Genomic DNA, 71,629 nt, shown 5'->3' on the forward strand with positions numbered 1-71,629 from the left:
CTGGAATAATCTGTTTGTTTATAACAGCAACCAAGAAAAGGGCAGAGCAACAAAAGACAGGTGGTGGTCCTACACCCCCTCGTCAACAAGTTGGTTAAGTAAATAATACCCTCACGGGAAAATCGATATCTCTCTATGAGCACACTGTCGCGCTGAGCTAAAGGATCCTGTCTGTCCCGCAATATACGCTGAATTCTGAGGACTCTCCTTATCAATCTTGCACCTTCCACAATGGGTGGCTCGCGTATACGGACAGGACATGGCTGCGACAGACTTCCCAAATCCACCTTCGCTTTTATAGCCGTGGTCTCCCATCTTGATTACACGAAGTAATTTACAATTGCTACTCTGAAATATGAATTAAATCTGTAATAATCACATACATGTAATAGAATGTTAATAGTACATTTCCCTTTTTTAGGAAATGACCTGTGTGAAATCAATAAATGGATCAGGTGCTGCATTGTCTTTAGTTACATTGATGTTATTTATTTATGGTGAAACAGTGGTGGAATATCGCTGTTGCTTTCGTATGAATGACGCGGGCATACCTGCGTGGCCGCGATCTAATCCTGTTTACATAAAGTAAACCTGCTCCCCAGCAGGTTTACGCTTACGGCTCTGTTGCTATGACAGCAAGTCCCGGATGGGCTTCGGGGAACCGAACGATCCAGGATCACGCGAAATCGTCAACAATCTCATCCAGCTAACTCACTTAGCGCGGTACGAAGAACAGGCCCCTGATCTGAACCCCATTGAGAACCTGTGGTCCATCATCAAATGTGAGATTTACAAGGAGGGAAAACAGTACACCTCTCTGAACAGTGTCTGGGAGGCTGTGGTTGCTGCTGCATGCAATGTTGATGGTGAACAGATCAAAACACTGACAGAATCCATGGATGGCAGGCTTTTGAGTGTCCTTGCAAAGAAAGGTGGCTATATTGGTCGCTGATTTGTTTTTGTTTTGTTTTTGAATGTCAGAAATGTATATTTGTGAATGTGGAGATGTTATATTGGTGTCACTGGTAGAAATAAATAATTGAAATGGGTATATATTTGTTTTTTGTTAAGTTGCCTAATAATTATGCACAGTAATAGTCACCTGCACACACAGATATCCCCCTAAAATAAACAAAAAAAAACTACTTCCAAAAACATTCAGCTTTGATATTAATGAGTTTTTTGGGTTCATTGAGAACATGGTTGTTGTTCAATAATAAAATTATTCCTCAAAAATACAACTTGCCTAATAATTCTGCACTCCCTGTAATTCTCTTAATGATTTTTGAGTCTTTATAATGATTTTTTCTTAAGTGTTTCTGCTTGTTATAGGATAACATTCAAATTGTTTCCAAACTACACACCTACAAATAAACCAGTGGTGCCAAAATGCTAAAGCAACAAGAGCACCACTATGACTGGAAACTACCTGGCAGCAGACATTATTCTCAAGCGGTTTTCATTCCCAGGAGATTGTTATCTCTCTTTTTTTGCTTTGATGATTATACAACTGACAGCTGACAGCTTGTAGTGTTGCTGTCTTGTCAGACCAGTCTTATGTGGGTGTTTCATAACACCACTGAGAAAATCGACTTCCTCTTCATCTGATCACCTAAATGTTAGTAAACCCTTGTGGGTATGCCCTGTTGTTTAACCAGAAACGGTCGGGTGATTCTCTTTTTGCGGCAACATTTTACCTTCATAACTTTTAAAAAATAAAGATTTATGTTTTTTATAACAATTGTCAATGCTGACATGTTTAACTATACAGGGAGTGCAGAATTATTAGGCAAGTTGTATTTTTGAGGAATAATTTTATTATTGAACAACAACCATGTTCTCAATGAACCCAAAAAACTCATTAATATCAAAGCTGAATGTTTTTGGAAGTAGTTTTTAGTTTGTTTTTAGTTTTAGCTATTTTAGGGGGATATCTGTGTGTGCAGGTGACTATTACTGTGCATAATTATTAGGCAACTTAACAAAAAACAAATATATACCCATTTCAATTATTTATTTTTACCAGTGAAACCAATATAACATCTCCACATTCACAAATATACATTTCTGACATTCAAAAACAAAACAAAAACAAATCAGCGACCAATATAGCCACCTTTCTTTGCAAGGACACTCAAAAGCCTGCCATCCATGGATTCTGCCAGTGTTTTGATCTGTTCACCATCAACATTGCGTGCAGCAGCAACCACAGCCTCCCAGACACTGTTCAGAGAGGTGTACTGTTTTCCCTCCTTGTAAATCTCACATTTGATGATGGACCACAGGTTCTCAATGGGGTTCAGATCAGGTGAACAAGGTGGCCATGTCATTAGTTTTTCTTCTTTTAGACCCTTTCTTGCCAGCCACGCTGTGGAGTACTTGGATGCGTGTGATGGAGCATTGTCCTGCATGAAAATCATGTTTTTCTTGAAGGATGCAGACTTCTTCCTGTACCACTGCTTGAAGAAGGTGTCTTCCAGAAACTGGCAGTAGGACTGGGAGTTGAGCTTGACTCCATCCTCAACCCGAAAAGGCCCCACAAGCTCATCTTTGATGATACCAGCCCAAACCAGTACTCCACCTCCACTTTGCTGGCGTCTGAGTCGGACTGGAGCTCTCTGCCCTTTACCAATCCAGCCACGGGCCCATCCATCTGGCCCATCAAGACTCACTCTCATTTCATCAGTCCATAAAACCTTAGAAAAACCAGTCTTGAGATATTTTTGGCCCAGTCTTGACGTTTCAGCTTGTGTGTCTTGTTCAGTGGTGGTCGTCTTTCAGCCTTTCTTACCTTGGCCATGTCTCTGAGTATTGCACACCTTGTGCTTTTGGGCACTCCAGTGATGTTGCAGCTCTGAAATATGGCCAAACTGGTGGCAAGTGGCATCTTGGCAGCTGCACGCTTGACTTTTCTCAGTTCATGGGCAGTTATTTTGCGCCTTGGTTTTTCCACACGCTTCTTGCGACCCTGTTGACGATTTTGAATGAAACGCTTGATTGTTCGATGATCACGCTTCAGAAGCTTTGCAATTTTGAGACTGCTGCATCCCTCTGCAAGATATCTCACTATTTTTGACTTTTCTGTGCCTGTCAAGTCCTTCTTTTGACCCATTTTGCCAAAGGAAAAGATGTTGCCTAATAATTATGCACACCTGATATAGGGTGTTGATGTCATTAGACCACACCCCTTCTCATTACAGAGATGCACATCACCTAATATGCTTAATTGGTAGTAGGCTTTCGAGCCTATACAGCTTGGAGTAAGACAACATGTATGAAGAGGATGATGTGGACAAAATACTCATTTGCCTAATAATTCTGCACTCCCTGTATGAAATCCATTATGATCAAGCTCAGGGATAGATATAATAGTAGTTACAGGTAGTTCTCTTAAACATTGCCTCTGAATGTGTTCCATCCTGTTAGGGGCATTTACATATAGACCAGAAATAGTTAAACATGTAAATATTGATCAATTGTGACTTTTTCTTGGCAGAGTATGTCCCTTTTGTTAATATAATGTTTTATACTTGAAACCGAAACAGGTACAGTAATTTAATTACAAATACTATAGGTCTGTGTTATGCAAAAAACAATTTGTTTTTAACACTTTTTTTTTCTGAGGACATTGAAAATACTTGCAGTCTTAAAAACATATACATATTTGTGCATTTTAATGTTCCTGAGTTCTCAACATGGCACAACAAGTTTCAGAAGATTTCTGATTCTGCTCAATTATTTAAAAAAAAAAAAAGTTTTTCCAAACAGGGTGGAATTGAACATAACAGGATGGAACAGAGTATAACAGAGGTGGCAAATCAGTGTTTGTAATTATGAAATCTGAACAAACATCTACAGTTCATTTTTGCTTGTTATATATTTTTTAATTAAAAAGTAGATCTGAATATAAACATTATGACACACAACATAGTACCACTTATAAATTCCCTGCTTGCATCTGTGGGCGGTCAATCCTTCAAGCTCGGGTCCTCTACCAGAGGCCTGGGAGCTTGAGGGTCCTGCGCAGTATCTTAGCTGTTCCCAGGACTGCGCTCTTCTGGACAGAGATCTCAGATGTTGGTCCCGGGATCTGGGGAGCCACTCGCCTAGCCTGGGACCACTGTTACCTTCACTCTCCACATTTTCTTGAGCTCTTCTCTGAGCCCTTGGTATTTCTTAAGCTTATTGTGTTCCTTCTTCCTGATGTTACTGTCATTCAGAACCGCTACATCGATCACTACAGCCGTCTTCTTCTGTTTGTCTACCACCACTATGTCTGGTTAGTTACCCACCACCATTTTGTCCGTCTGTATCTGGAAGTCCCACAGGATCTTAGCTCAGTCATTCTCCACCATCCTTGGGGGCGTCTCCCATTTTGACCCTGGGACTTCAGGTTATACTTGGCACAAATTTTCCTGTATACTATGCTGGCATCTTGCACCCTGCTGTTATGTGCTGGATTGTCTCTGGGGCATCTTTACACAGCCTGCACCTGCGGTCTTGCCTGGTGTGATAAACCCCAGCCTCTATGGATCTTGTACTCAGAGCTTGTTCTGGTGCTGCCATGTTTAGTGCCTCTGTGCTGTCTTTCAGTCCAGCTTTGTCCAGCCACTGGTAGGATTTCTGGATATCAGCCACCTCCTCTATCTGCCGGTGGTACATACCGTGCAGGGGCCTGTCCTTCCATGATGGTTCCTCGTCTCCCTCCTCTTTCTTGGGTTTCTGCTGCCTGAGGTATTCACTGAGCATGCTGTCATTTGGGGCCATCTTCGTGATGTATTCGTGGATGTTCGTTGTCTCATCCTGGACTGTGGTGCTGACACTCACCAGTCCCCGGCCTTCTTTCTTCCGCATAGCGTACAGCCTCAGGGTGCTGGACTTGGGGTGAAACCCTGCATGCATGGTAAGGAGCTTCCGTGTCTTGATGTCAGTGGCTTCTATCTCCTCCTTTGGCCAGCTTATTATCCCGGCAGGGTACCTGATCACTTTTAGGGCGTAGGTGTTGATGGCCCGGATCTTGTTGTTACCGTTCAGCTGAATCCTCAGGACTTGCCTGACCCTCTGCAGGTACTTGCAGGGCTCTAGACTAACTTTTTGCCATGGGCGCACTGGTGCGCCTAACTCGCACAAAAGTTAGGCGCACTCAAATTTTTCAACCACATCGCTTAATACCGCAGTTTTACACGTGCACTTTTTTTGGGGGGGGAATTGCAGTCCATACAGACAATATTCATTTCTAAATTATTAACCCTTTAGAGCCGATCGGAGCGGGCACGCTCTGTTTTGCGTAACTATTTTTAAATCCCGGTAGAACTGCAACCACGTAAGCTAGCGCAAAAAATTTTTTTGCATATGAAACCGAAGGAGTTGTACTTACATCTTATGCCATCAGCTTGTCCTAGGTCACGGTTTCCTTCCACATATAGCTTTGCAAAAACTGCATAAAAAGCGCTTGCAGGAACAAAAACATAATATTCCAGAAACACGCTTTGCCGATCCAATCAGCTGTTCATAACACTTCCTATGTTGGAATAGACGTCAGCGCGAACTTTTGCATTTCCGCCATTACCTGCCCGAAACCGGAAGTGACGTCATTTTCGCGGAAATGTAGTCTTTTTTACCATCAGGGCCTCAGGGCCTATACTGGTCTTTTTAAAAGTTATCTTTGACTTTATGACTTTCTGTGTCGTTTCTGGGATGCTTAGGACTCATATTGCACTGCTGGAAATAGTTTATTTTGATGCATATGCTGCTTTTTTGCAAATTTGCAGTATAATATTTATTTTTGTTTTTCCTGCAGTGTATAAAAATTGGTGTATTTCAAAAATAAAACTATGAAGAAACTCAAAATAAATTTCCTGTGGTGGGAAACTATTTTGTGCAACTTTTTTGTATTTACAGTTTTGAGGGATAAGCCTCTTAAATTTCTCTAACTAGAAATATATGTTAAAAAAGCAAAAACGATTTTCAATTTTTTTGTAGTTTATTGCACTTTTTTGCAATTTATGTAATTACTATGCACTTAATGAATACATATTATTAAAATCTGGGCTATAATGGTTGTATTGATGTATAGCAACTTGAAATGCTCCCAAAAATGGCTCCACAGCATGTAAAAATATAATATAAGCTCTGGCGGACTTGGTTCTATGGTAGGTCTTTGTCAATATTGTAGAAAATGTTAAACTTAATCATCATCTCGGTCTCCTCTGACGACCTGTTTGCTGTTGCATGCTGCTGAAAGGCCGTGGGGAGAGGGGACACTTGGGCAGTGCATTTATTGCAGCATATAATGTGTTTTCTGGATACACTGTGCTTTTTCAACGTTCAAAGATTGATGGCACCGTGTGAGAGCTGGCTATGAATTTCAGAAGGATCAGGCCTTAACTTAACAAAAAGTTATCAACAGTTCTTTTCATCTTTTCTTATTACCCACAGCTACATCCACTTCTGTTGGGCCTAGGCTGCTCACTAGGGCTGCGTATCATCACTGATTTCTATAATCCATTTGATTTCGATTCGATTCAATTTAGCCTCAGACAGTCAGAAATATTATAATTCTGATCATTTATCAGTACTGACTTCATCAGAATTGTGAACATCACAGCAGATGCTTTTGTGTCAAAGTAACTGAGAATAAAACAAAGAAAAACATGAAGGAGATTTTTCTGGCCTGGCTTTTTATAGCAGATAACCTTAAAAATATTCTGCAATTTTGCATAATTTTAAAAAGTTTAAATTTCTTCAGTATTTAACAGCAGAAAAAAATAGGCTTTCTTGTCCGAGGTCATTTAAGTGAAAAAAAGAAAAAGAAAAGAAAAAGACAGCAGCCGACAGCGCTGTAATCAACGGTAGACTGGTGGGTAATAAGCGAATGAATAATGCAGAAAACAGAGATTGGAGACGGGAAACTGTTCTTGAAGTACAGAGAGAGAGAGAGAGAGCTAGCTGTGCATGAAGTGTGATTTTTATCGTGGTGGAAGCAAAACAGCAAAACTCAAAGGGAATTCATGACGACATTGACCAAATGTGAAGCGCAGTTTGCTGCTTCTTTTGCTGCTGGCTCGGTGAATTTTGGTTGGCGAGACAAAACCTGCAGCTCAGAATGTAACGCAAAAAGACGTAAACACAGCGCGGACCCAACGCATCAGAATCGGTGAGCTCCGACGGCATGTCCGTCTACAGGCCATCGGGTGAGAAAGCCGAGAAAGACAAAGTTGATTCTGATGCGTCGGTCCGTTCTGTGTTTACGTCTTTGTGTGGAATCCGTGTACCTGCTCTCATTTGCTGTTTGGTTGTTGTTGAAATAGTTTTGTGAGCTTTAATCTGAGAATCTGGCGTTTCTGGCAAAACACAGTTATATTTAAAAGTCAATTCAGGATTTAATGAATTGATATCACTTTATTCAAGCTACTCACCTCCCACTTCCACCTGCACTTTCAACTGGACCACGGCCAATCAGAGAGGTCCTGCCCCTTACTATCTCTGATTGGTTTAGTCCACGATAGGGGCATAATGTGTGTCTGTTGTTGACCACACGGAGAGTTGTAGAGATTTTTATTTATTTTTTTGTTACCCGAGCAGTTGGTTGCACTGCTGCGACCAAATATTTTTTTTAGTCGCACCACTGAAAAATTTGGTCGCATTTGCGACCAAATGGTCGCACTCTAGAGCCCTGACTTGGTGTTTGCAGCTTTCCTAGCAGCCTCTTGATGGCTCCCATTTGCATTTGGGATCCCCAGGTACTTGTAGCTGTCCTCTATGTCTGCAATGTTGCCTTCTGGTAGTTCGATCCCTTCAGTTCTGACTACCTTCCCTCTCTTTGTTATCATTCGACTACATTTCTTCAGTCCAAACAACATTCCGATGTCATTGCTGTATATCCTGGTTGTGTGGATCAGTGAATCGATGTCTCGATCACTCTTGGCATACAGCTTGATGTCATCCATGTACAGGAGGTGGCTGACATCTTCGTCGTTCTGTAGTTGGTATCCGTAGCCAGTAGGGCTGGGCCATATCATACCGTTCACAGTAATACCAATATAATGTCGGGCAACAATAAGAAAATGAAATATCACGATAGAATATGGATAAAACGCGCATGTGCAATGCCTTTGTTTTCATACGCACATGGCGGGAAAAAAGTGCCGCCGACAGAGAATGAGGAGGGTGAAAGTGGATCGTTGAATGAAACGGATGAACCAAAATTGGTTTGTAAAAATGCTGCAACTTCAGTGGTGTGGGAATAGTTTAGCTTTCGTCCGTCAGATATACAACAAAGCACTATTTTTGGTAGAGCATGCACACTTAAAATCAATCCTTTGATTTTTCTGAAAATTATGTATGAATTCTGGCAGTGCAGGCTCATCAACCTAGTCTTGCAGTCTAGGCAGACTGCTTGGTCTACCAGATATCCTTACATCTTACGGTTTGGCTAATTTGCATTGCAGCAGGATTTTTAAATTGAAGTTGAAAAATGGGAGCCACATATAACGATATTCGTTTAAAATTTTGATAGAACAGTAGCAATATGATGTCCTAGTAAGTGGATATCAGGACCTTGTTGAGCAAAATTGAGTATTTTGGTCTAAATAACCCAAAATGTCATGTGTGGACGCCAGGTCCTAGGAGGTTAAAGCAAAATGATGTTAACTGACCGAACTTGTTGCTTCTGGGCTTAATAAAGTTTCTGAAATCGATAAACACAAACATAGACACTTCTCTGCAGAAAGTTAAGCATATTTGGTGTTTGTAGTTCCTCTTTTCTGATGTTTTTTCACCTGGTAAAATAAAAATAAAATTTTTGCTAAAAAGAAATGGATGCAAAAACTGTTTTTCTTAACTCTGTGAGGTCTAAGTCATCAGTGATCCTAAGTCAGATGTTAAGTCTATGTTTTAGAAAACAAGAAAACTTTTGATTTAATTTGTAGGAAAAATAATTTGAAGTCAGAAATGTGACTGAGATTGTTTTTTTGTTTGTTTTTTCATTCCAGCCACTGGCTGCTATGACTTCGAAGAACAGCTTTCTAAAGCCAAACAAATAAACACGACTGTATAAGAAACTGATTCACCCAAAACCAGTTTACAAACCTTACACTCATGTAAAAAATATGATTAAAAAAATCCTCCACGACCACTTGCATACAGAACACAGCCCACCAGACAAGGATATTGGAAGAAAGAACAAAGAAGGATTAATCAATAGTAAACATAAATTTCAACCTTGAAAGATCCCTTTAAAAATTTAATATTATAAAGAATGTTATATGACAGACCTGTTTAGTGCAAAAATATCTGTTATAAGTAATATTTTTTATTATCTTTCCACATAAAAGTCTTGAACTAGTAAATACACAGTGAAGAAAGAGCATGCAGACGCAGGACTTCAGGTTCATGTTGTAGAATTAGAGGACACAGTTACACCAATCTGTGGCACACTGCTTATGAGGCGCAGACTGATGTCATCAGGCAGTCCGTATGACTGCAGTTTCTGTTTAATCTGAGGAGGAAGAAGGAACAGTGAGAAAACATCACCACACTCTCAGGTGTGGTTTTTCTTTGGAAAGTGGATTGAGAAACAATTCATCTACAAAACAGTTTTACTATTTTACACTGAGAAAATGTATATTTTGTAATGTATATCTTGAGTGAACAATTCAGGTTTTCTTAATTCTTGAGCATAAACAGGTGAAAGTCTAAAAGATGTAAAGCTAGATTCTCCCTCTGATTCTTTCACATTTAGATGCTACTTTATAGTTCTGCTAACTGTTTTATCTAAGAACAGTTATCAGTCCTAGATACATACGCATATATAAAGCTGAAGAACAAAGCAAAGACATTTAATTTTTGGGATTAAGATCCTACATTTCAATTAATTACTTGCATTCATGAGGAGACCAATTAGTTTTCATTGTTGATTTTCATGCTTGATTAATTTCAGATTTCTCAGAGAAGTTGGAATTGAAAAATGTCAATCCCGATTGTTATTTGCTTAATGAATAGCAATATTAATTTTAAACACATTTTGTTTTCTTGGTTTTATGACTGGTGGTCTAATACAATTGTTAGTCACTGTATACATGAATACACCACATTTCCTAAACATTTGTGCTGCAGGAAGTCAGTTAGGACATGGCTCAGTTTAGCCATGCAATAATTCCACAGGTAATTCTGATGGTAATTATGTAATTATTACAGTTCACAGTCCTGCTCCTCTCTACAGAAATTTTAACAAATTTAAAAATACTGAATTTGATATTTCAACTCAAAGTGTTTGTGCTGCCTGAATGCCAAAAAACAGCAAGTGAAGGCAAACAAAACAAAACAAACGTAGACAAAAGTTCAGACACACACTGTGATCTGAACTTTTTTTTCTGTAATCACTCACAGAAGCTGTTTCTATCGTAATGTCTACAACTGCAGGGGTGTAGTTCACTGGTACGCTTATTTGGTTTCTGACTGGATATAAGTCTGACCTGATTTAGGAAGACATTGGTATTGATTTTAGATAAATCCATCGACGAGGAAAACTTCATTTTCAGCGCTGCAACATCTAGAAACACAAAGAATGTTAGAATGTCTCTAAACCAACAAGAATGTTTTTCTGACTTGATTTGTTTGAGTTATCTAATCATAACATTTCCTTTACAACTTTATGTTCATGTCATTAGAGATGGGTCATTTTTGTATTTTCAAACATAGTTTTGTAAAACTAATACAATTAGTTTTCTACAATATTTGTTTTTATTTATTTTCTGTCACTTTGTTTATCATTTCACAGTGTTTTTCCCATTAAGAGTACTGAGAAATTAAGATAAATTTTGTAAGAGTTTTCTCAAGGTCACTTTTGCTCATTTGGCAGCCCTGGAGTAAGTCATCTTACTCCAGGGCTCAACACTGAAATGCAGAACACTTTGCAGTCACAATCAAGTCTACTTTGTAGTTGTAATAAACAAAGTTCTTGACTACAATGTGCACTTGAGGCCATTGACTTTCATGTTCAGAAGCCAAACTTCAGAATTAAATTTAACATTTTTAAACCTGGTACAAATAAACACTTTGGTCTACAGCCTCAATAATTAAAGGATATAGAGTTCTGCATGTTCTAGCCTATCCAAGAACTTTATGTTTGGCTTGAGGTGAAATTCTAATATTTTATTGGTCTCTTACATATCAATACATACATACATATCAATAATTACCAGGTGTGTGCATGTAGCCTTTTAGCTAAGCTTGCTAGCGCTAGTGGTTTAAATGCCACTCTGCCCTCTAGTGGATGAAGCTGAAAATTAAATTTCTGCAGTTAGTGGGTGGTTTGAAAGTGAGCAAATGTTTACCAAAGTTGAACTATGCAAAGAGCAATTATGCAGCGATTCCACTGGAATGAGGGAAACTATCAACAAGTTCTGGGTTTTTGGTTTGACTCATCCTTAACACAAGTACGAGATTTTATTCTTCTGCTATTTTCTATTTATTCACTAAATCTATCAAATAAGACTAACTTTGAGTGTTAAACATCACTCCACGCTTTTATACTCACACTCTGGTGTATTGGGTGATGGAGTTGGCAATGCTGTAAAAAGTCAAAACGGCGGTTACTCATGAACTGCATCAGTTGTGCAGTTGTTAGTAGTGGATGTTAATGCACTGCTCACCTTTTCTAACGGTCACAATGACACATCGAAGCTCAGAGTGGTACTTGGCTGCACTGTGAAAATAAATCAGTACAATAGAGCCATTATTAAATTGTGTTTTAAATTAAAAAAAAATATTTTCAATGTTTTAGTGTTGTAACCTGTTTAAATGATCTTTTTTAATGTTTAGAGAGTTTAACTTGTAGATATTTAGTTTGCTACAATTTGATTTATTTTGATTTTAAGTCAAACAACAAGAAAAATTAGTACCTTATGATTACCTTTTATAATTAGCATCAGTAACTTTACAAGTATAAGAAACACAAAAATATAATCCTTTGATGCAGTCACAACATCAAGTCTACAAACCATTGAACTTTAGTATCTTTGTTGGAAATGCTCTTCCGGTGAAGCAGGATTTCAGCAGATAAAATGTGTCCTCAGTACCCTTCAACCCTTAGCAGTCATGATCATGAGACACTAACAAAATAGTGTGCACCAAATAATGAATCAGCTATGAAAGGAAAGATAACGTGTATATGCCCTATTAAGGGGATATGTGTATGATGCTGTGGACTTGTTGTCCTACTGGTTTGCACAGACTGAATAATGACATTTTTAGCATTAAATGAGTTATAATTTGTCAAATTAACTGATATTCTATTTAGTACTTAAAGGTTTAAATGTGGAAACTGACTTGGCCAGTCTTAGATCTTCCTGTTCTTGTCACTAATAAAAGCTTTGTTTTGCAGCTGGACTATATATGATATCTGGACTCATTATGTTGCTCTTCTTTCTCTTCTCTTTTTCCTTAATCTTTAACTTGCTGAGGCAGCTCTTGGTAAAAAAAAAAAAAAAAAAACAACAACAAAACATTGCATTTTGCAGTATTTATCTGTTTCTGCTCTACTTTCAAAACCAATCTTTTCACACCTACGCAGGTGTCTGCTGTTATGGAGTTATTCCTCAAAGGTATTTAAAAAACATATGTGTTCTGTCTTCAGTGAATTTCAGTTTCTCGCTATGTCTGCTTTGTGACTGTTTTGATGCTACAATTATAATGTCAGAGTGTGAAAAGGTTTACAGGAATGCAGTTTGGACACATATCATGAGTGAACAAAAAAGGGCAACATATTCAGCAAATTACAGTTGTTCCATTTCACTTTTTTTAATGAAAATGTCAATAGTTTTTGTATAGGATCATATTTATGAAACAGGATACTGACCCTAAAACTGCCTGGACAACAAAACAAATGGGGTGGCTTTGTTCAGCTACTGAATCAGATGGTGTCCACGTCAGTGTGAACTGTCCTGGGCCTGTTTGATTTTGAGTTACTGTGTGCGGCGCGCTGAACAGCAGCTCAGAGATCCTTTAAGAAAAAAAACAAAAACAAGAAAAAAGTTAGTTTCTCAAAAGTTCCCCATCTTCAAACAGAAAAAGGTATTTACCTGTGACATGGTTCAGTTTTGGCTTAAAAGATGTTTATTTTTATTCTTGTTTCTCTTTAATTGACTTAGCTTAACCTAGTGCTAGTACATCCTAACATCAGTATAAAACCGGTTGGGTTGCTGGCTTATCAAACCTGTCTGTAGAAGCGCAGCGTAGAAGTGCTAAAGTTACACAACTCAGAAGATAAGATTCATGATCTGATTAAATGAAAAACAGGTTTGATTTGCGCATTAAAGCTACATTTTAATTTTAGAAACTGTCAGTGCTGCAGGATGTGTTAATCATTGGTAATTTAACAAATAAAGCCTTTAATTCTATATTTAGAGATCTACTTACGTGGAGTTAAGTGTCTGTGCCTTGATGCTGATAGCCAGAGTCTGATTGACGTAGGTGTAGAGCTGGGTTCTGTGGGCTGGGGTTGGAGGCAGGAACATGGGTAGAAAGAGTCCCTCTGTGCACGATGGCACTGCAGGATCCACTGAAACAACACACAAAGCAGTGATGACAATAATAAAGACTTTTTTTTAAGAACAGAAACTCTAACTGGTCCACCAGGATTGTTTTTCTCATCTACAGGTAGCCAAGCGAAAGCTTTTTCCAAGTTCATAAGCAGCCAAGTTGTAAAGTAAAGATAAGTTGTTTAAATCTTGACAAATTCTGGGTTTCTTGCAGTAAGGATAAAGTAAACGTTAGCTTCATGGTGGCCAAAATCAAAAGGCCAAAATAACAGGGCCATTAAGCAGGAGCCAGGAGAAATTATTTGTACCTCTCACGACAAACTGAACTGGCATTTTGCTGATAGCGTCGTTGGTTGTTATTATTGTTTGTGTCCCGTTGGTTTGAGTCAACGTTATGTTCTGTCTGGGAAAGTCCTCTATCATCAGCTGTACCGCATACGGACCTTCATCACTGCTGTTTGTGGGGCTGAATGACAGAGTACAAGAGGACTGCAAGAAGATAAAAATAGGGCCATGAAGACAAAATAGCACAAATATTTCCTACTTACTAAAAAGCAACATTTCACATAATTTACACTTATCTAAATGAACAAAAAGCAGGCTTTTTTTGTTTGTCTTTGCCAGATATATTGATCTGACATGATGAACAAGCATTGTTGTCTATGCCAACATGTCTCATCTTGATGCATGCTCAATCGTCCAGGTAAGTAAATCTCCAAAAGTTGATTCTGTTCATCTGGACGTAGCGTTTCGTCACTCATCCAAGTGACTTCTTCAGTCTCAGGTTTCTCCGAGCTTATAAACAGTACATTTGCATAATGACCATCTTCAGAAGTTTTCTGATGACTCTGCGGTGGTTGGATGCATCAGCAGGGATGATGAGACAGAGTACCGGGCTGTGGTCGACTCCTTTGTCACGTGGTGTGAGCAGAATCATCTGCAGCTCAACGTGGCAAAGACCAAGGAACTGATCGTGGACTTCAGGAAGACCAGGAAACACTTGACCCCTGTTTCAATCCAGGGGGTCAGTGTTGACATTGTGGAGGACTATAAATACCTTGGAGTACACATTGACAATAAACTGGACTGGGCTAAAAACACCACAGCACTTTACAGGAAGGGCCAGAGTCGTCTCTATTTTTTGAGGCGACTGAGGTCCTTCAACATCTGCCAGAAAATGCTGAGGATTTTCTATGAGTCTGTGGTGGCCAGTGCAATCCTCTATGCTGTTGCATGCTGGGGGAGCAGGCTGAGGGTCGCAGATGCCAACAGACTTAATAAACTGATCCGTAAGGCCAGCAATGTTGTGGGGATGGAGCTGGACTCCCTCAAGGTGGTGTCGGAGAGGCGGATGCTGTCCAAGATAAAGACAATGTTGGATAACACCTCCCACCCACTCCATGACATGTTGGTCAGTCACAGGAGCTCGTTCAGTGAGAGACTGAGATTACCGAAAAGCACCACTGAACGACACAGGAAATCATTCCTGCCTGTGGCCATCTCCCTGTACAACGCATCCACTTAACACACTGTTGCTGCTACAACTACACATGTTTCTTTTCCAAATATTTATTTATAAGTGACTTATGTATGTATATATGTATATATATGTATATATTGTACTATTCTTAGTTAGCGTATTGTCTGTCTTGTCTTAATGTTGGTTTAAAATGGAGCACTGTAACAAAAAATAATTTCCCCCAGGGATCAATAAAGTATTCTGATTCTGATTCTGATTCTGATTCTGAACCAGCCCAGTGAGGAACAATGGGCTGGGAGGTCAGTTCGTTAATCTGACACTGGAGCCAACATGTCTCCAGTGACAAAAAAAAATAGCTGTTACTTACTGGTGAAAGGCTGAGGACAGACGGTGGTGTGCAGGGACTACACTCTGAGAGTGATGCATCTCCATTTCTGCATTTCACTATGTCTCCATCAGGATCAAACATCAACAGGCTCAAATTTCTTGGACAGTTTGACGGAACTCTGAAAGAAAGTTAAAAAACCAAACAAACTCATTTTCCATTATTTGCATTCATTTCCATGAAATATCTGACACAATTTTTTATTCATTTTGATAGCTGCTCAGTACACCCACAGCCTGGATGCTGTTCTGGGTTTATGGTTAAAGTTTCACAACTGCAAAAATTAACTTGGACCAAAGATTAATTTTCACTTGTAGCATTCTCTATCTTTCTCCTTCTCTATGGTGAAACTTTCCATCTTAAAGCAAATTAGTCTGTGAAAAGCAATGAAAGTGCCAGACGTGACACATAAAATTGTATGAATGCATGTATCTGTGTATAAATACTAAAAAAGGAATGGAGGCACAAACAGGGCTGACCTGATAGCTGGTATGATAGTGGTCTGTGGTGATGTGTTGGCTTTGCCGATGTCAGAGCGGATCCTCAGTTCCACCAGAGCCTGAATTTTAAATGATACGATGCCATTTTTGATGCCAAAGATCCAGTCTATGCCAGAGACCCTGTGATAGAAATGAATGACTTTTCAGAGGAGGTTTTTTAACGTTCATTCCCCCTCAGACAACAAAAAACATATTTATGCATGTGTAATTATGTACAGCGTATGTGTGCACTCACGGAATTGAAAATATAGAGTTGCTGGAAAAAAGCCGAGAGATGACTCCTTCAGTTTGGCACCATTCTCCTATACTCTCCTCGTCGACCTTGTCTAAAACAAGTGTCTGACCACCGATGGAGTAGGGTAAACTATACAAGCAGGAGCTGTAGCCCAACTTGTAATAAAGGATGCCCTGCAGATTTACAGTGAAGATGTGTTTACTTAAACACCTTCAAAATTCACAAAGTAAATATACTTGTCTTTTGAGAAAGTGTACTTACAGTGGAAGATCCTGTTGAAACATTGCCACGTGGATAGTAGTTCACCACTATACTGTAAAAATTAGCATGAACACTGCAGACCAGCAGCATCAACACCAGCGCAGAGAGCGGCATGATAAATGTGAGAACGTCTCTGCACAAAAGAAAGTCATAGTAGGCTGGGACATGTTGTAGTATGAGGAAATGTTTCATGGTTGTCTGTTTGACAGTAATTTGCAGTGAAGACAGGGCTAACCGGTTTGCCAGTAACAAAGAAATTAAATTCCTTTCCACATCGTACTGGGACTTCAAACATTATCTTTGCTCTGCATTACATTTGTCAAGTTTTTTTTAATTCTATATTTTATTTTTTTGTTAACATTTTCAGCAGTAGTTGGTGATACATGTCAGTGTGAGTTTTCTGGATGGATTAGTGCAGAGGTCGCGCTGTGTCCAAAACATCCGGGAGAGCGAACGAAAGCACACAAGGGGAGGCGAAAAGAAGGGAGACTACCCAAAACACAACACACAGACAACAAACATATTTACAAAGAAACAAGCCCTGGGTCCCAAGACTGCCCCTGGAGGAGAGAGAGAGAGAGAAAGAGAGGGAGAAAGAGCAAAAACAACAAAAACACATGTTGCCCAATACGGGATCAGCTGGTGAGACCATGACAATATCTTCATTTCAGCTAATCCTTGATCCCGCTTCTCCATTAAGAAAAAATTACAAGCACCCGTCAAATATCCCTTAAATGTGGCGCCTGGATGTGTTCCACTTTCTACAATAGCCCCCCTGTGAAGGTGCAATAAACAGGAGGCCCACTTGTGATAACATTCTACATGCATACAACTGGTGACAACATGATTCTACTATTGCTATAGTGAAATTGTTAAAATATGTGATCAATATATGGAATAAAGAAATCTGCCGTTACATCAGCCTGTGGCTTTTCGTCAGACTCTGTGAACGAGACACTCTCATGACACATCGAGTGACACGCAGCGTCTGTATAAAGAAAGCCAATTCAGACTGTATTTCCTCAGGAGGCTGAGGTCTTTCAACATCTGCTGGACGCTCCTGAGGATGTTTTATCTGTTTATCTGGGGGCTGGCGCCTATCCTAGCTACCATAGGGTGAGAGTCTGTCGCAGAGCTAACACAGAGAGACAGGTAACCATTTGCAACCATTTGCAATGATGTGATATTTTGGCATTTTGGTGTGAGCACCCCTTGAATTCAAGCAGTCTCACACTCAAATCTGTACTGAATATCCCAATACTATGGACTCAGTGTTTGCTATATGCTACTTCTTTTCATCACAAGTGATGTAGTAACTGGTGGTGTAGTTGATAAAGACTTGTAGGAATAGTAATTGGTGGCAGTTTGTTGTAGTACTAGTAGATTCAAAGGTTAGAATCATAATGCACCTTGACACGACTGCAATACAAATGAAACTAGACTGAATTTACGAAAATACGTATATTCACTAACCTAATGCAGGTGGGACACAATGAGGATTGGCTCTAATCACCACCTCCAATGCTCACATTGATGCAAAATATGTTAAAATAAATTAATATGGTAGCTACACTATTGACATTAAAACAAATGTTATTTATATAGTCTGTAGGATAAGCTTTCATTTTTAGACAATGTAAATGTCCAACAGCTCTTTGGAAATGCTTGATCATACCTCTACTGTGTCATGAACTGGCTGTGCGCAGCAGGCAGGATAGGACCCAAAAGCAGACTCACAGGCAGGGCTGACTCTCAAAAACACAACTTAATTACAGGCGTACAGGTTATACAAAATGAAACAAAACTAGAATTGCAAAACCTAAATATACAGCGAAACACACGAAGAAATACACATCCATGAATGAGGGAGAATGCGACACTGGACTGAGTGAAACAGAGACGAGAGAGACATGATAGGCGGGGGAACATGTAATGACACACATTATTTAGATACACTCAACAAAAATATAAACACAACACCTTTGTTACTGCTCCCATTCCCCATGGGATGGACGTAGCGACCTAAAATTCATTCCAGATACACAATATAACCATCCCTCCCAAACAGTGGTCACAAATCAGTCCAAATGTGTGGTAGTGGGCACATCTGCTATATTGAGATAATCCATCCCACCTCACAGGTTTGCCACATCAGGATGCTGATCTGACATCATGAGTAGTGCACAGGTGTACCTCAGACTGCCCACAACAAAAGGCCACCCTGGAATGTGCAGTTTTGTCTCACAGCAAAATGCCACAGATGCCACAAGCAATGAGGGAGCGTGCAATTGGCATGCTGACAGCAGGAATGTCAACCAGATCTGTCGCCCGTGCATTGAATGTTCATTTCTCAACCATAAGCCGTCTCCACAGGCGTTTCAGAGAATATGGCAGCACATCCAACCGGCCTCACAACCGCAGACCTCGTGTAACCACACCAGCCCAGGACCTCCACATCCAGCAGGTTCACCTCCAAGATCGTCTGAGACCAGCCACCCAGACAGCTGCTGGAACAATTGGTTTGTACAACCAAACAATTTCTGCACAAACTGTCAGAAACCGTCTCAGGGATGCTCAACTGCATGCCCGTCGTCCTCATCGGGGTCTTGACCTGACTCCAGCTCGTCGCCGTAACAGACTTGTGTGGGCAAATGCTCACATTCGATGGCGTCTGGCACGTTGGAGAGGTGTGCGCTTCACGGATGAATCATGGTTCACATTGTTCAGGGCAGATGGCAGCTGAGAATGTCCCAGTTCTTGCATGGCCAGCATACTCACCGGACATGTCACCCATTGAGCATGTTCGGGATGTGCTTGACCGGCGTATACGACAGCGTGTACCAGTTCCCACGAATATCCAACAACCTCGCACAGCCATTGAAGTGGAGTGGACCAACATTCCACAGGCCACAATTGACAATCTGATAGACTCCATGCGACGATGTGTTGCACTGCATGAGGCAAATGGTGGTCACACCAGATACTGACCGGTTCTGGGTCCCCAGACCCCCAATAGCGCAAAAAACTGCACATTCCAGGGTGGCCTTTTGTTGTGGGCAGTCTGAGGTACACCTGTGCACTACTCATGATGTCAGATCAGCATCCTGATGTGGCACACCTGTGAGGTGGGATGGATTATCTCAATATAGCAGATGTGCCCACTACCACACATTTGAACTGATTTGTGACCACTGTTTGGGAGGGATGGTTATATTGTGTATCTGGAATGAATTTTAGGTCTCTACATCCATCCCATGGGGAATGGGAGCAGTAACAAAGGTGTTGCGTTTATATTTTTGTTGAGTGTAGATAGATAGATAGATAGATAGATAGAAATTAACAGGAAATTTATTTTGAGTGTGTTCATAGTTTTATTTTTGAGATACAGCATTTTTATATACTGCAGGAAAAACGAAAAACAATCCTATGATGCAAATCTGCAAAGAAAACAGCATGTGCATCAAAATAAACTATTTCCAGCAGTGCAATTCGACTTCTAAGCATCCCAGAAACTATTCAGAAAAGCATAAAGTCAAACATGACTTATAAAAACACCAGTATAGGCTTTTAAGGCCTAAAAGTAAAAAGAACTACATTTTCCGCAAAAATGACGTCACTCCCGGTTTCGGGCAGGAAATGGCGGACATGCGATTGTTTGCGCTCAAGTCTGTTTAAATGGCTGTATCCCAATTCAGGGTCTGCAGCCTTAAAGGTCGCATTTTAAGGCCGATTACGTCACCGTGACGCAACGAAGGCTGTCCCAATTCGAAGGCTGCTCGAAATGCGGCCCTCAAATGCGTCCTTCATTTCCCTGAATTTTAAGGACGTGGCTCTGTATACTTCGTGGCCCAACATATCCCAGAATGCATAGCGCCACGGTGGGTGTGGATAATTTTGCCGGAATAAAACGGCGGATGGGGGGCGCCTGAAGAGTAAATTTTAAGTAAGTACTGAATATTATGTCACTTATTTATGTGCAAATGTTTAATAACGAAGAACATTAGAACATTACTGTTGGCCACATGTCGGCAAAGTTATGTGACATTAGTGACGTTTGCACTAACTTGGTTTTAAAGCCTTTACTTTAAAATATACGCCGTTCAATAGCTGACCTTAATTAGAGAATGATCAAAGCTCATGTAGAAACAAACAAATGAACAAAAGATTTTCTCCTTCATTTCTGTCAAACAAAGCTGTATGAAACGTTTCCAGCTGTTAGTATCATGGTTGCTAGGCAACCTGGGCAGCGCGACGGAGGCTAGACCGTCCCATTACACAAGCCTCGCACTTCTGGCCTTAGCGGTCTTTAAGTATGCGGCCCTTGAGGATTGTTGAGGCTGCGTACTTTAAGGCTGCAGACCCTGAATTGGGATACAGCCACTGTGAGAAGTGTTATGAACAGCTGATCGGATCGGCAAAGCGTGTTTCTGGAATATTATGTTATTGTTCCTGCAAGCGCTTTTTATGCAGCTTTTGCAAAGCTATATGTGGAAGGAAACTGTGACTTAGTACAAGCTGATGGCATAAGATGTAAGTACAACTCCTCTGGTTTCATATGCAAAAAAAATTATTGTGCTAGCTTACGCGGTTCCGGTTCTACAAGGATTTAAAAATAGTTACGCAAAACGGAGCGTGCCCGCTCTGACCGGCTTTAAAGGGTTAACCAGAAGTGGTCCTGCTGAACATATTGAACCTTTAGTGGTTTTAATATATTTTTCATTTTACTTCTGTGGATTTTATAAATTTGCTGATCTGCTTGACAGTGTTTTAGAATAGAGTGCTATTGGCTGCGGGGAGGGAGTGTTCGCCCAGGGCACCAAACAGGCTAGGACCGCCACTGGTTCAGGGCAACGATTATCTTGATGCTCTTAATTCTTCTGTTGAGTTTTAATTTTTCATGGTAATTCAGTAAAGTGTTTATTCACTGTTTTATCATCTTGTTCATGTTGTTATTGAAAACATTACCTTCATGTAAGGCTAGGTACTTGTTCCGTTAGCGGTATGAGTGGTTTACTTATTGTTTATTTATAAGGAACCCCATTAGCTTCCACAACAGTAGTTGCTAGTCTTCCTGGGGCCCAAACCATCAAATACAATCTACTAAAATATTACACAATAAAGTGGATGCAAAATGTCTGGATAATTTGGCTCTTGCACTAAGTACTTGGACCCCTGGATTTTCCCCTCACTGTATATATTCTGCACTGGTGTTGTAAATAAACTGTGTTTGGAAACGTCAACTATCGACCGTGACACCAACCAAGTTCCCATCATCTAGATGTTTATACCAGTTATCTGTCATAGCAATGAGTGCTGAGCTGGTGGAGAGACGCGGTTTGTAAGCATGTTGAAACTGAGTAGATGATTTTCTGTTAAGTAATGTTGAATTTGCTCATAAACAATCCTCTCCATAACTTTACTTAGAACAGGGAGTAGACTAACAGGTCTGCTATCAACACCATTAAAAATGTCATTCCTGTTTTAAGGAAAAGGAATTATTTTCTATTCTTTCCACTGCAATGAAAATCAAATCAAATCACTTTTATTGTCACATCACATGTGCAGGTACATTGGTACAGCACATGTGAGTGAAATTCTTGTGTGCGAGCTTCACAAGCAACAGAGTTGTGCAAAATACAATAACGTAAACAAGCAAAATACAAGAATGGCTACATCTGAAACTAATAAATATATGTACAATATATAATAGTATATGCATTTCTGGATGTGTATACTAAATATTTTTCTATGTGTGTGTGTGTGTGTGTGTGTGTGTACACATATTTTACAAATTAAATAGTAAACAATAAAATAAAATATATAAAAATATACAGAGTTGAGACATGTGCAAAACAGTGGCATTACTGTACAGTATGGAGTGCATAATGTTAAAGTTACAGTAGTGAAGCTGAGGTGTCTATGACGTGTTCAGCAGTCTGATGGCCTGGTGGAAGAAGCTGTCTCTCAGTCTGCTGGTTCGGGACCGGATGCTGCAGAACCTCCTTCCTGAGGGAAGTAGTCTGAACAGTTTATGGCTGGGGTGACTGGAGTCCTTGATGATCCTCCCCGCTTTCCTCAGGCAGCGCTTCCTGTAGATGTCTTGGAGGGAGGGAAGCTCACCTCCAATTATCCGTTCAGAGCACCGCACTACTCTCTGGAGAGCTTTGCGGTTGTAAGCGGTGCTGTTGCCATACCAGGTGGTGATGCATCCAGTGAGGATGCTCTCAATGGCACAGTGATAGAAGGTCCTGAGGATGCGAGGGCTCATGCCAAATCTTTTCAGTCTCCTGAGAAAGAAGAGGCGCTGCTGCGCCTTCTTCACTGTTTTGTTTATGTGTACTGACCACGTAAGATCCTCAGCCAGATGTACACCAAGGAACCGGAAGCTGCTCACTCTCTCCACAGCAGCGCCATTGATGGTGATGGGGGTGTTTACTTCTCTGCACCTCCGGAAGTCCACTATCAACTCGTTGAGGGTGAGATGGTTGTCTTGACACCAGTGGGTCAGGGCACTGACCTCCTCCCTGTAAGCCGTCTCATCACCATTGGTGATAAGACCCACCACTGTAGTGTCGTCCGCAAACTTCACAATGATGTTGGAGTTGTTAGTGGCTGTGCAGTCGTAGGTGTAGAGTGAGTACAGGAGAGGGCTCAGTACACACCCCTGTGGAGCACCAGTGTTCAGTGTGATGGGGGATGAGGTGATGCTGCCCAGTCTGACCACTTGGCGTCTGTCAGACAGGAAGTTAAGGATCCAGCTGCAGAGGGAGCTGCTCAGTCCTAGATCCTGCAGTTTCCTGTCCAGCTTCGAGGGAACGATGGTATTGAATGAAAGAAATTAATGTCCATATTTATACTCACTGGGTAATGTGTTAGCAACAAAAGGACAAGACATTGTTTGATGGAAATTAAAATGATCCACGTAGATGACCTGCGGCATCCTTTAATGGTTATGCCTCCCAAGGTCATCACGTAGCACTCATAATTCTTATTCTCAAGTATATATGTTTGGCACTGATCACCACCTGCACTCATGTATATATCTTTCTACGTAGCACTCATAATTCTTATTCTCATGTATATATCTCATGTATATCTCATGCACATATCTTTCTTTCTACATAGCACTTTAATTCTTATTGTCTGCACTGAAGCACCGCAGCAATTTCCTAATGTTGTAAACCTCAACATCTGGCAATAAACCCATTCTGATTCTGATTCTGATTCTGATTCTGACCCACCAACAAACCAGTCATGCAGAACATTTAACAGTATTTCCTGAAAAACCTGTTTTCCTAATAACATTTAAATTTAAAATAATAGATTACACAGCAGTCGGGGACAGATTTCTCTCTGAAAGCACTTTAAATAAGTCTAAGGATATAATTAATTCACTGTTATCTTCAGTACCAGCACAGGGCAGAGCAAATACCTGAATGCTACTCCCATAGAGATTATCTCGTTAATAAATTTCCTTCTTCACTGCATATGATACATGGATCCTGTAGATCCTGTGAAAAAGAGAGCCTCAAATCAGAAATACTTGTCTCTATTTCTCAAACGGGCACCAAAGTGCTCATGACCTGTAAGGTGGAGAAGAAATGTTATCTCACTAATTTAGAAGAACACTTCTCCAACTCCAACCCCCGACGCATGTGGCAAGGACTCCAGACCATCACAGACTACAGGACCACCAAACCCTCCCCCGCATCCTCCGATGCCTCAACGAGCTCAACAACTTTTATGCTCGTTTTGAGCGAGGGAACCCCACAACCACAACCAAAGCAGACATGACGCCAGACCACCAACCTCTGACTCTCTCCCCCACCGATGTAGGAGTGGTGCTGAGCAGGATCAATGTCCACAAGGCTGCAGGCCCTGATGGCATCCCCGGGCGTGTTCTCAGAGCGTGTTCTGGGGAGCTTGCAGGAGTGCTCACAGACATATTCAATCTGTCCTTGGCCCACGCTGTGGTACCGGCCTGCTTCAAATCCACCTCCATCGTCCCGATACCCAAAAACTCCAACCCATCTTGCCTCAATGATTACCGCCCAGTAGCACTCACCCCCGTCATCACTAAGTGCTTAGAGCGACTGGTCCTAGCACACTTCAAATCCTGTCTCCCCCCCACCCTGGACCCCCACCAATTCGCATACCGCCAGAACAGGAGCACAGAGGATGCAGTCTCCATCGCAATGCACTCTGTCCTCTCACACCTGGACAACAACAACACCTACGCCAGAATGCTGTTTATAGACTTCAGTTCAGCATTCAATACAATCCACCCCTCACAACTCATCAGGAAACTGACAGACCTGGGCATCAGTTCCCTCATCTGCAAATGGTTACTGGACTTCCTGATCAACCGCCCCCAACATGTCCGGCTGGATAACCGCTGCTCATCTACCATCACAATGAACACCGGTGTACCACAAGGCTGTGTGATGAGCCCTTTCCTCTACTCCCTCTTCACCCACGACTGCAGACCTGCTGATGGTTCCAACACCATCATTAAGTTTGCAGATGACACCACGGTGATTGGCCTCATCAGTGACAATGATGAGGCCGCCTACAGGGAGGAGGTGGATCGTCTGGCTGAGTGGTGCGACAGAAACAACCTGCTGCTTAACACCGAGAAGACCAAGGAGCTCATCGTGGACTACAGGAGGAATGCTGACCCACATCCACCCATCCACATTAAGGGGACGGCTGTGGAGCGTGTGAGCAGCTTCAAGTTCCTGGGAGTCCACATCTCCGAGGATCTCACCTGGATGACCAACTGCTCCAAGCTGGTCAAGAAGGCTCACCAGCGCCTCTTCTTCTTGAGGACTCTGAGGAAGAACCACCTGTCCTCAGACATCCTGGTGAACTTCTATCGCTGCACCATCGAGAGCATCCTGACCAACTGTATAACAGTCTGGTACGGGAACTGCTCTGCCTCGGACCGGAAGGCGTTGCAGAGGGCCAGTGCATCGCCGGAGCACCACTTCCTGCCATGAAAGACATCTACAGGAAGCGGTGTCTGAAAAGGGCTGGGAAAATCATCAAAGACCCCAGTCACCCATCGCATGGACTCTTCACCCTCCTGCCCTCTGGGAGGTGCTAGAGGAGCCTCCGGACTAAGACCACCAGGTACCGGAACAGCTTCTTCCCCACAGCTGTCAGACTCCTGAACTCTGCCTCCTGACATCTGACCCACGTTAAACTCATGGACTGAACATACACACACCCACAATGGACAACTGTACCCTCAAACACACAATAATAACATGGACTGAACCACCACTCACAACCACTAGCACTTTATATAGCCTCTGTAGAAACTATCTACACCCTCACTTTGTCATGATCCTGGGTCTGTTGACCCAGCGTTTTCAGTTTTAGTTTATGTAAGCCCGTCAGGTTTCCTAAGTTCATTTGTTATCATGCCTAGGTGTTTCTAGTTCGTATTATTTCCCCCTCGTGTTTCCAACTATGTTAAATCTCCCCTGCTCTTCATTCGTTTCATGTCTGTGTCTTACGTTGTCAAGTTCGGGTTGTCATGTCTATGTCTCTTTATGTTTCCTGTTTTATTGTGAAGAGGTCTGGTGTTTCTGTGTTCATCGTGTTCAGTTTTACTCTCCCACGGTGACGTCATTATGTTCATATGTGCCAGCTGTTTCCCCATGTGTTCCCACTTCCCTCATCATCCTGTGTGTATTTAGTCCGTGTGCTTTCAGTCATTTGTTGTCAGGTCGTCTGCTCATCCATGTCTCATCCCCAGGTACCCATGTCAGTTCACTATGGTTAAGCTTTTTCATGTTTTGTTATTAGTTCACCCAGTTTAGGTTATTGTTTAGTTTTCACCGATGCCCGATTATTTTTACCCTCATTGCTAGCCTCAATAAACGGCTTGTTTTGTTTATCCACACTACGTTTTGGTCTGCGTTTGAGTCCTCCTCTGCAACACATACGGTCTGCCCCAGCCAGACCGTGACAGTACGACCTGACCACTATGGACTCAGCAGACCGCGAGCTTTACGAGCGTCGGGAGGCAGCCTTCGCCCAGCTGGAGGAGGAGCTCCGCTGGAAGCCGTGGCGCGCCCCCAACTATGAGCGGATTTTCCACGGGACTCGGCTAGCTCTCGGAGGTCCCAAGAGCTGCCGTAAGTCCCCGCCTGTTTCCAAGCCTCGTCCGCTTCAAGTGGGAGTTTTTCGCGTGGCTACAGGCGCTCACGCTCCAGCCTCGTTGTCGCCGTGTTGTGCACCGGGGGCTCAGTCGCTCGCTCCGCCGGCTTCCTCCGCTCGAAGGAAGCGGCGCGCCCGTCGCCATAAACTGGACAATGCCGAGCTCACGGTGGTGAGTGACATTGACTTTTATTCTCACGTCCCGTCTGACATTAAAAGTAATCAGCTCACTTCTGATCCGTGGGGAACTTCCCTTATGGATGACGACGTGGACTGGGAAGAATCGTTTTGCTTTGCTCCCTCTACACAGGGAGAGATGAAAAACAATACCCGCTCGCCTAAGTCTGCACATGCGGTTAAAGGGAAAACTGTGAACCACTCTACCAGGTCAAACACCTTCAGTTCCGGTTCCGTCTGTTCGGGTTTTGTCAGGTCCGGTTCAGTCATCCCTGAGTCAACCCGCTCTGCAACTGTTAACCCAAGGATTTTGAAAACTGTTAAAACTAAGACTGCTATTGCTAAGACTGCTAAACATGAAGTGGACGGCGGGCTCATTTTTGATAGATCCGTTTTTGTCGACCCTATATATGTTGACCCTGAGCCTGCCGTTTCTGCGACTGTTTTATCTGAGCCTGCTCCCGTTCCTGCTCGTGTTTCTCCTCCCGGGGCAGCTCGGGCCCAGCGTACCTCTGCACCCGTGTCTGTTCCTCGGGTGGGGGAGACTGAGGCCCAGTTGGCTCCCGCTCTGGTTTCCAGGCCGGCTGAGGCTCTGACCCTTTCTGCACCCATACCTGCTCCTCGGGTGGGAAGGGCAGTTGCCCAGCCGTTGCCGGGACCTGTTCCGGTCCCCAGGGTGAGGGCAGCCAGGATACAGCCCGTCTCCGCACCCGTACCTACTCCTCGGGTGGGAGTGGCTAGTGTCCGGCATGCTCCTGCACCCGTCCCTGTCTCTACTGAGGGCTCAGGAGAATTCGGTCTGCAATCCACGCCGCCATCGCTACTGCATGCCTTTCAGTCATTGGCTCAGTCATTAGCTCTGTTAGCAGCCCGGTCCGTAGCTTACATTCCTGTGCTTCCGTTAGCCCAGCCCTTTACCCACTGTGCAGCTCAGTCATTTGCTCCATCACCTGCTCAGCCTTCTGTCCAGCCGGTGGTCTCTACACCTGCTGGTCATGCCTCGACAGCTGGAGGGCCCGAGGGGCCCGCCCAGCCTCATGCCTCGTCAGCTGGAGGGTCCGAGGGGCCCGTTCAGCCTCCTGTCTCCGCTGGAGGGTCCGAGGGGCCCGTTCAGCCTCCTGTCTCCGCTGGGGGGTCCGAGGGGCCCGTTCAGCCACCCGTCTCCGCTGGGGGGTCCGAGGGGCCCGTTCAGCCACCCGTCTCCGCTGGAGGGTCCGAGGGGCCCGTTCAGCCACCAGCTGCTCCACCGGCAGCCTCGTCCACGTCTGCTGCAGCTCCAGCCTGTGCTTCGTCTGCTGCAGCTCCAGCCTGTGCTTCGCCTGCTGCAGCTCTTGCCTGTGCTTCGCCTGCTGCAGCTCCTGCCTGTGCTTCGCCTGCTGCAGCTCCTGCCTGTACTTCGTCTGCTGCAGCTCCAGTCTGTTCTTCGTCTGCTGCAGCTCCAGCCTGTGCTTCGTCTGCTGCAGCTCCAGCCTGTGCTTCGCCTGCTGCAGCCTCTGTGTCTTCAGCCTCGTCTGGTCCAGCCTCCGTGTCTTCAGCCTCGTCTGGTCCAGCCTCCGTGTCTTCAGCCTCGTCTGGTCCAGCCTCAGAGCCTTCAGCCTCGTCTGGTCCGGCTTCGTCAGAGTCTTCATCTTCGCCTGGTCCGGCTTCGTCAGAGTCTTCATCTTCGCCTGGTCCGGCTTCGGCCTCTGCTACGCCTGGTCCGGCTTCGGCCTCTGCTACGCCTGGTCCGGCTTCTGCTTCTGCTTCGCCTGGTCCGGCTTCTGCTTCTGCCTTGTCTGGTCCAGCCTCGGCCTCAGCTCCTGCTTCGCCGTCGCCTGGTCAAGTTTCAGCCTCTGCTTCTGTGTCGGCCTCGCCTGGTCCTGCAGCTGTGTTGCCGCCGCCCAAGCCGCGTTTTGCCCCTTGGAATCGCCGGCCGCTTTCCGGGCCATTAGCTGGACATTGTTGCCATTGGGGTCGGCCGCCTGAGCTGTTGAACTGTGACCTGTGGTGCTCGCGACCTCCGGGTCGGCCCCCTGAACCTTGGAACTATGACCTGCTATGCTGTCGGCCTCCGGGTCGGCCCCCTGAGCTCATGGACTATGGACTACTGGACCGTCACCCTCCAGGTCGGCCCCCTGAGGAGTTAGGAACTGTTCCCTGCGCTTCTGTGTTTTTGATGGACATTTTGTTTTTGTGGCCTTGTTTCTTTCACCCAGTTTAGGTTATTGTTTAGTTTTCACCGATGCCCGATTATTTTTACCCTCATTGCTAGCCTCAATAAACGGCTTGTTTTGTTTATCCACACTACGTTTTGGTCTTTGTTTGAGTCCTCCTCTGCAACACATACGGTCTGCCCCAGCCAGACCGTGACACACTTATCTTAACTGCACTACTGTATAGCTCTGTGTAAATAATCATTCTGTACATTCGATAATCTTTAATCCTACAACTGTTTACAACTTGCATAGTTCCCATTTCTGTATAGCTGTATATCTCAGATTCTGTAAAGTTATTTATTTCATATTCTGTATAGTTTTTCATATTTATATCCTGTTCATATCCTGTACATAGCTTGTACTCACTACAGCCTGTACATACTTATAGTTATAGAATATTCACAACATACTTCATACCGTGTACATTATAACATACCATAATAGACCCATTTCTGTAATATACTCACATATCTATATTATTGCTAATATATATTGTAATATATCTATATCACTAAAGCACTTCTGGATGGATGCAAACTGCATTTTGTTGCCCTGTACCTGTGCATGTGCAATGACAATAAAGTTGAATTCTATTCTATTCTATTCTATTTAGAAGATCATCATTTAGACTGGAAATATAGTTTGAAGCTTCATTTACAAAGCCCTCTGTAAAAACATATACTGGTCAAAATAACTCCAAGATTCCTAGATATATTCTGAGATACTGGAGCAAATAGAATATGGGATATCCAGGCTATTAAGTCTTTAAGACATAGCTGTAGCTTGATTGATTTATATAATCTGGCTTCATGGATAAATAAAGCTGGTTAGCAATTAAATTCATAGCGATGATAAATGTATGCTATTCCTTCTAATTATACTGCCTAAGCAGGCGTGTATATCATAAACGGAATTGGTCCTAGCATGGAATACTGAGAAAGTCCTAACATTAATGTGTGAAGACTATCCATTCTGAACTAGAATTATCTGATAGATATGATTCAAACCATTGCTTTGCATTTTCTTTAATCCCTACTGTGTGTTCTAAGAGCTGCAATAAAACATTGCTTGATACTGTTGACCAATGAGAAAGTTGATATTGGATATCATTAGCTCCCACATGGACTACAATCCACTTCAAAAATTCAAGTGCCAGGAAAACAGTAAGTCTTTTCCATCTTCATCCTGATATTCCAGATATGTAGTCCTCCACAGAAAAGGTTGTGGAGCATGATGGTGTGAGAAACAAGACGCGATTAGCTGCAGTGTCACAAAACTCCCTGGCTGTGGATTAGAGCACGGCAGTGCTGGAGGCACTGAGTACAGAACAATAAAGAGTTTTTATTTACAGAAGCACCAGTTGATCTATTTACAAAGTGGGGAAAAGACGGGTTCTGGGAATCCACACACAAACAGGGGGGAAAGACACTTGCAGTCCACACACACTCCAAAGACCACACTCCGTCCACGCCTCACACTCCTCTTCATACTCCACAAGAAACACAAAAGCTCGCTCCAATCCTCACACACTTGATCTAGGGGGCAGGTCCACGGAAATCTATTCACAGCGATACAAAAGGTTACTATAGGAAGATCGCCAGGGAAACACGACAATAAACCGAGCTGGGGTTAACACTGACGAGAGTCGGCAACAGTCCAGCAACGAGAAACACAGAGCTGCCATCTTATAAAGGGACTGGAACACTGTTTGGTGATGAGCCACAGGTTTGTGATTATGACCAGGTGCGTGGGCCAAGGGCAAGAGCCCACAGGTGCGCTCCGCCCAGGCAGTGAGAGAAGGAGGGACAGAGCAGGAACACAATCAAAACAAAAACACATGTAGCCACACTGAGCCGACCGGGTCGACACAGGGACCCTGACAGTCTTTTACTTTTAAAGTGAATGTTCTCTTTTTCCTTTACTGTGAGCATTTAAGTCAAAGCAGTTTTAGTCTTTGAAGTATTTACTTTTGCTTGGATGCTGGAGTTTCATAGCACAAAATATACAATCACATAATTGACCGGGGCCCTATTTCAGGAAGCCGGTTTAGTGCAAACTCTGAGTAAGTATACCCTGAGTTAACGAAAACTCTGGGTTTTCGGTTTCACAAAGCGAGTTTAGATTAATTCTGAGTGAGTTACTATGACGACACACTCCGTGAAGCTAACCTGCCCCCTAGCAGGTTTACTTCAACTAACCCTGACTTTCTCCGCCTCTTTGTCGGAAACCTGACTGTAGGAAGTGTCAGACATGGCGTGTCCCTTCCTTGAAGAGCCAGTAGATGTTGAAGCCCAAATTCTCCGCAGAGCTCTCCACCGGGAGAGAGTGATTAGAGCACGTTCGGACATTTTATCATTTCCTGATGATTTTCTGTGTGAACGTTACCGTTTTTCAGCACAATCTACAATTTATTTGAATAACATCCTCAGGCCTAATATTGCTCATGTGACACATCGCGGACATCCTCTCAGTTCTGTACATATTATTTGTATCGCACTTCGGTTTTTTGCAAACGGGAGCTTTCTGTATAATATTGGTGACGCTGAGCACGTTTCCAAGGCTACCGTCTGTCGGGCAGTCAGGAATGTTACAGTTGCACTGAAACGTCTCCTGTACTCGTTTGTGGTGTTCCCCGGTCATAGACCCACAAGATTTATCAAAGAGGGATGCCACAAAATTGCAGGTATCAGGATGAACGAAACTTAATTTATGATGTGGTGATACTTGAACTACTACTTAAAGTTTACATTTATTCTCACGGTTCCCAGGCGTGATTGGCTGTACAGATGGCACTCACATTCCAATCATTGCTCCTTCAGTAAATGAAGGAGACTATGTGAACAGGAAGTCTTTCCACAGCATTAATGTACAGGTACATAGTTCCCTGTAGCATTTCAAACTAACAAATTATTTCATTATTAGTAATGGATGCTAATTTGTGTTCTCTGCACTGTGAATCATATGTGATGCTGCCAACATTATCACAAATGTGGAAGCCAAGTGGCCAGGCTCTGTGAGTGGTGGTGGTGGAGGACCCCCACCTGTTTTTCGGGCCTCCGCTTTTTTTCTAGTGGCCATAACGGGTCACATTTGAGCATACAGAGTAAGCAAATATGTACTTGTAATGCTCAGATAATTTCAATAAGTGCTTACAGAGGGGAAATTAATGTAGCCTCTAACTGCAATTGATTTACATCGGACAAACAGACCAAGCACTATGGCTCATAATACAATTACACCTTACCTGTTTGGACTATATTTTTATATTTCATTTTTACTTGCTGCCAGGAACGTTTGGGGCCTGTTGGGTTGCACCTGCGCTCACATCACATCACAAAATAAAATGTATGAAATAAAAAATAAAATATAATAAAATAACGTGTTAAATGGGTGGAAATCCCTAGATCAATGTTTAAATTAACACTCACGCATTGACTCTGTCGGCTATGTTTTGCCATGTATGCTCCCTTTCTTTTGCAGCTGAGGCTGCGTTACTTTTTTTCTGCAAAATTTGCATGTTATCAGCATATGCTGCCATCAGAATTTCGGCCTCAAGCGCTGTAAAATACATTGACCGCGCCTTCTTTCCCTCCGTCTCCATGGTGACTCGCTTAATCTGTGCTCCACTAATCAGGGCTTTATGTATCCTCGTGCGCGCGCTTAACTTGGGGTTAAAGCAACTCCGCGTTGACTGAACTAATTGTTATCAGCCTTTCTGAAACCGAATATTCCGAGTTGGACAGTTCGGGGTTACTCAACCCTGAGTATCGTTTTTCACTCTGAGTTTTCTAAACCGGCTTCCTGAAATAGGGCCCAGGTCAACTGACGATATCCAAAGATGTTTGTATTTTGTGTTTGAACAGAGGCAGTTCTGCAGGATGTGATAAAACCTTAGTCCTTTTCCATTGTGCCATTTTAAAAGTTTCCTTTTAATTACCATTCATTTTAAAAATCATTCATATTAAATAACATTATTAACATAAATTATATCTTTATTTTCATATAACACATATCAAATCCAAACTGCAAATTACTTCAAACAGAAATTATAAATCTCAAAAAGCGTAATGAAAGTATATTGCACACAGTGAAGAGAATAAAATAAAATTTAAACAATTATTAAAATAAATAACAAAAAATATTTGAATTATACCACTTGAATAAAATAAAATGAGGATAGTAAAAAATAACACAGTACAAATTACTTAATTTTAGATCATAGCAGTGAAAAATCAGGTTCAATTTTTGCTTTTAAAATCTACTCTTAAGTTATTTAAAGAACAGTGAAGACAAAACTTCATTCAGCAGATGAAATTAAAATGTTCCAGAAGTTGTCAGTAGATGTTCATGTTGTGCCAGTAGAGGGCGCTGCAATTGCACCAATCTGTGGTTTGCTGCTCATGAGTCGTATGATCATGTCTTGGGGCAGTCCGTTGGATATCAGCACATTTTTGATCTACAGAGAGGGAAAAATGAAGACAGATATTCTCACTGATTTTTATTATACATGTGAGGGTTCTTTAGAAAGAAGCAGCAAAGGTTTTAAGAAACTGTGCTCGCATAAACAGTTTTTATGATGAAGGGTGTGCCTGTGTGGTTTTGCATGTCTATCATGTGTGAACAGTTTAAGATATGACCCCATACAGTCATTTCTCCCAGTGGGGTACTGTAGACCAGGGGCGTCAAATTCACTTTACATCACATTCACTTTCATCTAATGCGGGCCGGATCAGTGAAAATGTCGTGTTTACACTGTGTTTCTTAGATTACTCAGTGTTCATATTTTCTTCATGGTTATTTCACTGAGTTTCATATTCTTTCAGTTTACACAGTGTTCACAGTCTTCGTTGTTTTCTTAGTTTCGTATTATGCTACTGCTTACAGCCAAATAAAGGCTCGCCTTTTGTTAACTCCCACAAACTCCTCTCTGCGTCTGCTTCTGAGTCTTAAAAACAAACAGACCGGCGTACCCCCGCTGTGACAGCAACTCTGGTTTCTGTCAGTCTAAAAAGAAGTTAATTATTTTATTGGTTTTTTTGGATGATAAAAAAAACAATGCAGTGATGACAAATAAAAAAATTGTTAGCATTTCTGGACTTAAATTGGAAGAAATAACAACTCAGTCATAGAGTGGCAGACCATGTAAATGTACAGAGCAGGGTTATCAGATCAAATCAAATCAAATCAAATCACTTTTATTGTCACATCACATGTGCAGGTACATTGGTACAGCACATGTGAGTGAAATTCTTGTGTGCGAGCTTCACAAGCAACAGAGTTGTGCAAAATACAATAATGTAAACAAGCAAAATACAAGAATGGCTACATCTGAAACTAATAAATATATGTACAATATATAATAGTGTATGCATTTCTGGATGTGTATACTAAATATTTTTCTACGTGTGTGTGTGTGTGTGTGTGTGTGTGTGTGTGTGTGTGTGTGTGTGTGTGTGTGTGTGTGTGTGTGTGTGTGTGTGTGTGTATACACATATTTTACAAATTACATAGAATAAACAATAAATAAAATATATAAAAATATACAGAGTGAGACATGTGCAAAACAGTGGCATTACTGTACAGTATGGAGTGCATAATGTTAAAGTTCCAGTAGTGAAGGTGAGGTGTCTATGACGTGTTCAGCAGTCTGATGGCCTGGTGGAAGAAGCTGTCTCTCAGTCTGCTGGTACGGGACCGGATGCTGCAGAACCTCCTTCCTGATGGAAGTAGTCTGAACAGTTTATGGCTGGGGTGACTGGAGTCCTTGATGATCCTCCCCGCTTTCCTCAGGCAGCGCTTCCTGTAGATGTCTTGGAGGGAGGGAAGCTCACCTCCAATTATCCGTTCAGAGCACCGCACTACTCGCTGGAGAGCTTTGCAGTTGTAGGCGGTGCTGTTGCCATACCAGGTGGTGATGCATCCAGTGAGGATGCTCTCAATGGCACAGTGATAGAAGGTCCTGAGGATGCGGGGGCTCATGCCGAATCTTTTCAGTCTCCTGAGAAAGAAGAGGCGCTGCTGCGCCTTCTTCACTGTTTTCTTTATGTGTACTAACCACGTAAGATCCTCAGCCAGATGTACACCAAGGAACCGGAAGCTGCTCACTCTCCACAGCAGCGCCGTTGATGGTGATGGGGGTGTGTACTTCTCTGCACCTCCGGAAGTCCACTATCAACTCCTTTGTCTTTGCGACGTTGAGGGTGAGATGGTTGTCTTGACACCAGTGGGTCAGGGCGCTGACCTCCTCCCTGTAAGCCGTCTCATCACCGTTGGTGATAAGACCCACCACTGTAGTGTCGTCCGCAAACTTCACAATGATGTTGGAGTTGTTAGTGGCTGTGCAGTCGTAGGTGTAGAGTGAGTACAGGAGAGGGCTCAGTACACACCCCTGTGGAGCACCAGTGTTCAGTGTGATGGGGGATGAGGTGATGCTGCCCAGTCTGACCACTTGGCGTCTGTCAGACAGGAAGTTAAGGATCCAGCTGCAGAGGGAGCTGCTCAGTCCTAGATCCTGCAGTTTCCTGTCCAGCTTCGAGGGAACGATGGTATTGAATGCTGAGCTGTAATCTACAAACAGCATTCTCACATACGTGTCTCTCTTCTCCAGGTGTGACAGGGCAGTAGTGTCAGGGCTATGGCATCATCAGTGGACCTGTTGTGGCGGTATGCGAACTGTAGAGGGTCCAGTGAGTCGGGTAGTGCAGAGCAGATGAAGTCCCTGACCAGCTTCTCGAAGCATTTGCTTACGATGGGGGTCAGGGCTACAGGTCGCCAGTCGTTCAATGAGGAGATGGTGGAGGATTTGGGTACAGGGACGATGGTGGCCATTTTGAAGCAGGCTGGGACTACAGACTACAGATGCTGAAGCGCATAGTGTTAAAGGGACTGCATTAACATCTGCACAAAAACTGTGTACCTGGAGCTTCATGTCATGGGTTTTCTTGGCAGATCAGCATTTCTAATGCGTTAGTGACCCAGTGTTTTTGCCCATGTAGTGTAATAAGGAGCCTGCCCTCATTCCCTTTATCATTATGTGTCAGTGGTCATAATAGGTGTGTTTTAACTCAGACCACCATCTTTTCTCTTTTTGATAGATAAACGAAAAACAGAAAGTAAAGCAAAGCTCAAAACACAGAGTTCCCAAACTGGATATATATACCTTACATGGCCAACACTATTTTAATCTTTAAAGCAGGATCTTTTGTTCTCTATATGCAGTATTATAGCAACCTGTGTGCTGAGTCAGCAGCTTTGTCAAAATGTCAGAATTTGGCACCCTGGGAATGAGAATGAGTTGGACAGTACAAGGATTTTAGAAATTAGAAGGACTGAATGGGCTCTGAAACAGATCCAAAGACTCGTTTACAATTCAGCCAGTAGCGTTTTTAGTGGGAAAAACGTTTCATCCAAGTAACTTTATCGGTCACTTGGATGAGTGAACAGGACAGGGAAGAACGCTGGTTTGAGTGGGGAGTCAAGGAGGTCTTTTATATGAAAAGGGAAATCTCTGAAACAAGGAGATCTTACATCATCATGCAATCACAGCATCTTACAATACTGTGATTACAGCCATTCCCCAACTCTCTGCGAATGGTACTCGTATCCATTGATCAATGAGCATTAATCAGTGGTTGTTGATCAATGGTAACAACAATTTGCATATTAATGATCAAGGAACTGAGTAGAGGTGGCACGATACCACTTTTTAATGTCCGATACCGATTCCGATATCATAAATTTGGATATCTGCTGATACCAATATGAATCCGATATTTTGTAATCAATAAAACTTTTTTTTATAAATATCTTGCTGCATTTTGTAAAAGTTCATAATCAAGTTTTAAAAAACAAGAGACTGAAGCTATTCTGTCATACCTGTATGCAAAAAATACACTGCACCCAAAACATTTTATAGTTCAGCAATACTGATCAATCTAATAAATTTAAACCTACACCATCCCCCCCTATTGTGGTATTTTAAAGAGTACTTAGTGGAAATATTAAGCAACCTAACTAATAGGGTTGCCAACTCCCAGCAAAAATATTAGGGAACCACCCCCCGCCCTCCACCTCATGATGCTTAATTGACTTTAACTTTAATTTAATGCAAGTGTAAGACAAATGCACAGAAATCAATTATTTTTCTACAATAATTAAATAGATTCAACATCTTTCTTCAACAGAATTGCAGACTTCACAGATGGTACCTTCCCAAAGGAAAAAGTACTATAGCTTACTAAGGTGTATATATGACTTATTACTTACCATATACAATAATGGATTTCTATACATTTAATGAGATGACCACTTTTGTTGTAAGATTCAGATAATTATTTATTCAAAGTTTTTAAATGACATAACAAAGAAGAGTATTTCTTTGTGCCCCCCTCTCCCTGTTAGGACCCGCCCCTGCACAGTTACCAGCTGTCAGCTACGTAAAAAGGGAGCCCGGTGTTATTTGTCTCTCGGAAACAGTTCATAACTTCCCTTCAACACACCTGTTCAGCTCTGATGATTTAGTAAGGACATCTCCTGGTTTTATCTTTAGGTTTCACTCTCACTACATATCCAAACGGACATCATGACCAGCAGCTTTTACAGCTGTGGCTCCAGCAAACCTCAGCTGATTCTAGAAAGTAATATTAAATACATTCTAACAACAGCTTATCACACTTAAACGTGCTGCTGTTGTTTATCCGCTGGTCTTCTCTTTCTAGCGCAAAGTGGGCGCTAAACAAACAAGAAAGACGGACTTGCGGCAGAAAAGCCGATCAGCTGATCATTGATCAGTTTCATGTTTGAAGTAACAGGAGAGGGAGGGGGAGAGAATGAGAGAAGTAGATGCAACTGCGCAGCAAAGACAGAATAACTCCAGCTTTGTGTCCTATTTTTTTTTTTTATTCTAACTGAATTACGGGAAAAATCGCTTCCCTTTCACCTCAGTATGGAACTCCAATGGCCAGTCCAGCTGAGGCTCAATATCATTTGTTAAGCTTAACGTGGAAATACTGTGCAAACATTCAGGGAACTTACACACTTGCTTTACTTCTCTGGGATAGTTTTCGCCGAGATGAAATGCCGCAGTTAGGAAGCATGTAGCGAGGCTCCAAGTGCTCCAACAGACCGACAGGTCTCGCAGACAACAGCCGCTCTATCACGTGACACATACTGCGCCGATGCGCCGAGCTGGGTTACACCAAGTAGCGCGTTTTGTGAGGCGATTTTGTGATACTTTGGATCGGATTACATTTTTTATGTATCTCCGATATCCGATCCAGTAATTTAGGTCAGTATCGGACCGATAGGTAATATCGGATCGGTCCATCTCTAGAACTGACCTCATATCCCGTTGTTATCCAGTTGTGCTAATCATGCAAATGTATTGTTTATAAGGTTGGGGAAACCTGCAGTCAGCTGAGCCTGAAGAAGTCACTTTGACGAGTAATGAAACATTTGTTCCACTGAAAACGTTCCGGATAAACAGAATCAACTTTGAGATTTCCTTACCTGAGTGATTGAGCATGTTTCAAGACATATTAGCCCTTTAAAATTTGAGCCATGAAATAACTGCAAGACATCTTAATTTTTTTTGATAATGGAGTGTTTGCTGAATCTTTAGACAAAATATATAAAAATCTATCAATTTTTAATCTGCATATATACGAGTTTTAATTTGTATCATGTTTGCTACATATGCCATATTTTTGCAATTTAGTCACTAAAAATGTGTCACGCAATTTATATAATTTTTTGAGGATAAAAAAAGTCAAGCTGATGATCTAGAAGTCTCAAAACACATGTATCAAAGACAATACCCTGGGCGTTAAAGGGTTAAAGGGTAAATTTGAACAAACACGTTTATAGTCGAAAGGGTTAACGGTTTTGATGCTTCCTTAATTTGTTGTCGATCAGCTGTTTCCATACAGTCCATATGGTGCAGCTGTTTGACTCTCTGATGGGATTTCTGAATAAATACAAATATACTTACCTGTGTAAGTAAGTAATTTCTATCAACTTTTGACAAGTCCACCAAAGAGGTAATCTTCAATTTGAGAACATCTAGAAACACAAAGACGTTGTCATGTATGGCTGTGTATGCTGGGGAAAAAAATCCACAAAATAAACTTACGAATAACAAACCAAAACTTGAACATGGAAACTAAGAAGTAAACATTGGAAACTAGAAACAGAAGCACTAGGAAACGAGGAGCATGAAACTAGCAACGATGGAAACAGAAACACAGAAACTTAGAGACATGGGACGACGCGATTGACTGGAGATGCACAAACAGAGGTCAAGGAGAAGAGACAGGAACTGTGTAACACAGGTGAGGCAACAAAACAATACCAAAGAACTAGAAATCACCAAAAACTAACTAAAAGAAAGAACATCAATAATAAAAACATAAACACTGGGTCGCCAGACTCAGGACCATGACAGACATGTTAGAATCCAATAGAAATCACTGTACTCTATTCAGTTCTCAAAGTTTTCAAGCAACGTCAAGTCTGTTGATGATTTTTTAATTCAGACCAAATACATTTTTTCTTTTTTGTGTTAGCAAAAAGAAATATGCACTGTGAATTTTAAGATGGTGGTGTAAAACTCATGTCAACCATGTTGTCCTACATGAAACATTAAGGTCCTGTGTTTGTCCACCAAGGCTTAGTTAGCTTTACTTAATCATCTATTTACTTCCTGCTGGCATTTTCGATCATCATTCTATATTTCTTGCTTTGCTGAGTTTGTTCACTAGTTCACACTGTTGATTGCAAAGGCAACCATTGGGTTTTGTGGCCTGGTGAAAATCACATCTTATCACCTGATGACTTTATTTTGGACTTTGGATTTTGTATGCAGTTAGTCAATACTGCAAAATTCACTCAATATACCTCAAAAGTATTTTGCTGGTTTTACAAATTAAGAATTGAGAGTATTGTGTAGTGATATAAAATTGGCATAATAATATGAAGTGAGAGTAATATATCTTGTACTGAGACAGTGTAAACATCATGTCATTTCATTCATACTCACAAGATGGTTCACTGGGTGTAGTCGTTTCGGGTGTTGTGGTTATTACTGGTCCTGTAAACAGTCAGAATTAGACCTTATAACTCTGTTACACTGATCCAGTAAATTAGATTTAAAATGTGGCTGAAATGGTGACGGACTCTACTCACCTTTTACAACGGTCACAGTGACACATCGAAGCTCTGAGTGATACTTGGTCCCACTGCAGAAATAAGTCAGTGCAATAGATCTGTTATTAAGAGTACAAAATGATTCTTTCTGTAGTTTCACATCATCTTTCCTTTTCAAGTATACCAGTATACCTCTCCAACACTCCTTAATGATCATGCTTACACCACCCAAAAACAAGTATAAGCAGAAAAGTTGACACAGACACACTTAACAGTAAAGAGAAATCTGAGAATAAAGAGAAATCTGATGATTTGATGTTTTAAATGTGATCAAAATACAATAAATATGACAAAAATCCGACTTGTAGTCTGTTTAGGAAATACCTTGACTGAAAGATGTCAAAGCAAATAATAATAAAGTCTAATGTTTCATTATACAGGCGTCTGATTCCATGATAATTTGAAGTACCTTAACCACTGATACTTTGTATCTTAATTGAGCATGCTTTCATAACATTTTTTTCTTAACAATCCAGCAACTTTCTCCTTGTTATTCCTAGAGGTACTAGTTTAGGACAACCCCGTAAGTTGGCTCAGGTGGTACAGCAGGTCATCTACCAATTAGCAGGTTGGTGGTGGATCAATCCCCAGCTCTTTCTGTCCATATGCCACAGTATCATGATACTGACTCAGCACTAGGGCTGCCACGATTAGTTGACTAGTCATGATTACGTCGACTATCAAAATTGTCGATGACTAATTTAATAGTCGACGCGTCGTTTGAAATTTTTTAAGCTCCCAAAAGACGCAGGAATAAGTGGTAGGATTTAAGAGTAATAACGGACTGAAACAGAAGATGGCAGCACTACATGTACAAGGATGCCAGCTGCCGTTAAACCCCGAAGAAGAAGCTGTGTCCCAGAATTCATAGCGCAGCCCAGCTCAGTTTCCAACAATTGCGGCAGCTAGTTAGTTTTAATATTACTCTTATTATTCTTTCTGGGTCACAGAATACACGTTTAACATATTTTCAGGCGAGAATGTAGCTGTGTAAACCTCAAATATCTGCTCAGTTTATCAAGACACCACATATGTCTGTGAAGGTTCTCAGTCATCCAGGTCATCGTAGTCAAAGGAGCTTGCAAAGAAAAGCGTCTGAACTTCTTTAAGTTACTTGAAGATGTTTCACCTCTCATCCGAGAATGATAAGGTTTTCGCATGATAAGGTGGGGCCAGGTTTCACAATGAACTCACCCGAAACTCTGGCTGATTGGGACCCACATCCAGTTTCACACCTTGGCTCAGGCGATTAGAGGATCATCAGGGGGTCCTTTTGTCCCTCTGTGGGGGGTTACTCTCACTAGGTTTATATCTGGGACTCTCCATTTGACCTTAGAACTGAAGAAGCTTCTCGGATGAGAGGTGAAACGTCTTCAAGTAACTTAAAGAAGTCCAGACGCTTTTCTTTGCAAGCTCCTTTGAAGACACTACATATTTTCAAAAGCGCTCAGACATTTTCGGAGACGTCTGTTACCCACCACCTCGATAGCTAGCCGGGGTTCAAGGCTCACTAGAGCCGTGAGAACACCGGACTCCCGGCAAATCGTTTTCAAACCCACCGCCGTCTTTCGCTACTCATGTTAAACATGATATATAAGTAGGGTTGCCAGCCGTCCCTTAAAAAACAGAATCGTCCCGTATTTAGAACCACTGTACTTTTGTTTCTAAATACGGGATGATTCTGTTTTTCAAGGGACGGTAGGCAACCCTACATATAAGTCACTTAGATAGCTTAAAAATGTTATTGTTTGGCTTTTTTCAGTATTCTATTTGTTCCTGGCTAAATCGGTTTGGCTGAGATTAAAGTTATCATTTTTACGCAGCTGAATAAACGTCAAGCAGACAACTGATTATCAGAAGTGTGAGATGCTCGAGAATATACTCCAGTGTCCTGTTATATTTTAGATAGCCAGGAGCAGACGACTGAGTTTATTAAACTCCAACGAAACAATCTGCAAATTTCATCTTGTCTTTATTTTTAGTTAGCACATACCTTAAACACTTAAAGCTGTAAGCTAATGATAGTTATATAAGAGCAGGTGCATGCTGGTGCAATAAGCTGTACGTTTTACATCCAGTGGATGCATGATCTGATTAGTCGACTAATCGCAAAAATAATCGGTGACTAGTCGACTATCAAAATAATCGTTTGTAGCAGCCCTACTCAGCACATCCATGTAAATGTTAGATAGAAAGTAATTTAGGTACAATATGTTTGTATAACACATGTCTGTCTGTATGTGTGATAGGGTGAATGAGACTTGTACTAGAAAGTGCTTTGAGTGCTCAAAATTGAGTAGAAAGATGTTATATTCTTCTTGTTTTAGCTGCACCTTTTACTACAGCAGAAGATTTACATTCATCTCACTCTGTTTCTAACATCCTCATCTGTCACACCAACCCTTTGGATGTCCTCCTTCACTACATCAGTGAATCTTCTTAAGTCTTTTCTCTCTTCTTCTCTTTTGATTTAAAGTCCCCAATGAGCATCATGATCCTCTACCCAGGTTCTTAGTGTCTTTTCCATTTTTTCTCTCTCTTGTTATCAGCTTTTTGGTTTTCATTTTGCCTTCTGCAATTGTAATCTCAAAAGACAAAAAAATATTTGTTGACTCAAAGGAGAGCTAACTACCTTTTAAAGATGGAACAATCCTTAAAACAGGAAACTTGTAAGGCAACAAGTTAAAATTTTACTTTGAAACTTTTTCATTTCAGGAATTTCGAGCCCGTTCTTACTCCCGAGGCGTAACATGCGGATGTTTTGTCACGTCCCGCGGCGTTCCTGAGGAACGTGAAAGGGTTATGGCTGAAATCCAATGCAATGACGCTCCTGCGGTAACAGACGTTCCAACCTTGTATTCCAGCCCTAAACCTAACCTTATCCCTAGCCCTAACCATAACCTTTTTCCTGACATTAACCAGGACTTTAATGATGTTAAATAGTGTGTTTCTAAGCGATTTGAAGAAAAAGAGCGAACATGTGTAGATTGAGTCCATACGGTTCTGATATTTCCTCATTTTTCCGAGGTCATCATTTAGGAACGTGGTGGGTAGCCGAAAACGTAATATGTTGACGATTTGTCACCTAGCGTAAAATGTTACGCTTTGGGAGTGAGAACGTGTTGGAATTTCAACTGCTGCAACTTTCTACAGAGTCATTTACATGAAACATGAGACTGACCGAGAAACTGCCTGGACAGCAAAACAGATGGGGAGGCTTTGTCCTTCTTCGCTTTCAGATGGTGTCCATCTCAGGGTGAACTGTCCTGGTCCTGATGGACTGCTGATTAAATTGTACGGCCCGCTGTAGAGCAGCTCAGAGACCCTTCAACAAACAAAATCAAAAATTCATCAACTTGTGTGTGGGGTTTTTTTTTGTTTTTGTTTTTGTTTTTTTCCAAAATCTCCACATCTGCAAAAAGAGCATATTTCTTTTGTTTCCCAACTAAAGCACAGATTTTATCCGGCCATGTTTTATTTCTCAAACCAACCAACCTTGGAAGCAGGGGCGCTTTTAGCCCATTTTTAGGGGTACTGAAGCACATCAAACATCAATCAATCAAGACTAATGTTGGATCAGTGTTTCAATATTTATATCTTTTATTAGATGTTCATGTGGTTTACTTTTGTATTACCTAATCTTTTTGCATTCATGTCCTTACATCTGTGTGGCATTGGCTGTTTTATTTACTGTGTCGTCTAACTTGACTTCTGACTGTAATCTTGTACATCAGCACTGGAGATTTGTAATAATAAAGATCATCTCACATATGTAACCTGATAACCTGAAACATATGTCAAATTTGCATGTCACTCATTTCTCTTAGATTCATGACTTTGAGGCCTATATTTCATATCTACCCATAGGCTGCTCTGAATATAATATTTAAACTTTTATATATTCAGACAAAGTCTTTAACTGTGTTTTACTTACGTGGAGTTAAGTGCCTCTGCAGTGATGTGAATTTCCAGAGTCTGACTGACATTGTTGTAGAGCTGAGCTCCGTTGGCTGGTGTTGGAGGAAGAAACTTGGGCAGAAAGAGTCCTTCTGTGCAGGATGGCACTGCAGGATCAACTGGAAGAATACAGAGAAATTAAGGTGATTCTCACAGGATGCAAAGATGATCCACAGTAAAATATCTGCTGGACAGATTAATATTTGTTGGTCCAGAGAATCAGTCCCGATGACACTGGTGGTCAAACATCTCTGTACATCAGGCCGAGCACTAAGTTCATCGTCAGCAGCTCTTTAGTGCTTTCATTGTAAGATAATGAAACGTATATTTGTACCTTTCAAAGCAAACTGAATCGGTATTTTGCTGATGGCATCGTTGGTAGTTATTGTTGTTTGTGTCCCATTGGTTTGAGTCAGAGTGATGGTCTGTCTGGGGAAGTCCTCCATCACCAGCTGTACTACATACGAACCTTCATTACTGCTGTTGGTGGGGCTGAATGACAGAGTACAAGACGACTGCAAGAGGACGAAAATGGGCTTGAAGTCAAAATAACCTAAATGTTTTCTGTTGCAGAAAAAACAACTTTTTTGGACAAACTTTCACTTTTGCAAAATAAATTGTCCTGAACTGTAACTCAGTTAAAACCATTTAATCACTTTCTGTGCAAAATGTTTGCTTGTCTCATCTGACATGAGAGTAACAATCATTGCTCACCGATGAGAGGCTGAGGACAGACGGTGGAGTGCAGGGGTTACACTCTGAGAGTGCAGAGTTTCCATATCTGCATTTAACTTCGTCTCCATCAGGGTCAAACATCAACAGGCTGAAATCTCTCTGACAGTTTGAAGGAACTCTGAGAGAGAAACAAAGATTGTAGCTCTATTTGCTGTATTCATTTTAATGTAAAGAACATTTGATAAATACTTTGTTAAATACATTTTAATATGAAAGGGATGAATGTAAAATATGAAATATATAAGAATACAAACATAGACACACATTAAGTGGGCTTACCCCACAGCTGGTAGGATGGTGGTCTGAGGTGATGTGTTGGCTTTGCCGGTGTCGGACCGGTTCCTCAGTTCCACCCGAGTCACAGCTCTCCATGATGAAATGCCATTTTTGACGTTGGATATCCATGCACTACCCTCCAACCTTGATAGAAAATTCAGTTTTCAAAGTCTGAACATAACATGTTTTAGTCAATTATTAGTTTACCACGAGTGACCCATTTTTGTCGCCCTTCAGTGACAATTAAAAATTGTTTTTACAAATGACTTTTTCCTGTTGTACACTCACCGAAGTTCAAACGGAGCGTTGCTGGGAACCTGTCGAGTCATGATTCCCTCTCTCTGACACCAGTCTCCACTGCTCTCCTGTTTTACCGCATATAGTGTGTAGGTTCCAGTCCCACAATCACCACTGAGGCAACTCCATGTTTCATCATTTGTGCAGACAGCTGTGTGGAAGTTCAGTTTATACCGAACGGTCACCTGTAGAGTTACAGCCACAAAGTGTTTACCTAACATTTTCAAGTTTTCAAGTCTGGAAAATTATTTTAGATAGAAAATGTACGTACTGTGACAGATCCGTTTTCAAAAGTGTCCTTTGGGTAGTAGGTCATGACTGTGCCTAAAAAATGTGAAGCCTGAGTGCCGCAAACCATCAGCAGCACCAACGATGTCGCAGAGAGCAACATGATGAAAGTGTGTGTCTCTGCACAAAGGTAGAAATCACTGACAACACGAATACATGTACTTCCAAAGACAGCCTCTCTTTCACTCTCTGTCCTTTTGTCTGATGTTTTTGGATTAGTTGATTTAGTTTGTAAACATGAAAATTACCTGGAATCAGCAAACACCTATTAGAAGATTACAATCAGATGGTGGTGGGTACTGAATGCACTTGTCTTATCCAACTTTAAGAAACACATACATCAGACTATTTAAAAAATCGTATTTTCAATGAAGTTGTTTTGAATAAATCAAAACTTTCTTAAACTATTTTTTCACATTTGTTTTTATCTTTTAGTTGCAATAGTTCGTCAGTTTATGAAACAAAAGTGATTTCTGTGCACAACAGATCACAGAACATTTATGCTTCGTTTATGTCTGTCTGCACATTTGGATGCATGTAAGAATATATGCATTCTAATATGCTTTCTTTAAGAGGTGAAACATGCCACACTTAATAAAAAGTCTCCAACATTCCACATACAAGAAGTAATTGTGTAATAATAGTATTGTCTTAATTTAGAAATAGAAACTTGACGGTTGGATTTTATTTTTTCAAGACGTCTCCTGTTTAACTCAGTTGTGTCATCTGGCTTTATACATGTACTGTTTGATAATAATTCAATTCAATTTTATTAATATAGCCCCAAATCACAACAACAGTCGCCTCAAAGCACTGTATATTGTAAAGGTAGACCCTACAATAATACATTCAGAGAAAAACCCAACAATCATATGACCCCCTATGAGCAAGCACTTTGGCGATAGTGGGAAGGACAAACTCCCTGCTAACATGCTAACTGTTAGCAATGCAGAGAGGTCTATTAACACATAGGCTGTATCCCAATTCAGGGTCTGCAGCCTTAAAGGCTGCATTTTAAGGCCGATTACGTCACCGCGACGCGACGAAGGCTGTCCCAATTCGAAGGCTGCTCGAAATGCGGCCCTCAAATGCGTCCTTCATTTCCCTGAATTTTAAGGACGTAGCACTGTAGACTTCGTGGCCCAACATATCCCAGAATGCATAGCGCGGCGGTGCATGTGGATAATTTTGCCGAAAAAAACGGCGGATGAGGGGCGCCTGAAGAGTAAACTTTAAGTAAGTACTGAATATTATGTCACTTATTTATGTGCAAATGTTTAATAACGAACAACATTAAAACATTACTGTTGGCCACATGTCGGCAAAGTTATGTGACATTAGTGACGTTTGTACTAACTTGGTTTTAAAGCCTTTACTTTAAAATATACGCCGTTCAATAGCTGAGCTTAATCTTACAGAGAATGACCAAAGCTCATGTAGAAACAAACAAACAAATGAACAAAAGATTTTCTCCTTCATTTCTGTCAAACAAAGCTGTATGATTTAGTATCATGGTTGCTAGGCAACCTGGGTAGCGCAACGGAGGCTAGACCGTCCCATTTCACAAGCCTCGCATTTCCGGCCTTAGCGGTCTTTAAGTACGCGGCCCTTGAGGATCGTTGAGGCTGCGTACTTTAAGGCTGCAGACCCTGAATTGGGATACAGCCAAAGTGAGTGAGAAAGGTGACTGAAAAGGAAAAACTCAATGCATCATGGGAATCCCCCGGCAGCCTACGTCTATTGCAGCATAACTAAGGGAGGATTCAGGGTCACCTGATCCAGCCCTAACTATATGCTTTAGCAAAAAGGAAAGTTTTAACTGAAACTTAACTGAAGGCTCTCCCTCCCATTCTACTTTTAAATACTCTAGGAACAACAAGTAGGCCAGCAGTGCGAGAGCGAAGTGCTCTAATAGGGTGATATGGTACTACAAGGTCATTAAGATAAGATGGGGCCTGATTATTTAAGACCTTGTATGTGAGGAGCAGGATTTTGAATTCAATTCTGGATTTAACAGGAAGCCAATGAAGGGAAGCCAAAACAGGAGAAATATGCTCTCTCTTTCTAGTCCCTGTCAGTACTTTTGCTGCAGCATTTTGGATTAGCTGAAGGCTTTCAGCGAGTTTTTTGGACATCCTGATAATAATGTATTACAGTAGTTCAGCCTGGAGGTAATAAATGCATGAACTAGTTCTACAGCGTCACTCTGAGACAGGATATTTTCTAATTTTAAAGATGTTGTGCAAATGGAAGAAGTCAGTCCTGCATATTTGTTTAATATGTGCATTGAAGGACATGTCCTGGTCAAAAATCACTCCAAGGTTGAATAATAGGACGAATAGTAAGATGTTCTGGCTTTGCAGAGAACACCTACAATAATTATTTTAAAAAGTCTGAGAAATCAGACCGAAACTCTGTGTAAGGCCCAGGTGGACGATAGATGATAACAAGTAAGACTGATTTCTGAGTTTTACAGCTGGGGTGGACAAGGCTAAGCATCAGGCTTTCAAATGAATGAAAAGTCTGTCTTAATAATGATATAATCAGCACAACCAAAACAGACAATTTAAACATAAAATATTAACAGGTTGCCACCAGTTCATCACAAATCATTTAGTATAGATGGTCGATTCACAGACAATACACATTATCTCTGAAATTATATCTGAAACTGTTCTGATGAGAAGTTGAATGGTATTAATCGTATTATTCCTCATACCACAAAATACATTGTCAGAAGTGTTTCTGCTTCTATGCAGTGATTCCTGATGCTAGCTTTTTTGGTCTTTTGCGCAGAAACTGGGAAAACAGCCTACAGGGTGAGAGATTAAATGCAAAGCATGTGGGAACTATCAATAGAACAATGAAAAGCCTCTGCTCAGTACTGGGCAGTAGCTTATCCAGCCACTATTTTCTTTTTCCAACCTTCTGCCAGAGGTTTCTTCTTGTTAAAAGAGAGTTTCCCCTTCCCACTTTTGCCAAAGTGCTTGCTCACAGCGGGTCATCTACTTGTTGGAGTTTACATGTAGTACTGTCTTTACCTTACATTAAGTTCCCTGAAGTGACTGTTGTTGTCATTTGACATTAAATAAATAAAATTCCATTGTGAAAAATATTCACAAACTCTCACTACACAAATAGTGAACCCAGTTCACACGGGATTTTAGGGTCCCACTCAAGTCCTAAAGGAAGTTACTGTACCATCTTTAGCCCATACTATCTTGAGGATGGGTCCACAGGAAACCTGCTAAGATACCAGAGCTTTTCTGGCAATATGAGAGTCTGTATATCCCCATCGGGAGATGGAAAAATGAATGTGTCGAAGAGGACTTGACTTTACTCTATAACCCTGATAACATCTCTGATAACATGAGTGGTTATCTTAAAGCAGAGAAGAGGGCTCATCTTAAATGATGAGAGTACTGCATCACCCCCTTTATTAGGGAGGACAGGGGGCTCTGACAACTGTAAAATGCTATTTTACAAAAAAGCTCACAATGCAGTTTTACTGTGTAGCCATGTATTATGAGCTTGTTTTTCTCCTGCAGCTGGTATTGTGGTCTCCTCTCTAAATTTCAGGCATTGTTATAAATTTATTATTAAAATTATAAACAGCATTTTCAAAATACTGAAATTTCCTGTTGTTTCTTACAGGAAAGTTTGAAACATTAGTACCATTTCAAAAAATAATTTGTATTTACAAATTAACTTTACAACATATTTCTGTTTACTATGTGATTAACTTAAAGATCTTCTAAGTAAATTATCTCTCACTAATAACTCTCAAGACACAGTGAGGCATAACGGTCCTGCTACAGTTTTAGAAAAATTGATCTATGTTAGATTAACTGATCCAGTAAAGTAGAATCAGGTCACATTACAGTCTTAAGCTCGGGGAACATTATGCTCAATATTTGCTGTGAATTTCATTTCTAAATAAAGGATTATGAGCATGTTGTACTCACTAAGTTTGCTGTCCGGTCTGGAGAGCTGTTCAGAGAGCTATTGTCAGTGAAGAGCTGAGCTGATGGTAAATAAAACAGAGCTGCTATATTTACGCTGTCTGGCTGAAAATTAATCTATATGCAAAACGTGTAGCCAATAAAAAATGAAAATGTCTTCCTCATCAAGTGCAACAGACCAAACTAGAAAATAACCAACTTTAAATCAAACATTATAGATGTCTGGATGATCTCACCTGGTGAAAGCTGTGACCAGATGATCCATTTGTCTTGAATTAGATAAGCGGTCAAGAAAATGAATGAGTGGAAATTGAGTTATAAACTAAAAACAACAGGTTACATACAGATGCTGTTAGATACTCATAATACAACAGCTTAATTGCAGAAGAAAATTTAATTTACATGCTGTCTTTTTTTAATTTAATTTTACTTTTATTTTTGGCTACTTCAGCCTTTACAGGACAGTACAGAGAATATCCTAACATCACTGTACAATGCTTAGCCCAGCTACTGTTCTTGTCACAGCAAGCAGTGAACAGTGCCAGGATAGTGTTGCTACATGAAGTGCACTTTGCTTCCTCAAATATCATTTGCATTAAATACTCATGAAAATTGCAGATATGATGCTTCTCTGAATTGCAGAATGCTGTTAAGCCACTGACACAATGAGCTGTTTATAAATGTGACGCACACACCAGCAACAGAGACCGAGGTTCAAAATGCAAAATGTGGCTACAAACCCAGCACCACAAGAGAAACTGATAACTGAATGTGTTTCTGTGACTTATGTCTGTGAAGGTTCTCAGTCATCCAGGTCATCGTAGTCAAAGGAGCTTGCAAAGAAAAGCGTTGGGACTAAGTTGCTTGAAGACGTTTCACCTCTCATCCGAGAAGCTTCTTCAATTCTGAGGTCAAATGGTGGAGAGTCCCAGATATAAACCTAGTGGGAGCGACGCAACAACATTGTCATCCCCTATGTATCCCCTGTGTATCAGAAAAACTCAGGAGAGTTTTCTCAAAGCATGAAATCCTGGTGTATTTCAGACCCAGCAACACGCTCAGACAAAAACTGGTTCACCCGAAAGACAAAACTCCTAAACACAAACTTAACAATGTAGTGTATGCTGTACAGTGCAGCGAGGAATGCTCAGACCTCTACATTGGAGAGACCAAACAGCCACTTCACAAGCGCATGGCACAACATAGAAGAGCCACCTCCACAGGACAAGACTCAGCAGTCCATCTGCATCTTAAGGAAAAAGGACAAAGGAGTTTGCAAAGAAAAGAGTCTGGACTTCTTTAAGTTACTTGAAGACGTTTCACCTCTCATCCGAGAAGCTTGGGTTGTGGGTCCCAATCAGCCAGGTCCCAATGCGAATTCCTGAGGTTCCACATGGCCCAGGATGTGAGTAGGCGTTAAGGGGTCTGGGGAGGGAACTCAAAACTGGATTATAGATGGCAGAGAGTTGGTGTCGTAAACCCCCGCCTCTGTTCAAAGATGGTCGCTCACAGTGGACATAGATGGCTTCTTTCACTCCTCTTTCAAACCATCTGTCCTCTCTGTCCAAAATGTGAACATTGGCATCCTCGAAAGAGTGTCCTTTATCCTTAAGAAGCAGATGGACAGCTGAGTCTTGTCCTGTGGAGGTGGCTCTTCTATGTTGTGCCATGCGCTTGTGAAGTGGCTGTTTGGTCTCTCCAATGTAGAGGTCTGGGCATTCCTCGCTGCACTGTACAGCATACACCACATTGTTAAGTCTGTGTTTTGAACAGAGGCGGTGGTTTATGACGACAACTCTCTGCCATCTATAATCCAGTTTTGAGTTCCCTTCCCAGACGCCTTAACGCCCACTCACATCCTGGGTCATCTGATCTCAGGAATTCGATGATAAGGTGGGGCCAGGTTTCACAATGAACTCACCCAAAACTCTGGCTGATTTGGACCCACACCCAGTTTCACACCTTGGCTCAGGCGATTAGAGGATCATCAGGGGGTCCTTTTGTCCCTCTGTGGGGGGATACTCCCACTAGGTTTATATCTGGGACCCTGCACCATTTGACCTTAGAATTGAAGAAGCTTCTCGGATGAGAGGTGAAACGTCTTCAAGCAACTTAAAGAAGTCCAGACGCTTTTCTTTGCAAGCTCCTTTGACTATGATGACCTGGATGACTGAGAACTTTCACAGACAAGGATAAAGGTCACTCTTTCGAGGATGCCAATGTTCACATTTTGGACAGAGAGGACAGATGGTTTGAAAGAGGAGTGAAAGAAGCCATTTATGTCCACTGTGAGCGACCATCTTTGAACAGAGGCGGTGGTTTACGACACCAACTCTCTGCCATCTATAATCCAGTTTTGATTCCCCCCCCCCCCCCCCCCAGATGCCTTAACGCCCACTCACATCCTGGGCCATCTGACCTCAGGAATTCGCATGATAAGGTGGGGCCAGGTTTCACATTGAGCTCACCCGAAACTCTGGCTGATTGGGACCCACACCCAGTTTCACACCTTGGCTCAGGCGATTAGAGGATCATCAGGGGGTCCTTTTGTCCCTCTGTGGGACCGCTGAGTGGAAACAGCTGAGCCGCTGAGCGAGGAAGCCTCCGTAGAGCCAAGGTGGGAGGTGAAGCCGTTGTTGCACGGCAAGGTTGAAGGTCTGGTGAGAGAAGCAGCTGGCGGACGTGCGAGAATTGGGGCAGCGAGGGAGTGAGCAGCCGAAGCTTGGCCAGTGACGCCCACTCTCCGCGACGAATGCTCCGATGCAGGTGAGGCAGCTGGTGGAGGACCGTGGCATCTCCGAGGCCTGCACAGAGCCAGGCGAGTCCCCTCGTTGATGAGTGACAAACTAAAGCCCGTGTTTATTATAGAGAGTGGATGAACAGAACATGAAATGGAGGACGGACTGAATGACTGGCTGGATGGCTGGCTAAAAACATACACAGGAATGATGGCTGTGACAACATCAATGACACGACGGTGAACAAGTGGAAACACAAGAGTTAAATACACAGACTGATGAGGATGATAATGAGAGACCAGTGACTACACAGCTGAACTTAGTCTAACTAATGATGCATGGAATGAACTTACTTATAATGAACATGGAACACAATACACATGTAGACCGGCTGGCACAGAAAAAACAGGGAATTAGAACAAATGAGCCAACTGTGGGAGTATTAACAACTAATAACAAGGATTTTTTTTCTTCATGTCAACAAATATAAAGAATGAAAATACAACATGTATGACAATAAAATACAACATAAAAATAACAAATTAATTGAAAGCTTGTCTATATAAAAATGTATTCAGCTGCTTTTGAAAAGAATCAATGGAGTCAGTACAGCGTAAAAACAATCGAAGAGTATTCCACAACTGTGGTGCCACTTCCTGAAAGGCCCGATCACCACGAGTTTTAAATCAAGGGCGTGTGGCTACCAGCAGTCTCTGATTACCTTTCAGCAGGTCGATATGTATTGGGAAGCTTGACCAGGGACCCTAAAGTTTAGAACAAAAATTTTCAAATGAAACCTAAAATTTACAGGCAACCAGTAAAGGGAGGCTAAAACTGGAATAATATGAGATTCTCTGTTGGTGCTTGTTAAGAGTTGTGCTGCACTGTCTGAAGATGATTTAAAGCTGATTTGTTAAAACAAGTAAAAGGACCATTGCAATAATCCACACAGGAAGAAATAAAAGCATGAAGAATCATCTCAAGTTCAGCCTTTAACACCATTAGTCTGAGTTTTGAAATATTCTTAACTGTGTTAAAGAATAACATGACCAGAGGGGCCGATGGCGCGATATGGCAGCCTCGCTTCTGTCAGTCTGCCCCAGGGCAGCTGTGGCTACAACCGTAGCTTATCTCCACTAGTGTGTGAATGTGAGAGTGACTGAATAGTGGCATTGTAAAGCGCTTTGGGTGCCTTGAAAAGCACTATATAAATCCAATCCATTATTATTATTATTATTATTATTATTATTATTATATGTTCTTAGTGCTTATTTTCTGATTATATTGTTTTATGTATTTTAACAATAAAGGCCTGTTTAAAGTAGAGATGGACCGATCCGATATTACGTATCGGTATCGGTCCGATACTGACCTAAATTACTGGATTGGATATCGGAGAAAAATAAAAAATGTAATCCGATCCATTAAATATCACGAAAGCACCTCACAAAACTTGCAACACGCCGTAACTCACCTCAGAACGTTAGCACGTTGCAGCAGTATGCATCACGTGATAGAACGGCTGTGGCATGCGGGACCTGTCGGTGGTCTGGATAGCATTTGGAGCTTCGCTAGCAACCCGGCATTTCATCTCCGACAAAGTTATAGCTGAGAGAAGTAAAGCAAGTGTGTAAGTCCATCTCTGAATGTTTGTAAAGCATTCCTGTGTTAAGCTTAACAAGCGACTGCCTCTTCTTGCTGCTACTTCAATCATGAAACTGCTTAATGATCAGCTGATCGTCTCTCTTGTTTGTTTTTGGCCCACTTTGCACCAGAAAGAGGAAACCAGCGGCTGAACAACAGCAGCACGTTTAAGCTTGATAAGCTGTTGTTAGAATTTATTTAATATTACTTTCTACTCGAGGATCTTTTTCTAAGTAGCTGACGCTGGTAACTGTGCAGGGGCGGATCTAGCAAAGTTTAGCCAGGGGGGCCGATAGGGCATGAACAGGGAAAAGGGGACACAAAGACATACTTTTCTTTCTTATTCTCGTTTAAAATGTCTAGCTTTTAATAAATAATTATCTGACATCCAAAATTTTAATTTGATGTAAAAGGAATAGAAGTCAATTACTGTATATAGTGACTATTAAGTCTAATATATATACCCTAGTAAGCTATACTACCTTTTCCTTTTGTCACGGCGAGTGAGGTGAGCCGTGTGGAGGAAATGAAGGAGGATCCAAATGCAGGCAGTCGTGAAGGTGTAAAGGTGGTTAATTGAACATGAAAGTAAATACAAACGGCAAATGGAGCTAGAACTAAACTATACTGGGATCAACTAAACTACAGAGCACAAACCTTAACGAGAACGACCAGAAGAGACTAACGGCGGACAGCAGGGAGAACACACGGGTGAGACATGGTAGAAACGCAGATGAGGCAGGGTGGAATACACAGACGGACCAGCAACTACAATGACGGAGGACATGACTTAAATACACCCAGAGAAACACAGGGGAATTACACACAGGTGGTGGACACAGCTGGGAATGATCAACAAGACAAGACAGAGGTAAAACTGAACACACTCACATGAGACCCAGACCTTCACAATAAAACAGGAAATGAGAACACCACACCAAGACGCAGACCTGACACTGAGAGACAGACAGAATGACACATGGAACCTGAACTAAACTAAACGTGAGATACAACCGAGAACAAATCCTTAAACATGAAACTCAAATAATAAACATCATAATCATCATCATCATAAACACAACAAGAGAACAAGAAAACAATCCCTGATGCAAACTAAAACCAAAACATAATAACCTCAAACATGGAATAACAAAAACATGAAACTCCACATACTGGGTCCAACGGACCCAGACCCGTGACACCTTTGGGAAGGTACCATCTGTGCAGTCTGCAATTTTGTTGAAGAAAGATGTTGAATCTATTTAATATTTCTTGAAAAATAATTGATTTCTGTGCATTTTTTTTTCACACTGCATCAAATTAAGGTTGATTACGTCGATTAAGCATCATGAGGTGGAGTGTGAGGGGTGGTTCCCTATTTTTTATTTATTTATTTTTGTTGTTGCTGGGAGTTGGAACCCTATTAGTTAGGTTGCTTAATATTTACGCTAAGTACTCTTTAAAATACCAGAATAGGGAGGATGGTGTAGGTCTAAGTTTATTAGATTGATCAGTATTGCTGAACTATGAAATTTTTGTTTTTTTGCATACAGGTATAACAGAATAGCTTTAGTGTAGTTGTTGTTTTAAACTTGAGTATGAACTTATACAAAATGCAGCAAGATATTTAAAAAACAGTTTTGTTGATTAAAACACATTATATCGGATTCATATCGGTATTGGCAGATATCCAAATTTATGATATCGGTATCGTATCGGACATAAAAAAGTGGTATCGTGCCATCTCTAGTTTAAAGCAAAGCCAGCTGTGAGAGAGAACTAGGTCAGAGGGTGACAGGTCGCCTTAGCAACAGAGGCTTAAGTTAGGGAAGTTTAACCTTCCTGCCTTCTTGGGACCTTTTTGTGCCACTGCTATGTGTTAAATGGCTGCCATTTCCACTGTGTTCAGTGGAATATAACCAAACTTGCCACAGGATAGTTTTTACCTGTCAATGTTAATATTCCAGTGTGAATTCCTTAAATCAGCCTAAAATGGCTGAGCAGCAGAAATCCCCACACCCATCACCCTGGGGACCATTTTCTGCCCATTGACTTCCATTATAAACGCTATTTTTCAACCCCAAATTATCATCATATGATTTTATTTTTTCTTCTTTTCTTGGATGTCAATGAAGACTCAGGGCCTTGAAGTTTTAATTTTTAAATTGCAAAAAAAATGCAAAAAAAATAATGGCAGGTCAAAATGTATGTTGGTGCCAATCTTTGGTCCATCTAAAGGCCTACTTATAATGACAATCACATATTACTTCAACTGGTTTTTTGTGGAAATATTTAGTTTCGTTTTTTGGTTTTTGGGGCTTATAACACAGGGCGCTCATGTAATAACACTGGGATTTGAAGGGTTAAAACAACGAAAATATAATTAAAACTTTACATGAATATTTCAGGGAGAAGTAGTTTTACAAGGTTGGCTAATTTAAAGTGGAATAAAATATGGATATATGGTCTTTTTATGGCGTGGCTGAGAATGGTCCCTAGGGTGATGGGTGTGAGTTTTTTAAAGGATGGCAGGAGGGTTAAAAAACAGGAAGTTTACTGCAGAGATGCAGAGGCATATTAATAAAATACAGGAAACCAGTACAGGGAGAAAAAGCGGAACTAAGTAGCACACACACACGCACATCAACTCAGGCCAGAAGAAGTTATTTTTATCGAAACTATGTGTGACGTGTAAAGGACCAAACTAACACCTGATATGATATACATATTTGGTTTCTAATGCTAGGGTTTTGCAACTGGCTTTGGGCTGTGCAGGTATCTCTCTTCCAGAAGATGATTGAATAAAGAATTATAAATGTTTTGACCACTCTGAGTCGGGTTTTTCTCTGCCACAAAAGAATGAACAAAAATCAGATTTAATAACTGAGATCGAGCTATCAAATTTGACACAGAGGGTTCTACTGTTCGATTTTACAGAAGGCTCTAAGAAGCTGATATGCTGCCTAATTTCTGACATCATATGGTCGGGAACAATAATTAAAGTTTCTGTTTTATCAGAGTTTAGCTATCTTTAGCTATCTAGCTAGCTTGTCTATGTTCCGTTATCTTTCCTGCTTTACTTTGAAGGGTCTGGTGTTCCATGTTCAGTGTGTTTAGTTGTACTTCCCCTGTAGTGTTCAGGTTCATTTGTGTCAGCTGTGTTTCCCCAGGTATTTCGTCTTCCCTAATTACCCTTCTGTGTCTTTATGTTCTCTGTCTTCCTCTGGTCAGTGTTGGGTTGCATTTTTGTCTTGTGTCATGTCTCTCTAATCCTCAGGTTTATTTTATACTTCGCGTGGTCTGCTGGGGCGGCAGCATCTCTGCTGGGGACAGGAAGAGACTGAACAGGAGGTGGTGAGTGACAGGAGAACGGCGGCTAAGCTGTCATCCCTGATGGACAACATCTCCCACCCCATGCAGCAGACTGTGACAGCACTGAGCAGCTCCTTCAGTGGGAGACTGCGGCACCCACGGTGTGGGACGGAGAGATTTCGCAGGTCTTTCCTCCCCACTGCTGTCAGACTCCATAATAAAGACTTTAACTGATCAAGCACACACATCCATACATATGCAATAATACTAAGTGCAATAATCCTTTCTGTCATCGTTGTATTTTTACTCAGTTGTATATAGTATTTGTATTTGTATTCTATTTTTATCTTATTGTATATTTATTTTATTTTATTCTACTGTATATAGTATTTTATTTTATTCTATTCTGTACAGTTGTGTACTGTATTTATTCTTATTGTATTCTAATTTTTGCGTCATAACTTTTGCACTGTCCACTTCCTGCTGTGACAAAACAAATTTCCCACGTGTGGGACTAATAAAGGTTATCTTATCTTATCTTATCTTCTGTTCAGGTTCATGCACCTGTTCAGATTCATGTTCATGTTTTTACAGTGTTCATAGTTAAACTAGTTTCAATTTAGGTCTTAGTTTAGTTTTTTCCCCTAGCTCGCTTTGCCTTGTTTTCTGTTTATGATATCAGCATTAATAAAGGCTTGCCTTTTGTTTAAACCTTACTCTCTCTCTCCTGTGTCTACATTTAGGTCCACACCTCAAACACCCCAAATGGTCTGCTGTAACACAAGGGAGGAAGCACTTTCAGAAAGACATCTAGTGAGTCTGTTGTTTTCAGCATCTACATGAATCTTAAAATCTTCCACTATAATTATTTTATCTGAGCTGTTCCTTGTGTTTTCTAGTTGTGGATAAGCAGTGTTGGGCAAGTTACTTTTCGAAAAAGTAATTAATTATAGTTACTAGTTACTTCTTCAAAAGAGTAACTGAGTTAGTAACTGAGTTAGAAGATTCTAAAAGTAATTAATTACTTGAAAAGTAACTATTGCATTACTTTTAAAAAAATGTTTAACCATATGGGGTCCATTTTTAACTGCTTTTGATTTTCCCTCCACATTTTACCCTTAAAAACTATTTACTTTGCCTTGTTTGGTATCATTCTTTTCAGCACAACCTCACGTGTCTGAATTTACAGTTATGTTTTCATTTTGATATACTGTATTAACACAACTGATCTAAAATCAGACAAAAAACATCCAAATAGAAAAAGTTATATTTTTTACTGTAACAACCACAAACATGTTTATTGAATCATATTTCATAACTTTAAATGCAAATGTAAATTGTCAATTTTAAAATCATATGCACAAGTTTTGCAAAGAATAAAGTTATTTGCAGCCATTTACTTTCTACACTTTTTTTTTAAATAACCATTTCAAACTATTTACAGAACAATCAGCTGTTCTTTATTCAATAAGATGCCACACAAATTATTTGTGCCACTCCAAATATTTCTGTCCACTATAAAGGAGAACATCACAGCCTGACACCTGGAGACAGCAGTCACCTCATTGTTTTGACACACAACACAAAACTATCCACAACACTACACACTAACTACACAAGGCGCGCAGCTGCTTAAAGCTGTAGCGCCATGATTATTTACGTAGACAGCTACTTCCGTGTGTTAAGCTGAACGCAGCTTCAACCGTCTGTTGAAAAATACTAACGTGACCGCACTGCATTTTCTTGTTAGTAACAGTAATGGCGTTGTAACGATAGGAATAGTAATTGGTTAGATTACTTGATACTGAAAAAAGTAACGCCGTCACTTGCAACGCCGTTATTCCCGTCACTGTGGATAATCAATCAGTGTATCTGTGCTAGACTAAGGATACTCAGTGCAAAATAACATTTAATCTTCACAATCTAACAAAAGTACATATTAATTCATTTCAGATTATAGAGTTATAGAGAGTCAGACTAATGTGTTGCTTTTAAAGGCTGCTCTTGAGAAGTGATTGTAATTATTAAAAATGTGTGTTAAAGAACAGTGAAGACAAAACTTCATTCAACAGCTGAAAGGAAAAAGCTCTCGAAGCTGTCAAATGTTTATGTTGTGCCAGTTGCACCAATCTGTGGTTTGCTGTTTATGAGTCGGATGACCGTCTGTTGGGGCAGCCCTTTGGATATCAGTGCATTTTTTATCTAAAGGGGGAAAAAAGAAGAGAGAGATATGATCGGGTGAAGGCCTCCAGCTCACACTGGAACGGTTCGCAGCCGAGTGTGAAGCAGCGGGAATGAGGATCAGCACCTCCAAATCTGAGGCCATGGTTCTCAGCCGGAAAAGGGTGGAGTGCCCACTCCGGGTCGGGGATGAGTTCCTGCCCCAAGTGGAGGAGTTCAAGTATCTCGGGGTCTTGTTCGCGAGTGATGGGAGAAGGGAGCCGGAGATCGACAGACGGATTGGGGCTGCAGCTGCAGTAATGCGGACGTTGCACCGGTCCGTCGTGGTGAAGAGGGAGCTGAGTGTAAAAGCGAAGCTCTCAATTTACCGGTCGATCTACGTCCCTACCCTCACCTATGGCCACGAGCTGTGGGTAGTGACCGAAAGAACGAGATTGCGGATACAAGCGGCAGAAATGAGCTTCCTCCGAAGGGTGGCTGGCCTCTCCCTTAGAGATAGGGTGAGAAGTTCGGCCATCTGGGAGGGGCTCAGAGTAGAGCAGCTGCTGCTCCACATCGAAAGGAGCCAGCTGAGGTGGTTCGGGCATCTGACAAGGATGCCCCCTGGGCGCCTCCTGGGTGAGGTGTTCCAGGCATGTCCCACTGGGAGGAGGCCCCGGGGCAGACCCAGGACACGCTGGAGAGATTATATCTCTCGGCTGGCCTGGGAACGCCTTGGTATTCCCCCGGACAAGCTGGAGGAGGTGGCTGGGGAGAGGGAGGTCTGGGCCTCTTTGCTTAGGCTGCTGCCCCCGCGACCCGACCCCGGACAAAGCGGATGACGACGGATGGATGGATGGAGATATGATCATTTTCCCTTTTTTTTAAGATGTGAGACTTCTTTAGAAAGAAGCAGCACAGGTTTTACAAAACTGTGCTCACAGGAAAAACATTTATGTTGAAGTATGTACTTGTGTGGTTGTGCATGTCTATCATGTGTGAACACTGTGAAGAAAATCAGGATGTTTATAGTATGGCCCCATACAGTCATTACTCAAAGTGGGATCATGTAGACACTGCTCAACCAGACAAATGCTGTGTCCAAAGAAAACTCTGATTCTTACAAATCGTGTTAGCAATCTTATATGCAATAGTTTCACAGCTGAGTTTGGTTGTGTATTTTTACTTGTGTCCTAGCTCTTTATGGAAATTATTACTGTCGTTGTCCTGAGTCTGGTGACTCAGTGTTCTGTGCTTCTTTATTATGATCTTGTTTATTCTGATTGTGTTTTCCATTAAGATTCGCCATTTGTTAAGTTCCTGTTCTGTCTGCCCTGGTCCCACTTTTTTGTGTTCCCTCTGTCTGTCCATGATGTTATTATGTCTGCTCATGAGACTGTGTATGTTAAGTTCTATGTCTCGTCTGGAGCTCTGTGTCTGTCGTGTACTTCCTGTTTTACTTTGTAGGTCAGTGCCTTATGTCAGTGCGTTCAGCTTTGTGCTCTCCCTGTCAGTGTAATCAGCGTCAGCCGTGTCTCCTCTTAGCTCGCTTCACCTTTTGTATTTAGTGTCTGCATCTTCCCCTGCTCGTTGTCCTGTCGTACCCTCACTTTCACTGTGTGTTCTGTTTCCCAGCCTGCCTGCTTGTTTAGTTTGTTCTGTAGTCTCAGTTTAGTTAATTTTTTGTTCAGTTGCTTTCCAGCAATAAAGCTGAGTATTTTGAGTTATGTAAGCCTCCGTAAGTCCAGCATTTTGGGTTCCAAAGGCACATAGTGGGTAAAGGTCTCTGGCATTAACATCAGCGATGTGCACATGGAGGTTCATGTCATGAAGTTGTCATGCAATGTTCCCTCTAAGCTGCGCGCGTGCGCAATTGCGCACTGCTGGCACGGTCTCTGCGCAGAAAATATCTGTATTGCGCACAAAAAAAAAAAAAAAAATCAAACCTAAATTGAAATTAAAGTAAATATGTTAACAATCCTGTTTTGCAGTGTTAGTCAGTGACTGGCTGCTCCAGTATGGGATTAGAAGAATGCCACCTTATCCCATAGTCCAGCCACTGAAGCGATTCACATTCGTATATACGCAGCTAATCAACGTCGTCGACAGGCTGTGACAGCGTCCTTATGTGCTGACACCGGTGTTTTAGCTAGCAAAGCGGCGTGGCTGATGTGGAGTGAAGCCACGTTAATGACAACGTGTACAACCATTGGAGATGTGAGCAGGACAGACGGAACAATTGAAGGAAAAAGTGTTGACTTTATACCAGTTTTTAAATTGTGTTGATCGGCCACGTAAAACCAGAGTTATGATAAAAATATGCGATGTTTGGATTTCTTCCTGAATACTATCGTTGTTTATATTTACTGCGGGAAGAAACGTTAAAAACTGCGTTTTATAAGGAAAAAGGCTCGAAAGCCTGTGAGCAAAAACAAAACCAAAACTTCTGCAGTCACTTAGATGAGTGAACAGGACAGGGAGGAACGCTTTGTGCAAGGAGTGAAGGAGTGCCATCTCTGAATCCAGGAAGGGGCCTAAGGGTACATCTTAAATGCTGTATAATGCTCCAACTCTCTGTGAATGGTACTCATGGCCATTGAATCAGTGGTTGTTGATCAGGGGTCACAGCAATTATTTATCCTGTGGCATATTATTGATCAAGAAACTGACCTCACACCACACTGTCAATTCATTGGGCTGGTTTCAGTCAATGGTGTGTTTATAAGATTGGGGAAACTGCAGTCAGCTGAGGCTGAAGGAGTCACTTGGATGAGTGACTTCACGTAAGCATTTACTTACCTGTGTAAGGAATGTATCTCTATCAATTTTAGACAAGTCCACCAAAGAGGTCATCTTCAATTTGAGAACTGTAACATCTAGAAACACAAAGACACTTTAGAATCCATTAGAAATCACTGAACTCTATTCAGTGCTGAGCTACAATTACAGCAAGTAGTTGCATTCATCAAAGTTTCCAAGTGACATCAACTCTGTTGATAATCTTTTAATTCAGACCAAATAAATTTTTTTCTGTTTTGTGTTTTGGTACAAGCCCTGTGTTTATCCACGAAGGCTTAGTTTGCTTTACTTAATAATGTACTTACTTCCTGCTGGCATTTTGATTGTGATTGTATATTTCTTACTTTGCTGATCTTGAGATTAGTCAGTAGATCACACTGTTGAGGCTATGTCCACACGTACCCAGGTATTTTTGAAACCTGAGATTTTTCTATGCGTTTGCACCTTTTGTCCACACGTAAACAGCGTTTTCAGTCACTGAAAACGGGGATTTTTAAAAACACCTGCCAGGGTGGCTTTTTTCGAAAACTCAGTTTTTGCATTTACCTGTGGACGAGGAAAACGGAGAAAACACAGCATCAAAGGTGTGCGCCTTTTTGACGTCACACTGTGCTCCACGTTATTGTTTCTGTGAAATAAATTTCTACAGTGGCGGACTTAGACAAAATACTGTTACTGTTAATTGTACTCTCTGCAGTGTTTAAATGCTTACATATACACACACAGTTACTGTCCCTCCACACATAGGACTCGGTTCTGCTTCTATGCCCCATCTTTGTCATCTTTGTTTACTATTTCCCACCGAGGCTGATAGATTTGTATTGTTGATTGTCATTTATGCTTAGAAATATTTAACCATATATGCTTAGAGGTGTATAATCGATTGTGTAGTGATAGGATGTTTGATCCTTAATAGTCTGCAAAGGCTTTGTGTGCATTCCAGAGTGTTCTGGCATTCACACCTACATCCTGGGAGCATGGGAGAGGTCGTACCTTCTCTTATTGTTTTATGGTAGGATAAACGTATCTATATCTCTTTTAGTCTAAGTGCCTTTTGTTTAGATGAACTGCTGGACTTTCAGACCAGCAGAGTTAGGGAAGTCATTTATGGGGTCACACTCTGACCCCACACACACACACACACACACACACACATACTTACACAACGCACAGGCAAGGTACTCTTTGTTTGTATGTAGACGTCATATGTTAATGAACCTATGTATATTCATGTAACCTCAATAAAAGAGCAGTGTTACGGGGGAGCGGACGAGAGCAACTGGGGTCAAGCGAAGGAACGGCGTTTGTCTGGTTCTCTCCCGTGCACGAGAAACATAAAGAACTTTGCCTACTTCGTGTCTTGCTTGCTGTGTAATTATATTGTCTTCAATGTTCCAGCGAATAGGTTCAAGCTACAAACCTGTCAGAGGCTTCTAGACTTCTGATTGGCCAATATTTCTACACGGTTAGAAATCTGCTCCTTTGGCATGTTCCTAGCAGTGTTTTCCTTCATTTTTGCATTTAGGTGTGAACGGGATTATTTTTTAAAACGAAAACGGAAAATCTCTGTTTTCCAAAATACCCGTGTACGTGTGGACGTAGCCTGATTGTAGATAAAACCCCTGTGTTTTGTGACCTGGTGAAAATCACCTGTAATTAGTGCATGCCTTTATTTTGGACTTTTGATTTTGTATGCAGTTAGTCAATTCACTCAGCATACTTTAAAACCAAGTATTTTGCAACTTGTGAATTGAGAGTATTATGTAGTGTAAAATAAAGTGATATAAAACTGATATGATCACATTTGGGGCGTTCGTGGCTCAAGAGTTGGCAGTTCATTACAACAACTAAAAATATTTATAGTTTTCTTGAGAATAAAATGAAATGTGTCAAAAAAATTATTTAACTTTAGAACAGATCTATAATCACAAAGAAAACTAAACCAGAAAACCTAAAGATAAAACTAAGGCTAAACCTTGTTAAATGTAATACAGACCCCCAAAACTCAGAACACTATATGTACAGAAAAAGGCAAAAATGTAAATACAAAAACTCCAAACTCAGGCAAAAAACTCAGGGTCAATGACAGCTTTTGTCATTTCTGTGTTTTGTATCTTTGTGGGAGATATTACATCTTAAAAAATGTTGTTTGAAAAGCCCTAAAATTCATAAACATGGTCAATAACTTGTATTCCATTGTATAATATTTTTTATTTATTTTCAGTCAAAGGTTACACAGTTTTAAACATTTAGTTACTTTGCATGGGTACATTTCTATTCTAAATGCTCTGTCCACAAATGGCCTTTGGTAAGAATTGCTTCACAAAGTCCAGGAACAGAGATGAACAAAGATAAGACCTGTCCACCTGCAAACTTTAGCTTCACCAATCAGAAAAAACAGAGGCATAAAACAGCTCATCAGACACTCTTCGATCTAAGCTTAGGATAAATAAGGATTATTTCCAACTAGCAGTCATGCAAAGCTATTATAGTCCAGCAGTCAGAGTATAGAGATGGAAATTAGTTGAATTAGATCATCTGAGGAACATCAGCCAATAACGTTCAGACTAAACCGACCCACAGTCTTCCTTCTCACAGTAACCGGCTGTCTCCTCCTCTCTGTGGAAAATCTTCCCATCAGGCTGCACCTTCCACCTCAGCTTCACCTCTTCTCTGATCCCTTGCTCCAGCAGCTTCTCCCTCACCTGAAACACAGTTTTCACACATTAAAAGAAGCTCCTCATTAATCAGCCGTTGTTTCTGTAGTGAGCAGAAAACGTTGTTCGTGCTGTTTCTGGGGGAAATGTACTAAATGAACTGGCTGGTGATGAAACTGAAGTTTGTTATTAGGCCTCATTGCCTGTCATTGGGTCACTTCGTCTCCTCACAGTAATCAGAAATTAAATGACTTCTTCAAGTTAAGAATGAAAAAAGGTTAAATAACAAAAATCGATGGGATTCCATTAAATGAGCCCCGTATGTCTGCAGCTGTGTGCTGTCACGTGTCCCTGAACCTGGACTGCACAGACTCACTGCTCTCTACAAGGAACAGTCATAGCAGTCTGTTCCTTGTATCGGGGCCTGTGTGTCCTCTGACCTGCTGCAGGATGGATTCTTGCACTGTGGGGTCGTTCAGGTCTGCAGATCCTGCCCTCAGCTGAACCTTCACTGACCTCAAGGCTCGGGAAGATTTGACATCTGCAGAGAAAGAAAAGGCCGAATTTCAATTAAAAAAAAAAAGAAAAAAAAAAAAAGAGTTGGCAGTTCGTCTTGTAATCAGACGGTTGCCGGTTCGAGCCCTGGCTTGGACAGTCTCGGTTGTTGTGTCCTTGGGCAAGACACTTAACCTACCGCCTACTGGTGTTGGCCAGAGGGGCTGATGGTGCGATATGGCAGCCTCGCCTCTGTCAGTCTGCCCCAGGGCAGCTGTGGCTACAACTGTAGCTTGCCTCCACCAGTGTGTGAGTGAATGAATAGTGGAATTGTAAAGCGCTTTGAGGGTCTCGAAAAGCGCTCTATAAATGCAGTCCATTATTATTATGAAATTTTACTGTTTTGATGTGACCAGCAATTAATAGACATGAACTAAAGTGAGAGTAATATATCCTGCACTAAGACAAAGTAGCTAAGTAAACATCACCTCATTTCATTCATACTCACATGATGGTTTACTGGGTGTAGTTGATGTAGGTGTAGTAATTGGAGTACTCGTGGTAGTTGTTGTAGTTGTAGTAGTTGTAGTAGTAGTTGGAGTAGTTGGAGTAGTTGTAGTACTAGTAGTAGTTGGAGTAGTTGTAGTACTGGTAGTAGTTGTTGTAGTTGTAGTACTGGTAGTAGTTGTTGTAGTTGGAGTAGTAGTAGTACTAGTAGTAGTTGGAGTAGTTGTAGTACTGGTAGTAGTTGTTGTAGTTGGAGTAGTTGTAGTACTGGTAGTAGTTGGAGTAGTTGTAGTACTAGTAGTAGTTGGAGTAGTTGTAGTACTGGTAGTAGTTGGAGTAGTTGGAGTACTAGTAGTAGTTGGAGTAGTTGTAGTACTGGTAGTAGTTGTTGTAGTTGTAGTACTGGTAGTAGTTGTTGTAGTTGGAGTAGTAGTAGTACTAGTAGTAGTTGGAGTAGTTGTAGTACTGGTAGTAGTTGTTGTAGTTGGAGTAGTTGTAGTACTGGTAGTAGTTGGAGTAGTTGTAGTACTGGTAGTAGTTGGAGTAGTTGTAGTACTAGTAGTAGTTGGAGTAGTTGTAGTACTGGTAGTAGTTGTTGTAGTTGGAGTAGTTGGAGTACTAGTAGTAGTTGTAGTAGTTGGAGTAGTGGTAGTAGTTGGAGTAGTGGTTGTAGTTGGAGTAGTTGTAGTACTGGTAGTAGTTGTTGTAGTTGGAGTAGTTGTAGTACTGGTAATAGTTGGAGTAGTTGTAGTAGTTGGAGTAGTGGTAGTAGTTGGAGTAGTTGTAGTACTGGTAGTAGTTGTTGCAGGTACAGTAGTTGTAGTACTGGTAGTAGTTGTTGTAGTTGGAGTAGTTGTAGTACTGGTAGTAGTTGTTGCAGGTACAGTAGTTGGAGTACTGGTGGTAGTTGTTGCAGGTACAGTAGTTGGAGTACTGGTGGTAGTTGTTGTGGTTATTATTGGTCCTATGAACAGTCAGAATTAGAGGTTATAGCTCAGTTACACTGATCCAGTAAATTAGATTTAAATGTGGCTGAAATGGTGAAGGACTCTACTCACCGTTTGCAACAGTCACAGTGACACATCGAAGCTCTGAGTGATACTTGGTCCCACTGCAGAAATAAGTGCAAGTTTCTTTTTCAAATATACCTGTTCAACACTCCTTAAGGGATTCTGATGATGATGGTTAGATCACAAGACAAAATTCACACAGACACACTGCACTCAAAAAGAAAAGTTAACAATAAATGGAAATCTGATGGTTTGGTAAAAACTGCTCTTGAGAAGTGAATGTAATTATTTCAGTAAAAATGGTTGTGTAAAAGATCAGCGAAGCCAAAATGTTTTCAAGGTAAATGTGATAAATTTGATCAAAACACAACAAATATGACAAAAAAAAAAGACTTAAAGCCTTTTTAGAAAATAACGTGATTGAGCGATGCCAAGGCAAATCATGATAAAGTTTAATGTTTCATTATATAACCCTTCAATCACATGACAACTTCAAGTTACTTAACCAAGGACACTTTGTATTTTAATCGAGCATGTTTTCAAAACATGGAAGGTTCCTGGTTTATATGTTGCCTTCTGACAACAACTGTAATCTCAAAAAATAAAAAATATTATAACTTTCTACAGAGTATGAAACATGAGACTGACCTGAAAACTGCCTGGACAACAAAACAGATGGGGAGGGTTTGTCCATCTTCACTTTCAGATGGTGTCCATCTCAGGATGAACTGTCCAGGTCCTGATGTACTACTGATTAAATTGTACGGCCCGCTGTAGAGCAGCTCAGAGATCCTTCAACAAACACAAAAATCCAAAATTTGTAAATTTTCTTTTCCCAAAATCTCCACGTCTGCAAAAGGAGCATGTTTCTTTTGTTTCTTTTATCTAGTCATGTTTTTTTCTCAAACCAACCAACGATGGAAATGTTTCTTGTTGGTAACTTTCAATGTTTATTATTGTTGTTTTACCTAATCTTTAAGTATTTATGTCCTTAAATCTGTATGGTTTTGGCTGTGTTTCACTTACTGTGTCGTCTAAATTGACACCTGACTGTAATCTTGTACATCAGCACTGGAGTTTTTTATTACTAAAGATCTGGTCAGATATGTAACTTAATAACCTGAAACATATTTTAGATTTGCACATCACTCATTTCTATTAGATTCATGACTTGTAGGACTATATTTTATATCTACCTAGAGGCTGCCCTGAAATAAATATTTTACCGTTTCAGGCAAAGTCTTTTTTTTTTTTTTTTTCGTTTTTACTTACGTGGAGTTAAGTGCCTCTGCATTGATGTTAATTTCCAGAGTCTGACTGACTTTGTTGTAGAGCTGAGCTCCGTTGGCTGGTGTTGGAGGAAAAAACTTGGGCAGAAAGAGTCCTTCTGTGCAGGATGGCACTGCACGATCAACTGGAAGAATACAGAGAAGTTAAGGTGATTCTCACAGGATGCAAAGATGATCCAAGGTAAATTTTGTCATAGTCATGAGTCTGATGACTTTGTGTTTTGTTTATTTATAATATTTTATGTTCTTGTTTATTCTGTTTGTGTCTTTCATTAAGATTTGCCATTTGTGTGGTTTCTGTTCTGTGCCTGCCCTGGTGCCACTTCTCTGTGTTCGTACGACACTGTGTGTTCTGTTAGCCAACTTGCCTGCCTGTTAGTTTTGCTTTCCGAGATTAGTTAGTTTTCTGTTCTGTCTGCAATCTTACAATAATGCCGCATGTTTTGAGTTCACTTTGCCTCCTCGAGTTCAGCTCTCAGGTCCACTATTCCTGCTTATCTTCAACAGCCATGACAAATATCTGCTGGACAGATTAATATTTGTTGGTCCAGAGAATCAGTCTTGATTACACTGGTGGTCAAACATCTCTGTACATCAGGCCGAGCACTAAGTTCATCGTCAGCAGCTCTTTAGTGCTTTCATTGTAAGATAATGAAACGTATATTGGTACCTTTCAAAGCAAACTGAATCGGTATTTTGCTGATGGCATTGTTGGTAGTTATTGTTGTTTGTGTCCCATTGGTTTGAGTCAGAGTTATGGTCTGTCTGGGGAAGTCCTCCATCACCAGCTGTACTACATACGAACCTTCATTACTGCTGCTGGTGGGGCTGAATGACAGAGTACAAGACGACTGCAAGAGGACGAAAATGGGCTTGAAGTTAAAATAACCAAAATGTTTTCTGTTATGCAATTCAATTCAAGGATATAAAAAAATGTAGTTGTTGTTTGTTTTGGATAAACTTTCACTTCTACAAAATTTAGATCAATTGTAATTCAATTAAAACATTCCCATCACATTATTGCATGACTGTCTGTGCCAGCTTTTAGTCTTTGCCTGTCTCATCTGACATGAGAGTAACAGTCATTGCTCACCGATGAGAGGCTGAGGACAGACGGTGGAGTGCAGGGGTTACACTCTGAGAGTGCAGAGTTTCCATATCTGCATTTAACTTCGTCTCCATCAGGGTCAAACATCAACAGGCTGAAATCTCTCTGACAGTTTGAAGGAACTCTGAGAGAGAAACAAAGATTGTAGCTCTATTTGCTGTATTCATTTCGATGTAAAGAACATTTGATAAATACTTTGTTAAATACATTTTAATATGAAAGGGATGAATGTAAAATATGAACTATAAAAGAAAACTAGGCAAACATAGACACACATTAAGTGGGCTTACCTCACAGCTGGTAGGATGGTGGTCTGAGGTGATGTGTTGGCTTTGCCGGTGTCAGACCGGTTCCTCAGTTCCACCCGAGTCACAGCTCTCCATGATATGATGTTATTGATGTTTGATATCCAGTTACCACTATTCAACCTTGATAGAAAATTCAGTTCAGTTCAAACTCTGAAGACAACATGTTTTAGTAAATTATTAGTTATGAGTCACCAAAAAGATTATGATTAGTGAAGTTGCTGATGTTTTGGGGAATTTTTTTTGTCACACTTAAATTACTTTTCCTGTTGTTGTACACTCACCAAAGCTCGAACAGAGCGTTGCTGGAAACCCGTCGAGTCATGATTCCCTCTCTCTGACACCAGTCTCTGCTGCTCTCCTGTTTTACCACATGTAGTGTGTAGGTTCCAGTCCCACAATCACCACTGGGGCAACTCCATATGTTATCAGATGTGCAGTCGTGGAAGTTCAACTTATACCGAAGAGTCACCTTTAAATTTACAGCCACAAAGTGTTCACTTAGGTCTTGTAAGATTTTTAAAAGTAAGTACATTATTTTAAGAAAGAAAATGTACTCACTGTGACAGATCCATCTGCAAAAGTGTCCTTTGGGTAGTAGGTCATGACTGTGCCTAAAAAATGTGAAGCCTGAGTGCCGCAAACCATCAGCAGCACCAAAGATGTCTCAGAGAGCAACATGATGAATGTGTGTCTCTCTCTACAAAGGCAGAAATCACTGTCAACATGAACACCTGTACTTCCAAAGACAGCCTCACTTTCACTCTCTGTCCTTTTGTCTGATGTTTTTTCCCACATGGAAGTTGATTCAGTTTGTAAACCAGAAAATTACCTGGAATGAGGAAACGCCTATTAGAACAGAGGTTCCCAAAGTGTGGGGCCAGCCCCCTAAGGGGGGCCCAGAGCCATTACAGGGGAGGCGCGTTACGAAAAAAAAAAGAACTCTTGGACACTGTTAGCATAATGGACAGGTTTGTGACGGGACTGCTACACAAACACAAAGCAGGAGATGAAGCATCGCCAAATATGTTTCCAAACCAATTTCCTTTCAAGCCAAAGACTAGAAAATCAGACTAGAAATCAGGGATTTCTGTGCACAACAGATCACAGAGGGTTGAACCTCCATGCTTCATTAATGTATGTTGTTTACATTTGGATGCATGTGGGAATATATGCATTCTAATATGCTTTCCTTAAGAGGTGAAACGTGCCAAACCGCAATGGATATTTCCCATTCTGCAAACTGCTGCTAAATGGTTTAAGCTTGTTTGTCCTGGTGCTGGTATTTGGGTAACCTGTATGAATTCCAGGCATTGTAATATAAACAGCACATTCAAAATACTGAAATTTTCTGTTGTGTCTTGCAGGAAAGTTGGAAACATTAGGACCTTTTCAACAAAGTAATTTGCATTCATTGGTTAACTTTGCAAGATATTTCTGTTTACTCTGTGATGACCTTAAACATCTCCCAAGTAAATCATCTCTCAGGACACTGTGAAGCCAGCAACAGTCATAGAAACATTTATTTAGTATATTACATTAACTGATCTAATAAATCAGAATCTTTAGAAAATCACATTAAAGTCTTACGCTAGCATTATACTCAATGTTTGCTGTACATTTCATTTCTAAATAAAGGATTATCAGTGTGTCGTACTCACAGTTTCCTATCCGGTCCGCAGAGCTGTTCAGAGAGTTGTTATCAGATCTGGATTACAGTGAAGAGCTCAGCTGACTGTGAATCAAACAGAGAGCTGTTGTTTTTACACTTTATGGCTACAAACTAATGTGTATGCAAAATGTATAGCCAATGGAAAAATCTTCCTCCTCAAACAGGCAAAACAAGGAAATAACCCTACTTTTGCCTGGATGATCTCAGCTGGTGACAGCTGTAACCAAATGAGCCATTTTCCTGGAATTAGATAAACAGAAAGCTGATCGCCTTCT

The 71,629-nt window shown here is 41.3% G+C and overlaps 3 protein-coding genes across 4 annotated transcripts; all 3 read right to left on the reverse strand.

Annotated features, from left to right (window-relative positions):
- Nucleotides 1-9,231: 9,231 nt before the first annotated feature.
- LOC146714025 (uncharacterized) lies at nt 9,232-16,530 on the reverse strand. 2 transcript variants are annotated; one of them, XM_085450612.1, is made up of 11 exons: nt 16,403-16,530; nt 16,142-16,314; nt 15,886-16,026; nt 15,389-15,527; nt 13,850-14,030; nt 13,420-13,561; nt 12,860-13,003; nt 11,655-11,707; nt 11,540-11,572; nt 10,476-10,552; nt 9,232-9,499 (listed from the first exon to the last, which is right to left on the reverse strand). In XM_085450612.1, exons 1-11 carry the CDS (start codon nt 16,514-16,516, stop codon nt 9,392-9,394), a joined length of 1,305 nt encoding a protein of 434 aa, XP_085306738.1. In that variant the 5' UTR covers nt 16,517-16,530; the 3' UTR covers nt 9,232-9,391. The 2 variants fall into 2 exon arrangements, with proteins under 2 accessions (XP_085306738.1, XP_085306739.1); XM_085450613.1 differs by lacking the exon at nt 11,540-11,572.
- A 16,587-nt stretch (nt 16,531-33,117) lies between these two features.
- Nucleotides 33,118-45,799, reverse strand: LOC146714026 (uncharacterized). Its single transcript, XM_085450615.1, has 11 exons — nt 45,680-45,799; nt 45,400-45,593; nt 45,115-45,255; nt 44,815-44,953; nt 44,435-44,615; nt 44,078-44,219; nt 43,325-43,468; nt 40,123-40,175; nt 39,977-40,027; nt 38,930-39,000; nt 33,118-33,397 (listed from the first exon to the last, which is right to left on the reverse strand). The coding sequence occupies exons 1-11, from the start codon at nt 45,797-45,799 to the stop codon at nt 33,287-33,289; spliced, it is 1,347 nt and encodes a 448-aa protein (XP_085306741.1). The 3' UTR covers nt 33,118-33,286.
- A 13,659-nt stretch (nt 45,800-59,458) lies between these two features.
- Nucleotides 59,459-70,363, reverse strand: LOC146714027 (uncharacterized). The gene is made up of 11 exons (XM_085439552.1): nt 70,244-70,363; nt 69,967-70,154; nt 69,668-69,805; nt 69,363-69,501; nt 68,940-69,120; nt 68,253-68,394; nt 67,629-67,772; nt 67,025-67,081; nt 65,972-66,018; nt 62,312-62,388; nt 59,459-59,554 (listed from the first exon to the last, which is right to left on the reverse strand). Exons 1-11 carry the CDS (start codon nt 70,361-70,363, stop codon nt 59,459-59,461), a joined length of 1,329 nt encoding a protein of 442 aa, XP_085295678.1.
- Nucleotides 70,364-71,629: the final 1,266 nt, after the last annotated feature.

The sequence above is a fragment of the Copadichromis virginalis genome, linkage group LG3, assembly GCF_057382275.1.
Source record: "Copadichromis virginalis isolate Kocher_CV1m ecotype Utaka linkage group LG3, C_Virginalis_male_GT1.1, whole genome shotgun sequence".
NCBI lineage: Eukaryota > Metazoa > Chordata > Actinopteri > Cichliformes > Cichlidae > Copadichromis > Copadichromis virginalis.

What these genes read in the sequence shown, in the direction of transcription:
- LOC146714027 (XM_085439552.1), bottom strand. Translation starts at nt 70,363, where the DNA reads ATGTTGCTCTCTGAGACATCTTTGGTGCTGCTGATGGTTTGCGGCACT. An exon ending in TTGCAGATGGATCTGTCACA is followed by an intron (nt 70,155 to 70,243) that starts GTGAGTACATTT and finishes GTAAATTTAAAG; the next exon opens with GTGACTCTTCGGTATAAGTT. An exon ending in GATTCAGTTTGCTTTGAAAG is followed by an intron (nt 68,395 to 68,939) that starts GTACCAATATAC and finishes GTATTCTTCCAG; the next exon opens with TTGATCGTGCAGTGCCATCC.
- LOC146714026 (XM_085450615.1), bottom strand. Translation starts at nt 45,799, where the DNA reads ATGTTGCTCTCTGCGACATCGTTGGTGCTGCTGATGGTTTGCGGCACT. An exon ending in TACACCCAGTGAACCATCTT is followed by an intron (nt 39,001 to 39,976) that starts GTGAGTATGAAT and finishes TTGTGTTTCTAG; the next exon opens with ATGTTCTCAAATTGAAGATT. An exon ending in GAAATTACTTACTTACACAG is followed by an intron (nt 33,398 to 38,929) that starts GTAAGTATATTT and finishes CCCTCTCTGTAG; the next exon opens with ATCAAAAATGTGCTGATATC.
- LOC146714025 (XM_085450612.1), bottom strand. Translation starts at nt 16,516, where the DNA reads ATGCCGCTCTCTGCGCTGGTGTTGATGCTGCTGGTCTGCAGTGTTCAT. An exon ending in CATTGTGACCGTTAGAAAAG is followed by an intron (nt 11,573 to 11,654) that starts GTGAGCAGTGCA and finishes GACTTTTTACAG; the next exon opens with CATTGCCAACTCCATCACCC. An exon ending in ATCACCCAATACACCAGAGT is followed by an intron (nt 10,553 to 11,539) that starts GTGAGTATAAAA and finishes TTGTGTTTCTAG; the next exon opens with ATGTTGCAGCGCTGAAAATG.